Raw genomic sequence first — 72089 nt, forward strand, 5'->3', positions numbered from 1 at the left:
CAGCAGTGATTAATTAAGTATGATTGTGAAAGGAACAAAACACACACACATACACACACAAATTCATTTTTCCATCTTTGTGATGACTTTCCATTGACAAAAATAGTATTATCTTATTAATAATAGCTTGTTAATGCAGTCTGACACCTAAACCGTGACATCTTAACCTCAGTAATTAAGAGGAAGTATTTTGGCTTTTGGAGGTTTTTTTTTTTTTTTTTGCACATGAGGACCAGCCAGATATGCAGGTATCTGTCAGATATTCCTGTCATTGTGGGGACATTTGGTCCCTAGCAAGATATATAAACATACCCACACACACAAACACATACACGCACACACACACACACACATGCACACACTCACACACACACTATGGAATGTATTTCAGAAAATCTATAGCAAGTCTTACCAAAGTTGTGCTTATGTAGTTTTGTTCCACTTTCAAATCAATGCAATTAAAATTAATTCCAGTTTCTTCGTCTTTGCTGAAGGTTCTTGTGACATCCCTGCACCATCAGGCTGACACCATGACACATTGTTGTTTACTTGTCTATGTGGTAACAGACTGTTCTCTCTGAAAAGCAGCAAATTCAATAAATCAATTCTTCCCTCTGAAAAGATCCCAATTTAGAGCTTAATCTACAAACAACTTTGACTGAAGCATTGTCCAAAAATGCTTTTGGCATATTCATGTCGATAGCTTTTTATGCATAAGCCATCTTGCAAACTTTGTTTTCATAATAAATAACACTATATTACAGGAAATTCAGTTATAAAGTATAATTGAAGACGGTAATTCAGTAGTGTCTGTGGGCAGGTCTGTATGGCTTGCTGTGTGAGTTGGGAAAAGGCGTAGAGAGACATTGTGCAGTTCTGCATAGTAACACTATAATGAGTTTATAACACTCAGCAGTGTAGCAGTTATTATCAGTGTACGTCACTCAGCATCACTGCTTTTAGCCTCATCAGTGATGTCATTAACCTTTAAACAGCCTGAGTGCCACTCTCTCTCTCTCTCTCTCTCTCTCTCTATCCATCTTTTACTTGTCCACTTCTCTTTCTGCTACACTGGCATCGGAGATTTTAGGCAAACTATTTTCTTGATGTGTGTGTGTGTGTATGTGTGCGTGTGTGGGTGTTTGAGTGTGTGTGTGCGCGTGTGTGTGTGTGTGTGTGTGTGTGCATACTAGGAGATCTTGTTACAAACGTCTGCACCTTTCACTTTTCAGTCATCAACACAAAAGCTTTTCCTTGCTTTTTAACTATTTAGCATTCCCAGGAATCGCATGTGTTAGGATTACACTTCAGTGGCTTTGACGTGCTGGAGTTTCTTACCACCACTCATTTTTTTTTCATCCGCTCCACAACACGCTGCATGGAGGTGACAAAGCGGCCTGGACAGGTTCACCATAAATGCTCTCACTCTCTGATTCAGCTGTCTGAGAAAATAGCTGCACTATTGATTTCCAATTGATATTTTATACTGGACAGCTGAAGAATGGAAAAAGACCAGATGATTTTTTTTTTCCAACTTAATCTTCAGCTGTCCAGTTTGGGTGAGTCTGTGCCCATGATAGGCCCAGAGTCCTGTTCTTAGCTAAAAGGAGTGGAACCTGATGTGGTCTTCTGCTGTTGTAGGCCATCTACCTGAAGATTTGATGTTGTTGTGTGTTCTGAGATGCTTTTCTACTCACCACGGTTGTAAAGAGTGATTATTTGAGTTACTATAGACTTCCTGGCAGCTCTAACCAATCTGGCCCTTTTCCTCTGACCTCTCTCATCAACAAGGTGTTTCCACCCACAGAACTGTTTGAACACTCAATGTTTTTTTGTTTTTCGCACCTTTCTGTGTAAACTCTAGATACGGTTGTGTGTGAAAATCCCAGGAGAGCAGCAGTTTCTAAAATACTCAGACCTTCCCATCTGGCACCAACAACCATACCATGGTTAAAGTCACAGAGATCACACTTTTTCTTCATTCTGATGTTTGATGTGAACATTAACTGAAGCTCTCGACCTGTATCTGCATGATTTTATGCATTGTGTGTCTGCCACATGATTGGCTGACTGAATAACTGCATAAATGAGCAGGTATACAAGTGTTCCTATTAAAATGGACGGTGAGAATAGGTGTGCAAATTTACATGATCAGAAATGTTGTGAGATCAAATATAGCAAACTGTCCAAACATCCAGAAGGAACAAAGAAAAAACTGAACCTTGGCTTTTAAAGCTTTTTAATAAAACTATAGCAAGTGTCCAGTCTGGGTTTAATAAGTCCGGGACGTGTTTCAACTTTTTTATGTATCTGTATTTTTATTTATTGAAATGTAATTGCAATATACTGAGCAACAAGTGTACTTAGTTATTTAGTAATGTTGAGTAAACGTTTACTGAGATCAGTGAAAGGTGAGTCTTTGCAATATCATCTACGCTTTAGCTTTAGCTTTAGCTTTAGCATTTACAATTTCTGACACTTTGCTACACCAATATGGGAGCCACCTGAAAACTACACTTTTCTGCGTTTTCAGCTAAAGCATTCACCAGAACAAAGGCAAATAAAATCCACCCAAAGGAAAAGCCAATTCACTGAAAGGGAAACATGGAGACGCAGGACGTGAACGAGGCACTTGAACTTCTGATGACGGTTAATTTCACTTCTTTAACTTTATCTGGGTGAACTTTAACCTGTGACTTCATGAGCCTCAGTCTTGTTAGCCACTAAAAACCAAGATGGCTGATCTGTGGTGTCATTGGTCTGTAAAAAAAAATGGCGGAGCTTCTTATTTTTACGTATTGGTCAGACTCTGTTGTGTAGTAAAACTCTGTTGTGTTCTCTCTGCCTGCTAGGGCTTTCTTGATAGCAGTGGTGCAGTGCAGGATGGGAAGGTGTGAAGAAGAAGTGTGAGGCCTCTCCGTGCAGCTGTGGATATTTTCCCAGCTCCCCTCGGCACTCATATCCAAAGATACCGTAGATGTGTTTATTTATTTACCGCTACACACTCTCTCCTTTATTTGTGCTCTGTTTACCTATCGTTCTTTTTCTCCTCGTCTAATGGTTGGCAGATGCAGTGTGATCGTAGCAAGGCCTCAGATGTATTTGTTTGTGCTGGCTGCTTTTTGCAGACTAAACTGGTATTGGGCCCCAGCAGCTGCTTTCGATCAAAACACCAGCGAGTGTGGAGACTCCACCTGGCAAAACAAGAGGGGGATGAGGCTGACAAGAGCGTAACATCTCTGCTAACATACGAGCAGTTTTCTGAAGGAAACCACCTGATTCCTGATTCAGACACCTTTAAATGCTAGAAAATAGTGAATGTTGAAGTGTCTGCTTTTATCAGTGGAAAGATAATCAGACTGAGTTATTGGATTGGAAGTCTAAACGCAGAACACTATATTTACATAAAAGGGTTGCGCAGGAGAGGAAAAAGGCGTCATTGTCTGATTTTGGAAGTGAAAACAAATCCACCAACCCAAAACTTTTTTTTTTCTCTGAAAAGAAGCAGCTGATGCGTTATAAAGACACATCAGTATGGAGTTTACGATCACCCACAGTGCGAGACACATCAGTCTCAGCCAGTGCTCAGTGTCTCATTAAGGTCAGACGTGTTGTCTTTAGTGCGTATGAAGAGTTTACTTTTGTCCACTGTCTGCGTTGATATGGTGCAGCATAACAGTCGTGAACTCGGAGAACCCTGTGTGGTGCTGGAAAGTGCATGTGGCCTTGTGTGTAAAAGCTGTCACATAATCCTACAATATCAACACAACACAGCTTGTGTCTCACCACTGGACATCCACAGGTGTGTCACGTACTTCTCCAGATGGAGCCTACGCTGGGGCAGAAGGGCAGCCTGCTTCCGTCTCTCTGCTCCCCTCCGCAGGTGGGCGGATGTCTAATGAGTCTTAAGTGATTGGCAGTGGGAGGGTCAGGGCCACTGGGGAAAACAACAACATTTCTTCATATCCTGTTTTTGTGAGACTTGGCTGTGATTGTCGCAGCTGTGCTGGAGTGGATATGATGTCTCAAAAACAGCACAGAGCTTAAATATCACTTGTAAAGCTACAAAATCAACACAACTTATTAAAGTTTTTATAAGTTTTGTTTTAGACCGCAGCGCGGTTGAATTCTGGAATCTGATTGGTCAGCAGCTCTGACTGTAGTGCCGCCTACACGGCAAATCACAGATTTACTATAATGCACTCATTCTACTCTCTACTCACTCTATGGAGTTTTCCAGAAGTCTCCATACATAGGGGACTGTGTTTGCCAGCACCACGTCGGTTGTGTCTTCGTCAGTGGATGTTCTTGGACGTCCACTTCTCGGTTGGTCTGCAACACTTCCAGTCTTTTTGAATTTGTTAATAAGTTTGGCAACAGTGTCGTGTGTGATGTGCTTGCCATGTTTCCTGTTAAATTCCATCACAACCTTGCGACAGCTTCCCCGATCCAGCCACGAGAATGATTTCAATTCGTTCTTCTTTTGTCAAAGATTTTGGAAGACATTTTGCTAAGAAAGTGTGTGGAGACTTTTGGGGCACCCTGTAATACGTTATCGTTTCTATAGTAACTACTCATTCACAGGGACTTGTATGGCAGATGATCAATATAATCTAAGGATAGTAATAAAAAGATTTTAAAAACTGTCTTGTTACTGAACAAAGAAATTGTAATGGTGAAGCTTTCTGTAAGTGGACATTTGTGTAACATTTATGGAAGGAGTCTCCAGTGTCAGCGCTTTGTAACAGTCAGGACGTTTTCCACCATGGGAGAGTCTTCAGGACATAGACCTTTGCCTTTTCTGGTTTCATGGTAACATGATAAGCTCTGTTTATTTGTCTTATAAACTTCGAGAGAGAAAAATTCGAGGCTGATGAGGGAGCAGCTGTCTTTATAACACAGTGCAGTCGAATGCTGGAATCTGATTATTTTCATATAACAGCATGGCTCGGAACATAGTACCAGCTATAACATGAACCATCATATTATTAATTTTATTAATATTATTAATTATTAATATGAGCTTTAATATTAATGCACTTGTTCTAATATGTTATTGTTTCTATAGTAACTGCTCCTACACAGTGACTTGTACAGCAGATGCTCCATATAATCTAAGACTAATAATAAACAGATTTAAAAAACAGATTTAAACAAAGATTAAAACCTTTTAAAAAATTAAAACCTTTTTAAAAATTTAAAACCTTTAAAAATTAATGTGGTGATGTTTTTTTTTGTTAGGAGACATTTATTTAACATTTATTTAACAGTGGAAGGAGTCTCGGTTGTAAGCGCTTAGTAGAGGGAAGTCCATGTGTTCTGTTTTTCTCGGTAAAATGACAAGCTGTGTTTTTCGAGAGAGAGAGAGAGAGAGAGAGAGAGAAGCTGGTGAAGAATGACTATTTATTGCAGCTATATCATAGGTGAGAACAGGAACTAACATGTCTCGTGGACGTTCCACAACATTAAATCTATCTGTAAACCTTTAAAATGCATGTCATTTTGTACATTTATTAATTAAACATCATAATCATTGACAGATTGCTGCGGTATAAGCAGAATAACACACTCCAGACTGTGTGCACTTTGGGACGAGGTACCACACTCCACTTGTCTGTAGTGCCGCATCACACCCCCTGGATTGCATTATTTCTGTATAACAGCACGATATGGATTGTGTTATTCCTTACATCTTATAGTGTAAGTGATAACAGGAACTAATATGTCTCACAGACAATTGACAAAATTAAACATAACTATAAACATAAAATGTGTCATTCTGTAAATGAGTAAAAAATTAGTCAAATTGCTATAGTAAAGGAGGAATAAAATACATAGGGACATGCTGTTATAGGAAAATAATCAACGTGTGGGTGGTGAAAGTAACTCTGCTTCATGTTGAGCCACATCACACCACCACATAGTTAATTATTTTTTATAACAGTACACCCCCATGAGTTTTATTCCTTATATATTATATCTATAGCTATGAAACATATTAAATGTGTATATGAAATGGAATGTCTGTGTTTTAAAAGAGAGAGACTGTAGCTTTTTTAAGCCTGTAGTATCATGCAGTACAGAAATGATTGAAAGAGTTATTACAGTTTGTTTTCTCTCTTTCATTTCTTTCTCACCACACAACCGTGCACTACTGCTATTATTTTCACTGTCTTGTAAGAAGAAACACCTTTTTCTGTACTTTCCCATTCCTTTGCTCCTCTTGTCAGTAATTCTCTCTCTCTCTCTCTCTCTCTCTCTCTCTCTCTCTCTCTCTCTGTAAATTTTTGACACTCTTTATGTCTGGTCAGCAAGGCTTTCTTATATTTCAGACCTTTTTGTCGTAAGATTGTCTGAATGTCTAGCATTTTATATTTAGAGGTATGAAATGAAGGATTGTGGAGTTGCGTTATCAGCATAAACACTAACTCGTCCTGTCTTTGAGACTTTTCCGTGATGAGATGCTGTTATGCCTTCATATCTGCTATGAAGCTTTATGTATTAATACACATGGTCTGGGTCTGATTTTCATTAACACCCTTGAGGAGATGCTAACGTTACCCGACACCTCGTGACCCCGAGCCCGTTCCAGATTGAAACCCCGCTGAGTGAACTGCCACTGCTCTCCTCAGCTTCCCTCAGCCTGGACAAGACAAGAGCCCTGATGAAGTGTGTGTGTGAAGTGTGTGTGTGAAGTGTGTGTGTGTGTGTGTGTGTGTGCGTGCAGAGGCAGTGAGGTTGTGGCTGATACTCCAGTCTCAGGTGTGCTGCTGAACAAACGGGGCTTTGTTGTGTAGTGAGAGGGACGAAGCTGGTCTTAAGTCCACTGTTATCACTTCTGCTGTAGAGAGAAGGGATTAGAACTGACACTACAAATCAAACTCTCTCTTTCTCTCTGTCCCTCTCTCTCTCTCTCTCTATCCCTTCCTAGCGCTCTCTCTCTCTGTCTCTCACTTCTCATTCTGTTCTACACAGTAGGGCAAAAAAAATATGCATGTGTCATATGTAGTAGTGTTATCTACAGTATCTGCACCTGAGCTCGAGTCATTCATGGAAATGTTAATTCCATTTTTAAAAAGTTGTTTCGAAACAGGAAATATTCTCACTGGTTAAAATCGGGGTAGTAGTTTTGTATTTAGCATATTCTCCCTGAAACTATGTCTTAATATATATTATTATATCACAGCAGTGTTGAATTCTCAAGTCAGGTCACAAGGTGTTGATTTGTTCTCTATAACAGCATGGCTTTAAGCAGATTCTTAAAAAAAAAAAAGGAATAAAACAATGAAAAACGTATAACTGTTGCTCTGGTAATGATTTTTGCAGGGAGATGTTTAGTCAGTGTCAGCACTTTAAGGTAGAGCTGTTCCTGTAGGGTTTCTGCCACAGAGAAAGGCTTCAGGACAGAAGAATTTGCATTTTTATGGTGTCTTAGCTATGAGACAGGCTGCATTTTTTTTCTTATTAGAATATTAGTTAATTTATAGCTGTTATAATGAATGTGTTAACAGAAACTTGTATCTCAATTGTTCCACAAAATTAAATGTAACTATAAACGGATAAAAGTATGATTAGTTGTTCTTTAATTTAAAAAAAGTAATTGCTGACAAATTTAACCAGTAACCCACACACACACACACACACACACACACACACACACACATGCTTCCTCCGAGCCATGTGAAGCCATCCGAACCCAGTGATATCCTTCCGAGGTATAAGTATAATGAAAAATATGAGTATGAGTATAATGAAAAACTTTAAGACATGCTGTTATAGGATAGTAATCAACTTCAGGGTAGTAACAGGTACTTCACTTTACGTCAGGCTGCATCACACCACCTTGTCATTGATTATATTTCTATAACCGCACCCCCATCCTGTTGTATTTCTTATTTATTTAAATTATATATAAAATAGCATTGGGGTCCCTTGAGGACTAGTGGTTAGGCCTCAGTGCTCTCACTGCCGTGGCTCGGGTTCGATTCTTGGCCAGGGAGCTGACCCCAGCCACTGGGGCTGCACACGACAGTGCACTCCCAGTGCCAGTTCCAACCCCGGATAAAATTGAGGAGGCTTGCGTCACGAAGAGCATCCGGCGTAAAAACTGTGCCAAATCAAATATATGCGAATCAATGATCCTCTGTGGCGACCCCTAACGGGAGCAGCCAAAAGAAGAACAACATTTATATATAAAATAGCATTGTCTTAGTGATTAGCAGTTCAGTAAAGGTGTTTTCCTGATCGTGTGTGTACAGAATCTTACAGAAGTCACATTAACTTCACGTCACATATTACACAGTCACATGTTATGTTTCACACATATTTCACAATACACAATATTCATGTAATGTGACGTCATCTACCTGAGCTCACATGCAATTTCAGGGCATAACATGGTGAAGGTTTTTCCTCATATGACCACATATTACTCATATGTGAACAAAATATGACCACATGTGAAATGTATGTGAGTTTTCCATAAGGGGAGCTGCACAATGTGCACCTCCACCCTCACTCACCTTTATTAAAGCGCTGCATGCTGTGAGAACTGATGCAGATAGAGATAACACACAGTCAGAGCTATTTATTTTATATCATGTAATTGTAATCGCTCATGCAGATATAACACTATAAACACACAAGGCTATGTGAGTGAATAGAAACATGCACAGCGTTTGTAACATTCTCTCCTTGCTGTGATAGACGCTGTCAGACCCAGGCTTACCGTGTGCTACAGCGCAGAACGTTATTTACTAAACTAGTGAAGAGTGATTACCATGAGGAATGCAATAAAAACACCGGCGCTGGAGGAAGATCCATCATAATTGATGTGTTGCAAAGCAGATTACACACATTAGCACACAGCGGTTTAAATCTGACAGTGCTAACCAAACATGAAAAATTCCATCATGTGAGGAGTGGAGGGGGAAAAAGTGCTGTTTTATTCTCAGGGTGTTAGAATTCATGGCAAGTAACAAAGCAGCATTAGCATTAGTGTGTAAGCGAGCTCCACCTCTGCCTCTCCAACTGGAACAAGCTTTTATTTGACCCTGATTCGCTCTGCTGTTGCCTCGGCTTCATAATGCCATCAAAATCAGCACAGCATTTATAATCCATAACGTATGACTGTTATATACACAACAGCCTCATACAGCATGCACAGCTTACACTAAGCAGTCGGTGTGGTTTTATTAAAAAAGGACCGTTTATGGCATCAATAAGCATTTATTATTATTATTATTATTATTATTATTATTATTATTATTATTATTATTATTGTTGTTGTTGTTGTTGTTGTTGATGTTAGTATTATTAGTATTAGTAAGAGTAGCATTGATACATAGTATTATTAGTAGCAGTAGTTATTTATTATTATTGTTGTTGTATTAGTATTAATTATTAGTAGTAATATTTTTGTTAGTTGTGGTAGTACTAGTAGTAGTATTGGTAATTATTAGTAGCAATATTTATTATTCTTAGTAGTAGTAGTAGTGTTGCTACTTATTTATGTTATTATTAGTAGTATTTTATTATTATTATTATTATTACTAGACATAGTAGTATTGCTACATATTTGTGTTATTATTAGTATTTTATTATTATTATTATTATTATTATTATTATTATTATTATTATTGTTATTGTTGTTGTTGTTAGAAGTAGTAGTAGTAGTATTGCTACATATTTGTGTTATTATTAGTAGTATTTATTTATTTATTTATTTATTTATTATTTTTAGTAGTAGTGGTAGTAGAGGTAATATTTCCTTTATTATTATTGTTGTTGCTCTAGTTGTTGTTGTTAGCAGTAGTAGTAGCAGTAGTAGTACAACTGCATAGTATTATTAGTAGTAGTAGTTATGTTAGTATGTCATTTATAAAAATAATTATTATTATTGGTAGTAGTAGTAGTATTCGCATGAGTAGTATTGATAGTATTGCTAATTGCTAGTATTAGTATTAATTATCATTTAAAAAATTTTAGCTGTCGTATTAGTAGTATTGCTAATTATTATAATTATTATTATTAGTAGTAGTAGTATTGCTTATTGTTATTATTAATATTATTATTATTAGCAGTAGTAGAAGTAGTAGTAATATATTATTATATATATTTTTAATTGTTATTATACTTTGTTCTTGTATAAAATTAGCCTTATGTATTTAATTTTTTTGCTTTCTGTTGAAAATATTGCATGCTTTTATATGTATAGTATATTTTTCCCCCTCGCATATCATATGTTTGTGCAAATTCCACAGACTAAGGATTTTCTTTTTCTAATTGTATTTGTCTGCCTGAAAAGGTAATATTTTCTTACATTTGTTTCCTGTGATTTAATTAATCTGGGATCATTTTAATTTGGATTATCATCCTCGTAATTACGGGACTAATTAATTGTTCTTTAACGAGACCGAATCTTGGCTGTGTTTGTGAGCTGGAAAGCTCTTCAGAAAAGTGTCATTAGTTCCACACCCACTCTCAAGCCCTCTAACTCACACTTCAGATTAATCAGCCTCAGCAGCACAAAGGTAATGAAATATTCCACTGCTCCTAATGCCTCCCACAACATCCCTGCCTTTTGTTACCAAATATGGAAAGGTAGATGAGTCTCTCACTTCATGTTGTATGTGAATTTGTTAAATATGTGTGGAAGTCAGGCTGAATTATTCACACTGTTGAAAGAGATAGTAAAACAATAGTTTCCCTGCAGAACACAATACAACACTTCTGTACAGATCCATAAGCAGATCCGCTGTCGCTGATTTGTGTTTTACTCGACACACTAATAAAGCGCTGGTTTTTACACTATACTGAACGTCATTATAGTTTGCAGCAGACATTTTACATTAATATGTATTTTACATAAATTGTAAAAAATGTTTGCTAACTATAAAAATGAATTGTCACTACTGTAATAACTATTAACTCAGTAAATTATTATTTTTGTTATTACATTGTTTTAGAAATTCTGTTTCACAGAAAGATTTTTTTTCTTTTTTTAGTACATGGTTGTAAGAGCAATGTGTGTTGCCGCCATACGATTAATTTCAGGTAAGCTAGCTTTTTAGGTATTGGAGTTTTAGTACAATTGTGGTTTAGGTCTTGATTTTGTTGAAATATTTGAAGCTTTCTGAGAGATATGTGTTAGAGCAGAACAACGAGTGCACCAAGACATAACCCCAATTCTGCTCCAACACTGTCCTCTAGTGGCCCTCGCCTTCTGCCCGCACCGGGGAAAAGAAATGACCTTTTATCCCATTCAATGCCTTACACACACACCTAGAACTACTCCAGCTGTCATGTTCAAGCTTCCACTCCTTCACTAATGATCTTACAATTGCCCACTTGCCACACTGGCACTGAAGAATTCGTGTAATTGGAATTTCAAGAGTTTGCTCCTCTTATAATCAAGTCTCTCAGGAATACAGAACTGAGTGAAACCGAAGCATCAAGCGGCCTTTAAACGGGCTTTTAGATATATGTTTTGTTTGTTTGTTTGTTTTTTGGTTTAGTTTTTTATTTTATTTTATTTTATTTTATTTTAGTACCTAGTATGCATTGTAAAGAATATCACCTCAACATATTTTAGTAAAGAAACTCATTATCACGGCAGTAATGTAGCATTTTTATTCTGTGTTTAATCTTAAAATTATTAATGTCTTTAAAAATCCTCAACAGTCATAAATATTGTATTTCCCTTTTGAGTCATGAATTCTTTGGGATGTACCTTCACCTGTTAGCTCTCGTCTTCCTCTCTCATCATCATTCTCTCCAGCAGCATCTTCCTCCATCCCTCCATGTAACCCTGGCGCTCCTTGTGTGACTGTAGATCTTTGGAAGATTGGTAAAATGGCGCTGCTCTACTCTGCAGCCTGTAATAGGCGTAATAGGGTCGAGGCTCTGCATTTAATAAACAATTACCCATAAATATTGAATGAGTCCGTCTCCAAAGGGCCGGGAAGCGGCCTGCTGTCGGATGAATAATGCACAGAGCCATGGTCAAATGGGCCGAGCCACGCGGCGCCAATTATCTCTGTGTGCTAACGAGCCTCCTAAACCTGACACACTAGCCATACACTCTCCTAGATGCACCCAGAAGAGCAATGAACAGCTACACACCTCGCACACACACACACAGATTTACGCACACTCGGATTAACCTTTTACTGCAGCTTTTTTTTATTTGTCTGATTTCCCTGCAGTGCTTAGAGGAAGGCCGGCTGTGTTCTAGCAGTCCACGGCTCCAGACCTGTCGCTCCCATTTTGAATTACAAATCAATCGCAGGTCCCGTCCACCACTCTACCAAGGTCACTCAGATTAGCAGAGGTTACAGCAGAGTGGAGGACCGGCCGTGGATTAGCATAGTCCCATACAGGGGCTTGAATTAAACAGAGGCACACGTTCTGCTGCTCCTCTATATTTGAATCTCGAGGCACAGATAGACAGACTTGGGGAATTGAAGCTCTGGCCCTGTGGATCAAATGGGAACGGATGCAGTTAAACGGGCCTGTTAGCTGTGCTGGACCAGGCCCCCTGTGGGACATCAGTGCCCCAAAAGCCCCCTACAGACCTCCACTTACTGCTTTTAATGAGATAAGCACCTAGCCCTTTGCACATAGCACCGGTACTGAAGATATTACACACGGGAACACCAAAGGTCTCCCGGAGCAGAACAATGCCTCTTTAATGGGTTTATCTGTCTTTAAAGACTTCGTAAAAGAGTCCACTCACATCAGTAAACATTTATCACACAATTTCTTTTTTCTGATTTTACAGTTACTCATGTGCTGAAATTGTATTTATTTAATTTACCAGCAATGCAGTGGTTATGTCTTATGCTTTTTTTTAATTTTTTTTAGTTATATTAAATAAAGGATCAGTGCTATAATCTATTAAATGACTTTACATTGTTCATCTTTTACATTTTAAATTAATTTAAAGCCCAGTGACTAGAATTAAACTATAAGGTATAGTTTAAAAGAAATAAATGCTCACATATTAAAACTGATGTTTGTTGCTGTGCTCATCTGAGTAAAGTCAGAAAGTCTGTTTAGATATGAGGCACAGTTTTCATTTTTAAAAAAAGTGTATTGTTTTTTGAGAATCATTTTTTAAAGATTTTCATTTGCGCTATTTGAGCGCATCACTTCTTTTATTTATAATACACTTGTAAAAATATAATTTAAATATGACGTTCTAACTATTTCTATTTTTACATTGTAGTTAACCACTAATTAATGTATCTTATAACTGTTCTAATTTTATTACTTCTGAAATGGAAAACATGGAAACAGCAAGTGTATAAGGAGTAGAGGTGGAAGTATATCTTGTTAGATGAATAAAATGTGAATGTCACTACATGTATATATTTATCAATCCTACAAATAAACATACAAGATGCACTCATGCATGCGGACATGAGAGTGGGAGCTGTGAGTGTCCTCTGCCTCTGATTTCATTTTCAGGATGAAGGTTTTGCCGAGAATCACTTCTAAATTAGCATTAAAGAAACCTCCTGGCTAGATCATGGTGTGTGTGTGTGTTATGCTGTACTAATGATACCCTCTCGTCTCCTTTAGCCGTATTTGTCCTCTTATATCCTGTCCCTCTTTAGGTGATTTAAAACACACAGCGCTTTGCCCTGGCTTTCTCGTGGAGCGCTGCACAGCGTGGCCCAAGACACCTTTTTTGCCCCCCCCTGCCCCCATCTCCATCTGTAGCACATCTGGAAGTGTGCACTCCAATAATTGGAAGTCAATTTGTTTGAAGTTATGTTTTTGGCATCTGGTTTGATTCAATCGGACTGTCTGGAAATCGCATCGGTGGCTTTTATAGCGCTGACCGCAGCTGGAGGGTTTTCATCTCTTTGTATTCCGTAGTTAATACGCCGTTCACCAGCCAGTGACGTGGGAGTCGCTAAAGTATGGCTGGGCGCGGTCACCATAAACACAGAATAGATTCAGAGCCCCAGAGGATGGCTGTGGAGTGACCAGGCACCACAACACACACACACACACACACACACACAATGAAGTTTTAAATCCAGCACGTAATGCCACCACATCAAGTTTGTGTGCTGTCTCTTGTGTCAGTCACTTATTGATTATGAATTATTTATTGTTGTTAGATGCATATAATGTAAAAGCCATGGCAATTCAATACTGTCTTACAAATAAACGTTTAGCTATAAATTATGCACTTATTTATGCACAGGAGAGCTGCTTCATGGGAAAGAGTGATAGCTTTAGGATTGTGTGTAAGGCCATGTTTTTATGTCTATATTTAGATTTATATCTATATTTATAAATGTCCCCACAAGGATAGGATTTTTTTTTTCAGACAGTTTTGACCCTGTGGAGACATTTGGCTGGTCCCCACAAAGAAAATGATTTTTTTTTTTTAATAATACTGCAGCTTTTATTTAAAAAAAAAAAAAAAAAAAAAAAAAACCTTAAAGAACAAAAATGTTTTCTTTTGGTTTCTGAGGTTGAGGTTAGGGTTAGTTAGTTGTAGCATAGCAATAATAATTATGTTAATGGAAGGTCCTCACAAATATAGTAAGACATGTGGGTGTGTGTGTGTGTGTGTGTGTGTGTGGTGTCTCAAGTCTGAACTTTTAACACCATAGACCTTAATAAAGCTTTTAATACTGTATGTAGGCATTGCTAAAATGTGTGAGGAACTGTACATTATACCCGAGCTGCTCCATTAAATCCTGCGTTTCCTCATTTTTTAGGCATATTGCAGCTCAGTGCAAATGGCTAAACCGAGCTGAACCGATCTTTGAGTAGTGTGTATATCCTATAGCCAGTTTTAATGATGGAAACTCAGAGTGTTGTGGAGAGGAAGGAGGTTGTGTGCATGGAGAGGGAGGACGCAGTGTATTATCTCCATCTTCTGGTGAAGTAGGGCAGTGAACGGAGAAGGGAGAAATAAATGAAAATGGCCACACTGGTATAAAGCACAAAAATAATTTACTGCCGCTAAAGGTTGGTGAAGAGTCATCATTACAATCATTACACAGATGCATTAGAGCATAGGTTTTGTTGCATGAGCTAACACACGAAACATACCCTGACATGATTTTTAATCAAGCATGTCCACGTCTAATCCCCAGTTGAGGGTTTTAAATTGATTTCTTTTTGGAGTTCATCCAGAATTACATTCTGATGAGGACTTTGTGAAATATTACGTTTTCTGACCCTGTATTAACTCTGGTTCTTCTATAATATTGTATGGATCTTTAGTGATGTCCATGAAAGGAAACAACACATACTGACACGAAATTCACAGTAACTTCATATGGCTTGCTTTTCTTTCCTTTTTTTTCCCCTTCTTTCTATCCCGGGGCATGGTGGCTTAGTGGTTAGCACTGTTACCTCCAGGGTTGGGTTCCCGCTTCCGCCCACGTGTTCTCCCGGTGCTTTTGGGTTTCCTCCAGGTACTCCGGTTTCCTTCCCCAGTCCAAAGACATGCGTTGTAGGCTGACTGGCATTTCTAAGTTGTCTGTAGTGTGTGAGTGGTGTGTGATTGTGCCCTGCGATGGGTTGGCACCCCGTCCAGGGTTTCCCCTGCCTTGTGCCCTAAGTCCCCTGGCATAGGTTCCAGTCTCCCCGTGACCCTGTTTAGGGTATGATGGATGGATGGATGGATGGATGGAGATACCATCCTTTCTCCTCCGTTCTATCTTTCAGCAGACCTTGGTGAAAGCTGATTCAATTCAGTTTTATTTGTATGGCAGTGAACATTTAACAATGGACACTGTCACAAAGAAGCTTTACAGAAATATATAAATTCCAGACATAAATAACAAATTTATAAATTTATCCTTAATGAGCGATCTAGAGGCGACAGTGGCAAGGAAAAACTCCCTGAGAGGACATGAGGAAGAACCCTTGAGAAATCTGGTCATACATGGCATGTGTTTCACAGAGTAAAGCTTAAAGCAGAGACATGAGCTTTGGCAGAATGATCTCTCAGAGTCCACTGTAGATGAAACTGTTTCTGTGTTTCTGCTTTAATGTAAAAACTGTTGCGGTTAATATTTGATGTGTGGGAAATCTTCCTCAATCTACTATAATAAACGCAGTAAGGTAAATGCACAATGTTGCCTGACGTCTTGACATCCTAAACATCTCAGCTGATATTTATATTAGAGCAATTGCAGAGCAATCAAATTGTAATCTGCAAATAACTTCTCGAAGTGGCTGAGAAATAGCAATAGCAGAAAATTATTTATACAAGAAATCTTGGTTACTTTGTGTTATCATGTTTGTAAACTGAAGTGAAAGTATCCGTATTTGATAATGATATGGAGGCGAGATGTTGATGCTTTCAACTTCATTATGGAGAAACATATATCTAATATCTAATAGCTTTGTAAAACATTAATTTAACCAGGCTTTGATGAACACACAGCCTCTCCACTGCAACGCATTCACATGTTTCTCTCTCAGCTGTTTGTTGTATTATTCATGTATTACTTCATTTCTGAATTTGCTTAAAAATCTCAGCTAATGAGATATTCCTTCAAAAGACTCCTGATCTTACAGAACTGAAATAAAACTTTAAATAAAATTGGCTAAAAGCAGCTTGAATAAACAGCATAGGGGCTTCACTGATAGGTATTTATGGGTTTTTTAATGGTTTATATTAAATATGTTTTCTAAAAAAAAATAGCATTCAATGAATGCAGTGAAATTAAGCAATTAATATTCATAAAAAAAATTAAAGACATTAAAAAAACTCAGTGTAAAATGCATCACCTTTTGTAACAAATAACATTTGAATGCAGTGAAAAGCCAGAATAAACTCAAACAAGGTAAAACATGTAACGCTGGAAACCATGTAGCCAGAAAACATATAACATTAACAATCATATCCTAAATAAGTAATGAACAGTCATATCATTGGCCTTTATGTGGCACATGAGTCACATTAAACATGTGAATTAATAATGACTTAATTGATTTGAAAGAAAAATTTTGGTAGAGTTTAAAATATTTATTTAATGAAGTTATACAGCTTCTTTGTTTCTGGTTATTTCTTTTCTTTTCTTTTTTTTTTTTTTTTGCTTATTGTTTTTGAGGCGAAATGTGCCAATTTGTCCTGACAACCTGCTCATCAGTCCTCCAACCCAGTGATCCTCAAACCAGTCCCCGTCGACGCTCCACATTTTTCCTCTATCGCTGTGTTGTGTGAGTTTGGATGCGGATAAAATGTGGAGCGTCTGGAGTGCTGAGTGCTGAAGGTTTAACCCGAACTCAGTGTGGTGGAGGACTGCAGCTGTGTTTTAACGGCAGTTCAGCTTGTGTGTAATTACGGGTATATTGTGTGTCATTAGTATCCTGCGACAGGGAGACGTCCTCATCAGAATGTCACTTAAACGCCAAACCTCTCAGCTGCTAGATCTTCAGACAGGCCAAGACCTCATCAGTCGCACAGCAGTGTAGAGGAGCTATAAAACATAATCAGGCCTGTGTGTGCGTGCGTGTGTGTGTGTGCGTGTGTGCGTGCGTGTGTGTGTGTGTGCGTGTGTGCGTGCGTGTGTGTGTGTGTGTGTGTGTGTGTGTGAGTGAGCATATGTTTCAAAAATATTTAAAATGTCCTTTTACATATTTAACCCCTGTTGAACTGAGATGGAATGTCACGGTGTTTAGAAGGAATGAAAGAAAAGCAGACTTGGTTTATCAAAAAGGGGTTTAATGTATTTTTCCCACCCCAAAGATATAAAAAAGGAAACTTGTTAGATTGTCTAAGAATTTTTTTTTCCAACAATACAGGGATTAGGATGTATAAATACACAAAGTGATATTTTCCTTTAAAAATACTTTAGAAACAAAAAGGCATGTTAGTTTTATTGCTGTTAAATTACATTTACAACACTTCCACTTATATATGTTTATAAAGCTAACCCTGTTTTAGTTAAGGCATGACAGAGGAGGGAAAAAAGCTCCTCTTCTCCATGTTCTCTTCACTTTTTCCTTTAGTGGTCCTTATGAACAATGCCATTATATTACACTTCAGAAATATACAGTTTTAATAGTCCAGTGATGTGTGTGACCAGTGTTACAAGCGTCTACGGTAAAGGCTGTGCGTCAGACGCAGCAGGCTGTACAGTAGTTTCACAATATCAGTTCATCTCTCCTTTTTGATGTTTCTGATTTTCCAGGAGACATAGAAGATGTGTCCCTGTGTCTAGCAGAAAAGCTGCAGGTCAGTCACATACGCCAGGTCCAGAAGTGTGGGAAAACAGCGGTCAAAGGTCGTCGTTGTCATCCGTGCTAAAGCTGCTCCTGCGGCTGCTTCCCTTAGAGGCATTGGGCGAAGTGGCTGAAAGCAGCGGGTCAGTCCCGAACGGAGACAGCGCCTCCTCCATGAGGAGCTCGTCCAGCCGCTGTTCCTCCTTCAGAGTGGCACTAAAGAAGTCCGTGAAGTGCGACAGCGGGTCCGAGAAGGTGGTCGAAGAGGTGTCTGCATGCTCACCAGAGGAGCTGCTGTTGCCCTCATTTCTGGCATGGAGCACAGACAGGGAGTTCCTCTGGAGGTACTCGGGGCCGTTCAGCTCATCCTGTGGGTAGAGAGAAGTCTGTGCTCCAGGAGTAACCGCAGGAGCAGGAAGTGCCTGCTGCTGCTGTTTGATGAGGTGAGATGAGAGCTCCGCTGCTCCCAGATTACTAGGCAGACCATGAGCACGAGCTTGGATCTCTAACTCCTGTTAAACACACACATATGCTCAAGCATTAGATATCAGATCGTTTTCTCTTCCCTTATAACCATTGGATCATAATTCAAGTGTCTCTGGGGTACGCACTACTTGGATCTGCCCTGATCATTGATGATGAATGGAGTTCACAGTACACAGAACCCTAATGGGATCAGAGGTCATTACTTTTCACTCTTTCTGAATCTATACGAAAGATGACAGGATGCAGCACTCTTTTCCATACCTTCCCCCAAGAAGAGGATAGTGGGATCACTAGGATAATGCTACCTGTCATTGCAATTTATGTAGGTAAAGGTGGTGTCAGTTATTTTTAGGTGAGAACACTTTTTTGTAATATATAGTAAAGTTCTCCTCACATGCTGACAGCATCTTTGAACTGTGCAGCTGCCTCAGAAAATATGATGTGGACCTTCGACATCCAGCCAACCAGGATAAAGAATGTATAAATAGCTTTCCTATAGTAATAAATAAATATATATTGCAGTAAGTTAAGGGCATGAAAAACATAGTTCTGCCATTTTCAGTTGTGAAATACATTATCTTGACTTTAGATACAAGCCCTGTGTAGAATCCAAGGGGAAGATCAGTAGCTGCTTGATAGGGGAACTCTGGGTAATTACATCCATCCATTTTCCATACCACTTATCCTACACGGGGGAGCCTGGAGCCTATCCGGGGGGAACAAGGCGGGGACGCCCTGGACAGGGTGCCAACCCATTACAGGGCAAAACTGCACACACCCTTTGACACACTGCAGACAATTTGGAAATGCCAATCAGCCTACAGTGTATGTCTTTGGACTGGAGGAGGAAACTCCCAAAGCACAGGGAGAACATGCAAACACTACGCACACAGGGCAGAGTCGAACCCCTAACCCCGGAGGTGCAAGGCAAACTTGCTAGCCACTAAGCCACTGTGCCCCCTGGGTAGTTAGATTGGAGGCTAATTGGGATGTCTGTGTGTGTGTGTGAGGATGTCTGTAATGTCTCTGCTGCCTGCTCTGTGAGTAGTGAGGTTTGTAATGCATAATTTTAGACAAGCAGGGACGGGAGGATTGGCTGTCCTGCATTATTAAGGCCTCATAATCTAATTCAGGTGCAATCCTGTCCTAGCGCTCTAGCTATTAATCAGGCAACTTCCTTCAACTCCCTGTGTTTCCAATCAGAGCTCAGTCTAAGACACCGGGCAATTTCTAGGAGTGTGTGATGATGGCTGTTTTGATCCATCGTACTCATATTATTCACTCTTCCTTTTTGTTGCTATTTTACATGAACTCTATTATCCGCTTTATCTACCTGAATCCTGAGCAGCAGTCTCCTGTTAGCCTGCTCCAGCTTCTTCTGGCGGCTCTCCAGCTCTCGCGCATGTTGCTGCTCTTTCTGCAGCCACTTAATGTACTCCACTGAGGCCTTGAGGATGGTCCCTTTGTTCCAGCGCATATCACTGCCAGAGAACAGAAAAGATAACCTTTTTCACACATGCGTCGCGTCAGCAGAACCTTCACACACAGGAAAAATACCTTCACAAAAACCCTATTTTATAGGACTAAGAAATGGTGATTTACATGGCCAATTATTCATTCTCAGACATTACATTGGCTTTGAATGGGAATTTTAATAGAATAGTTAAGTGTGTCTGCAGAAAGTCTATTCCATGGTCCTTCTGTGGTAAAAATTAATCCTCGAGTAAAAATAGGTGTCACCTGAGCTAAAAAAAAAAAGGAATTTTGAGAGCTGAAGCTAAGTGGAGCCACCGCCAATTCCATTTCTTGTTAAAAGGAAGGAAGTGTGGTAAAATTGTGTCTTTCTTTGGTCTGATCAGAGCTAATCTCCTTTATCTTATGTTAATGGCACGGTGATAAAGGGAACCTTCCATTTAAATTTTATCAAAAGTTCAGTTGAGCTGGGCCACTGGATTCCCTTTCTGGAGGTTTAGTTGTGCTTAAACCTTTATTCAAATGGTCCGTGCTTTGCTTTGACCCCATTTATCATTATTCATATGGGTTCTGCACTGAACTACTGATGCCACTTCATACAGGGCGAGTAAAGAAAGTCTAATCAGCCTTGGAGACTTGGAGAAGAGGATGTTTTGCATTTTGTACACTGATTCGATATTTAGTTTATTTTTGAAGTTATTTATAGGCTAATATTTTAGATGAATAGTTTAGAAGCAGTGGGGGAAAAGGTGCCACTTACGGGTCATTGGACTTCGGTATCAGAGTTCCAAGCTCTTTGATTCTGTAGTTAATGTTGTATCGTCGCCTTCTTTCAACTGTCGAATGAGAAAATAACAATGATCACTATACATGCCACACACACATACACATACACACACACAAATGTACAAACAAAGCATCTTACTCAGATTGTGATTGTCTTTCTTCTGCCTCTCTTTTGCTAAGACTCTGGTGTCGTGTTCTGTTGAGAAAGAGAGAAGAGAAAAGAAGAAGGCAGGCTTTTAGAAAAAAACACCAATTCAGCAGTTTTCATAAGCCAAAAAACATGTAAGTGAAATTGCATTGATGGTAGATGGCAGCTGACTTAATGCTAAACTCAGTAAGTTCGCTATGAACCAATTAAGCTCACAACCACAACTGAGTCCTATCCTCATGCCCATGCATCCTTAACACCACTTCTGTGCCCTCTTCTAAAACACCCTCACTGACAATTAACTCAGCGTCGCAAAGGAAACGTACTCCATCGCTCCGAATCCCACTCGCATTCTTCCAAATTATGTAATTGGAATCCATGATTAGATTTCTCGATTCATTTCTGCTGATTCGATAGGAACATTTAATCTGTGTGTAACTGCTCTGTGTCCTGCAGCACACTTATGTGAAAAAGATAGTAAGTGACTTATTTTCCTCATCGGAGTGAAGAGTTCTTGAGGCATCCTTAACATTTCCTAAATCAATTAGCTGTAGTTGATGCATGACATTCACGGTGGTGGTGGTAGTGGGGGGGGTGGGTCTCTTTCAAGGAGCTCTTTGTGCAATATGTACGACACAAGAGATGCGTCCCATCATATTCAGTTAGCTGAAGCATTGAAAATGAGAAATGCGTGTAGTAGAAGAGGAAATCGAACAATGTGCACTTTGAGTCGCTGTAATAAAGCAAGCAGACACTGACATGAAACATGCTCGTGTGTTTTTCTTGCAAATTCAACCTTGTTATGTTTAAGGCACTGGTCGTGGACTCACAAGTGTTAGACTAGATGTACCCATGTACATGTACTCATTTTACTCATGTACCCATTTTACATTGTGCATCTGTATTTATCTTGAAATGACGAGAGATATTTGGGGGCCTTAAAGCGATAATAGATCTACGGCAGTCTTTCTGAAGCTGTGCTCCATACCTGTGACTTCCATTTTAACAGAGAGCTTTGTGGGGCATGAGGGGGGTGTCAGTCCACCATGAGAGGCAGTCATACCTTGGTCACCGCCATAGACTTCCAGCATGCCGCTGTTCAGGGCCACCTTTGAAATAAACAGGAAGAGGAAGACAGGAGAGGATGAGAGGAACTCTAGGAACATGTTTCATTGTCATTTATATTTCTGTTATATATAGTGGTATTTGTGTCTGTTTTTTCTCTCTTCTAGCATGTTTCCAGCTCAGCTCCCAGGATTCAGCATGTGAATGAATGTTATGTATGTGAGGATAAACATGTGGATATGTATGCTATCTAATCTGTCACTTGCTGACATTATATAAGACCTGAACCTGCCTGATCACACTTGTTTACCAGTTCTGACATTTTTCAAGATTCAAGATTCAAAGAACTTTATTAATCCCAGGGGCAAATTGCTTAATAATTGCTTAATTCACATGCGATATTTGATGTGAGAGAAAGCGCTATCTGTCAGGGTTAGCCTCCTGCTGCATCTGCTCAACACAATGCATATACAGCTGAGTACAGTCAACACACTTCTCATACACACACTATGTGGATTACACACTGAAGGACTAAAAAAGATGGCGCGTAATCCGTATTAGATGAAGAGCACGGTGGATATGGTGTTTGACTGTTAGCTTTGCTGTGCATTTGCGCCATTATCTCAGTAGAGGAAAATCGTGCTTATCGAAAATGAAAGATTGCTACAGTCCCTTGACTCCTGGCATCGTAATCACTTCAATCCATTCCCATCCGTGTTCGCGGATATGTTGACACGTGAAGCGATGTGATGCATCGCGCTGTATGACTAATTAAAATCAATTGATCCATTTAAGCATGGTATCATTTCTGAACAAGCCCACTGGGAGTCGAGGCATTAGCCCAATCCGATGCCTCACTGCATTGCTGAGACATAATCTGTCTTGTACTTTCTCTCTCTCTCTCTCTTTCTCTTTTTCTGCCTGTATACTCAACATGCACACTCCCTCTCTTTTCCTATCATGCCCTCTGTAACACTGGACTCCTCTCCATCGCTGTCTTTTTGTGTGTGTTGGAATGCAATGTGACAGTTTCTCGTTCAGTGACGCATTCCTCTCTGGTGAGTTCAGGTGTCATTATAATCACCGCTCAAGCAGTTCTTTGTCCAGGCTAAGCATCAGCAAAATGCCAAATTTCTGCACAGTCAAAGGAACACAGGGAGTACGTATATCCCTAGACGTCTGTGTATGCATTTTTATTCCTTAATTGCAGTTCTTTAGATGAACATGAACTTTTTCCACATTTGCATATATATGCATTTCTCTCTTTGTTTTCCAGTCACATTACTCACTTTCTCCGTCTTGTACTTTAATTTTACCTTAAAGTGCCTGTGAGAGTCCTCCCAGAGAGTAGTGGAATCTATGTATATAAGGTTTGCATTCATTACAGCTCATTTTCTGCATACCACTCAGTTCCCTGATTGTATTAGGTGGCTAATCTATATTGTTTCACAGCAAAGGACGCAGTGCCGTTTAAGCCTTTCCCCACACATGTGATGAACTTTGACTCTTGGACTCTTAAGTTGGACTTAATCTGACCTCACAGAAGACAAACTCTTTTTTCCCAAGCACATCAAGAATCAACATTTCGGTTTGCGCTTCTGATCTTTCTAAAGAGATTTATCAAAGCAGACTAGTCTAAAACCTCCCCAGATTTGTGTTGACGTAATTTAAGTAATTAGAGTCTTATCATTTCTTAATTCTGTAACAAAATTTCTTTTCAGGAAAATGTTAACATTAATAGAAATGACAGTGGTTAGATTATATTTCCAGAAGCAAGGTTGCTGATCCACACACTTAAAGAATGAACATAATTCATACTCACATTATTTTGCATTATGATGCTAGGCTCCATACACTCCAAGCTCCCATCATTGAACCCAGATTCAAAGCCAATAAGATCATCAATAACTTCGTCCACTGGAAACTAAAGGAAAACAATGATTACACTGTAGCACATTTGCCACGCTCAGATGTCCCTTTTTAGCTTTATCTACAAAGGTTAATAGTCATTAAATCAATGTAGAGTAGAACAGTGCAGAGGGAGGGACAGGCTGCTTCCTAATCCAATAACAAGCGTTTCATCATCTCCACACAAGAAGACTGCAGCATGATGGAAATGTCTCTTATCAGATTAGTGAGCCCTTTTACTCTGGTATTGATCAGTGCTACATGTTTGATGTTATTGATGAGCGGTGTGGGGGAGAATGGGGGTTGGAGCATGGTACTCACCTCAGTGTCGTGGCTATTGGCGAGGGTGAACAGGGTGACGGGGCTGCCAGGCGTGCTGTTGTTGCTGACAGGTGTCATATGGCCGTTGCGCATGACAGGCATTGTGCCCAGGGCCTGGCCCGGGTGTGGGTGGGCCTGGCCGGGAAGCTTGGTGCCTAGAGTCAGGTACTGTTTGACCTGCTGGGCCTGGGCTTGGTGGAGGTGGTACTTGGAGTTCTCCAGGTGGTTCTGAACCTGGGGATTGAGAGGCATGGTCAGTATCACACATTGTACTTACAGACTTATAAAGATTACATTTTGCACAAATAACACGTAATAGTCATTTTATGAGAAAACACCATATGTCCTAATTTAGACTAAACAAAGGTGATAAAAGAACCAAGCGACCTTAAAAATCTCTTGACTTTTTTTTCTAAAAACAGATTTAACTTATTACAAAACATTTAACAATTTGTAATGAAATGCTAGACTGTAGATGGTAGTCAAGTCCAGTCTGATAGCTGAGGCCATTTCTCAAGCTGAACCTCATAGCCATACCTGAACTTCAGCCAACAGATAGCTTCAAAAATCAAAATCACAAGGCAAAACAAGTCCTTACACTGGCAACTTGGGCTCCGTCTCGCATCATGTAGTAGCTACAATCAGATAAATGTGGCATTCTCAGAACCCGCGTGTCCTCTGCAGCTCTGACAAGGAACTCTAGTAGGATCCCAGGCTAAAGTTATCTGTTGAGTGGATATGATGTGACTCTCCCCTCCTATCCAGCACTCTTTATAAACCGACTGGGTGTAGTAAAAGACCTAATTAACAGGGAGGCTGGCTTGCCCTTTTATGGCCTAGTGTGATAATCACCTCAAACAGAGAGCCATCAGAATACTGATCTGGTTGGTTTGATCACCATGGGATGCCTGTGTTTTGCCTATATCACCAGTTCCAGAGGACCGCCCTATTCTGTTTGTGCGACGTAGCCTGTCCCCAAGCTGCCCCCCCCTCCAACAACCCTCTTCCACTTCTGCTTCAGGGGCTCGAAAACAAATGCTGCTTGTTGTGTGTGGTTTCTCAATAACCCCAGAGCTCATCTTAGACACAGCGCTCTGAGGACCATTGTCCTCTGTCAGCTCTCAAAAACTAACTGTCAAGAACTGGACCCTTATCTTATTTTAGTCCATAACACATCGTAAAACTATATATAGGATGGACCTATTCACTTCATGGGAGAGCAGAATGACCCTGTTTTGTCTTTGTGTTGTCTGAGTTCACAAAGGGCCAGCTGTGAAGTTACCCAATGGCGGCTGAGGGTATTTCTAGAACATCCAAAAATAACTTTTATTGCCATGTGGCTAAAAATATACTCAGTGAATGTCAAGCTTATTTTGCCTAATTTCACATGACCTTCTGAAAAATGTTACCAATTTGATTCCAAATTACTTAACAATCATAATTATTTGTATGTTGATCATTTTTTCACTTGTTTTAGACTAATTTAATCTTACCAGCAGACTATACGGCCCTTCAGAATTTCATCCAAAACTATTTAAATTAAATCAAAATTTTGTGACAGATATTTTTTTTCTACTTTCTAGACATTCGTCTAGCCAAAATGATTCTGATGATGCAGCCATCGAGAATCAGATCGAAATGCATTTTTAAAAGTTCATCGCATCTCTTCTTTTTCAATTTCATGATGTCAGTGAGTGTATAGCATGTTTTAAGATTTGTTCTAAGAATCAGATTTTTCTCTGTAAGAAAAGGCTGAGCAATTTCCAGCATTTCAGGATGATCTGTCCCGTAAACTTGGTGTTAGGGATGTTCAGGCTGCCAGTGGGTTTGGAGGAGTGAATCCTTTCCTTTCTTTTCTTTTTTATTATAAATGTAGAAGATATGCATATTCATTGACTCAAATTTGATTCCAAGGCCTGGACAATGGAGTGTTATGTGTGAAGTTGCAGAATCATGATAAAGAGATTTTTTAAGGGTGATTGCGTTGATGAGTAATGTAAATATTTTATTATTATGTCTTCACTACTGCAAAGAAAACGTTTTATATGCTTCTTCACAGGAAAAAAAAAATCTGAAAAACTGACGCAATGATGATATTTGCAACAAAGAATCACAGATTTGCCCAATTTAAGAGTAATTTAACTGGTAGACCTCCAAATATAGAAACACTACAAAAGTTTTTTGTCTGGTTTGGTTTTATAATTCCATATTAACTGTGTGACAGTACAGAAGAATTTTTACAGGGGAAGCACAGCTGTAGCTTCATAACTTCATTTTTTTTATTTAACTCACTCAGATAAGGAATGCTGCACTGGCTGTGCACAGAGCTAATTTGATAAGACAGAACAAACACAGACACATACACACACACACACACACACACACACACACACTTTCACCAGGGTAGTAGGACAGCCTCTGTTCTTAAAATGATGTCTCATGTTGTGCCCTTAGGTTTAGGACACTACAAGGCATGTTTACACCCTGTAGTTAAATTTTATGGTACGAAAAATAATGACATGCTGTAAACATGAAATCTAAGATCTCCTGCTTAAGCTGCATCCACAGTGTACAGGGTGTTCCAAAAGTCTCCACACATAGGGGAAATTAACACTTTTTAGCAAAATGTCTTCCAAAATTTTTCGTATATAGTTTATATTATATATTTTTTTCAGAAAGCCTGTAAGAATGCCTTTGACAAAAGAAGAACTTATTGAAATCTTTCTCACGGCTGGATCGGGAAGCTGTCTCAAGGTTGCGATGGAATTTAACAGGAAACATGGCAAGCACATCACACATGACACTGTTGCCAAACTTATTAACAAATTCAAAAAGACTGGAAGTGTTGCGGACCAACCGAGAAGTGGACGTCCAAGAACATCCACTGATGAAGACACAACCGACGTGGTGCTGGCAAACACAGTCCCCTATGTACGGAGACTTTTGGGACACACTGTAGTTATATTTCATATCTTGCTCAAATCAATCCAGCAGTTTGTTCTTTAACATGGTACCACTCATTTCCATGAGAAAGAAAAATCACTAAAGAGTGACAGACGTAAATAAATGAGTATTTGCATTACCTTATTGATTTGTGGCTTCTAGAAATGTTAGTCCATACATCAGGCTTCCAGACAGGCACTGACTGTGAACTGGAAGTGGGAATGTAATCTATATTATGGCGCAGACGTTGCTCAACTCTGTTTCAGTATTAGCCAAGTTCTTGTTTCACTTCAGGTCAAGTTATGAAACACTGGGGTGGGTGATTATCACTAACTGTAGAAATCATGGACAAAAACCTTAACGCCCACAGGTCACCACATAAACTTCTCTCATCCTGAATACGGTTTTCACGGCACATTATACAGCTAAATGAACATTATCTATATAGACTTAATACAATTAATGCTGTATGGTTTGTCTTCAAGAAGTGTATGGGCTACATTGTGTTCAGTCAGAGATACATGCAGAATCGTTGCACCACAAAATTTTCTAAAGGGAAGAGAAAGTAATGCAGGAATAAAAAAAAAAAATGTGAAATTCATTAACCCAAGTTTTCCAAGTTTTCCCAGTTAAATGTTTCTACATAAAAAAAGAGCAGTAAACAGTAATAAATGAAACGAAGTCAATATTTGGTGTAATGATCCTTCGCTTTAAAAAAAATATAATAGTCTCAGGTACAATTTGTGCAGTTTTATAAGGAAATGAGCTGTAAGTGTTACTGAGCATCTTGCAGAAGCAGCCACAGTTCTTCTGGAGACTTTGACTGTCGACTCGCTTCTTATTTTTGCTTCAAAACTCATATATACATACACACACACACACACACACACACACACACATATACATATATATATATATATATATATATATATATATATATATATATATGTGTGTGTGTGTGTGTGTGTATACATATATGTGTGTGTGTGTGTGTGTGTATAAAATAGTGTTATATAGAGCAAACATATAACACTATTATTATTATTATTATTACACTTTTTATTATTGTAAGGCTACCAGTCTTATCAAGTAAAATCACCTTATAAGCTAAATCTGAAATCCAATAATCCTACTTTTCTTCCTTTTTTCTTCCTACAGATGAAAGTTTATTTATTTGTAACATATATTAATATATTTGTTATATTTTATTTGATAAAGACCCGGGATCGGTGTTGGGCTGATACCAGCAAAAAATGGTGGATTGCATATTAGAGAAAGAAAAAAGAATGAAATTGATTCTGTAATAAAATGCAAAAGATTGGAATTGCATTTGGAAAAGTTTTTTTTTTTTTTTTTGGAACTGTAAATGGTTAGATGTACAGAGACTTGTTAGGATGGATTTTTCTCACTTTTATACTTTAATATGTTTGCAGTATAAGTGATTTTTGTGTGAAACCCATGGGTTTGTGTAAGCTGTGTTTTAGCTGCCTATTTTTTCTTGTATTTCCAAGTTCTTCAGTTAAAAATCATTTTAAAGCATAGTGGGGTGGATATCAGTATCAACTCATGGTTTCAGTATCGGTATCGATATCAGGAAAAAATGGTATCATGCTATCTCTCGTATTTATTATACATGCAAATATATACCATTATTATTAGTAGTAGTAGTAGTAGTAGTAGTAGTTGTAGTATTGTAATATTGTAACTGTAACAGTATCAGATTAAATCACATTATAAGATAAAGGTTGAATGTTATTTATAAATATCAAGTCAATTCAATAATTGCAATACTTTATTAATGCACATAAACTGCCACATTTGAGGAAATGTCACGTTCAGTGTGTTTTTGTTCTGCAAAAAAAATATAATCAGGTGAACTCATATAGCTAAAAATTTCTCCAAAATTTTTGCAGCTTGTTAGTTCCTCATTGCAAGCACACACACACACACACGCACACACACACACACACACACACACGTAAACCTTTCTCATTGAGGTGCAGACTTTCAAATCATAACCGAGCCTTGCAAATAACGCAAATGTCTCGCTCTGTCTGTCTCTCTGTCTGTCTCTCTGTCTGTATCTGCAGCTACCTACCGGCAGCAGCTGGACCTCAGTAAGGGAGATGACTTTGACTACACAGCGGTGGCTCATGGCTCCAGCAGCAGAAGTGTTCAGCAACACAACCTCTATCTTTGACACACAATTCCAACGTCCATACACTGAAACCTCAATGAAGAAGGAGTTGCTGTGAGTCAGTCTGCTGGGTGTGCAGTCAGGCACGGAAAGAAGAAGGATGAGTATGTGTGTGTGTGTGTGTGTGTGTGTGTGTGTTATTTTCCTGAACAGTGTATGTTAAAAGCCAAGCCAGGGAAGGAAGACATGACACATCAGCGTTCTCAGCACCCAGGCTTCCTCTGCACGACTTTACTCCACCGCTAGCTATTAGCCAAAGGCCTGACAGAGGCAAAATTTTTCGATGGCTGAAAGCAAAGGAACAAGGGACGAACGGGTGGGGAAGTGGAGGGGGGGTGTTGTGTTCTAGGATCTTTCCTTTCTGCCTGTGCACATTTTCTTACTCAGCACATTCCAGTCACAGGTTATCTCCCTGACACACACCTCTGTACAGAAAGCAAACGCATGCACTATATACAACATCACATAAACACGCTAGCACAAAATCATTTTATAGGGGATTTCCTGGCACAAATATTTGTTCACTTTCGGTCACACAGTCCATGATTCTGTAAATCAGAGGCTCTGGATACAGAATATGAAAGAGGGAGGGTTTGAGTTTGTATCTGAGCACACAGTAATAAGAAATCCAGTTGGTTTGACAGTATTTCAGAGACATTGGTGACACATTTCCATAACATTGAAAACACTGAACACAGATATGCTGTGCTATATTTTAATCAATGAGTCATACTGAATTTTATCAATGCACAGCTGATGAGGCTTGCGTGATGATAACAGCCATGTAAAGGCAGTAATTGCATTACACTAGCAACAGTGTTTAACGGAAGACATTGCAGTGATTACAGTTCAAATGGCAGATAAAGTATAGTGATCTCTCTTGTAAAAATGTACAGGAAAAAATTTATTATTGACAGTTTTCTGCTGCTAAAATGAAATGGCTCTGCTTTTTTTTTTCCTGGAAATGGTAGAAATACTGAGGAAGGTTTCTAAACATATGCAAGAAAGGCTTTCAATATGCATAGTACTGTACTCTGTGTGTGTGTGTGTGTGTGTGTTTGTAGATGTTTAGCCCTGCTAAAAGTACTAGTTAGCCATTTTCTCCCTCGCTCTCTCATGTCCCAGCATGACGGCTCACCTTTGTTAGTCCCGCACACAGTGTGCATAAAACATGAGCTACTTCCTGTAAAAGTTGGTCTGCTTCTAAGACAAGACTTCAAAGTCCAGCTCACACATCTGAGGTCTGTTTTATCCAAGTAGAAAAGGAATGCATAATAGCAAGTGCACTTTAATGATTTATATATAAATTAAATATTATACCAATTTTTACTTTATTATGGGAATACTGGTCTGTTCTCTCCATTACGTTTATCAACAAAGAGTAACATATACATACATACATACATACATACATACATATATCGATACATATATAAAATGTGTATATATGAATGTATATGTTGGTATATAGAATATGATAAGATGTCATTTTTATTTGTCCCCTTACACAGGCATTACATGTCCAGGCCCTTTTCAAATAATTAGCACAGGACAAAAGAACGTTACATGCAATATGTGTTACATAAACGGCTTCATCCACTGCTAAGAGGTTTGTACGCTTGGACAGAAAAAGGGAACTCAGTCCAGCTAGACTTTTCAGAAATGATGCAATTAGCACTAATGTGATTTTTGCCCTAAATCAATTAAACTGTGCCCGTGTCATAGCCAACAAGGCAAGCTGTTCACAGGCACACCTTAGAGGAATGCCTCTCTTCTTTCCCAGCTACACAGCCAGATCTAATTTTGGCCTTAGGACATGCATGTCAGTGATCAGATAAGGACCTAATCAAGACTTCTGCTGCCAACTGAAATATATTCTCGTAGACATACAAGGATCCAAAAAAATAAAGAAAAGTATGGTCATAGCAAGACACACTTTCTGTATAGAATAAATTAGCTACAATCTTATAAATTATCTCTGATAATCTACAGAAAACACTGAAGCACCTCAACACTGCCGCAAAAACTGCAACTATCTGACTGTCACTCAGACATGCACACTCAGCATGGGTATTACGCACGTGTACATACATCTCCCACATCCCCATTTTTGTCACTCAAGTTTTAATTTTACTAATATATAAAAAAAAATCCTGCACGATTTGTCCATAGTTTATTGTTTAATGACGTACAGCCAGGTGTTCATCAGTTTGTCCGAAATGACCATGGATGGCCATTCATGTTGTGTATAGTTTTGTTTACAAAATTATATCTTGTACTCTTAGAAAAAAAGGGTTTTGTCCGTCAGCACAAAGAGTTCTTCAGTTTGTTTCTCTGGGGAACTTTTAAAGTAGTTCATATTTACTATTTATTGAGTCTGCTACATCCTAAAGCAGTGCATTTGTGAATTCCCATAGCACACAAAAGTCCCAATCAAATCAATAGAAACAGAAACTGCAGAAACAGAAGGTTTCCCTTTCAGGTTCAGAGCAGAAACCCTTTATTAACCTAGAAAACATGAGAAGCCCTTTTCTAAGTGTGTGTCTTTTATTTGAAGGCTTAAAAATGTGATATTATTTTGAGCACATTACTCATATGGTTGATTTTTATATCCAGGTCAGCTTACAATTGAGTAGTTGAAGGTTAAGGGCTGTGCTCAAGGACTGGTATTTGAACTCACATCCATTAGGTCCATTAGTAGTCCAAAGATCCACCACCGCACATATTAATTGATATTGACCTAACATGAGCTCATGTTACTGTCTGTGTGGGTTTTCTCCGGGTTCTCCAGTTTCCTCCCACCTCCCAAAAACATGCAAGGTGGCTTGGTTATGCTAAATTATCCCTAGATGTGAAAGTGTGTTCATGTTGGCCCACAATGGATTGGCATCCAATCCAGGGTGTATTTCCACCTCATGCCCAGTGTTCCTCCAGACCCAATGCCACCCAAGTGAATGAATGAATGATACACACACCTTTCTTTTAGTTCCACTCAGTTTAAACTCCTGTTTAGAACCTTAAAAGTTATTTCAAGAATCTATCAGGCAATGTTTAATTTTCAGGCAACCTTAATTGTACTGTTGAACTAGGAGGAGTACCTTCCCCACACACACACAAACACGCACACATACACCCTCACCCTGATGCCACGAACCGAAAATGACTGTAAATGGCCCTGCACTTTCTTCCCAGCTCACTCCGCCTGTGTGCCCCAAAGAGACAGCAGTCCAAGTCTTTGTGATGATCCCATAACCATAAGGAAGAATGTCACATTGAAGTTTGGTTTTCCTGTCATGTGTAATCTACATCATAAGATCTCGTACTGGTCCCACTTCAAATTTTACAAAGTGACCAGACTGTGTCACATGACTTCCCCTCACACACCGGGTCCACAAACAGCACTGAGCGCCTGGAGTGCAAAGGCTTATGGGTAAGCTGTTCGTTTAAAAGGAGCATTTTTTCTGGGCTTAGCCAAATCACTGGCTTGTAACAACAAAATGGATTGCCGCAGTCTGTGCTTTTTACACTAATGTGGAGAGATTTAGTATGGTCAATAAGAATATGAATGTCAAGGCTCAGCACAGGAAGAAGTTGAGATGGATTTCAGCTTTTAGGGCATTTTGGACTAGATTGTTTGAGTAAAGTTTCTAATTTTTATTAGAGTTGACTGCAACATCAGGAAAGCATGACTAGATGCATTCATTTCTTCATGAAAAATACTGCAAACAATATATTTCCACTCATTAGGGTGAAAATCAATATAGCTTATACTATGTAAGTCTGTAATCATGTTTTAAAAGCTTCAATGCAATTATATTAATCGATTTTATTCTAAATATCAAAAAAGATTATATAAGAGGAACAAATTGGACCATAGAATCCATACTGCCCTGTTGTGTGAAGTGCATTGTGGACGTTGATTTGTGGAGAGTGCTAGATGGGAGATCAGTTTGAGCAGAGCTTGGACGTCTGTTTCTAATATCATCTGAATGGATCTCAGTAAAGTCACAAGCCAGCTGAAATTCTGTTGACTATGATTTAAAAAAATACATACAAGACAACATTAGCACAGCTATTTCCCTTATTTAAGTGTCACTTTCAATCCTGATAGTTCCTCTGACCTTTGTTCCCACGTAAAGTAAAATATATGTAACTCTTTGCAAGTGCACACAAAGTGCATTTATGGGCTAAATTTGTGAAGTGCTTTTTTTTTTCCCCTGGACATATAATTGTTACAGCTGTAGTTAAATTGGAGGAAATTAACAAATTAAATAATGCAGTAGCCGTTTAATGAGAACTAAGCAGAAAATTAAATCAACTTTGACCTTACCCGAACTAATAATACACAGTTTAGGTTAGGACAATGGACTGCTTGTGCTGTAGCTTTTCAAGATTGTGATGCATGTGTGTGTGTGTGTGTGCGTGTGTGTGTGTGTGTGTGTGCGTGTGTGTGTGTGTGTCTATGTGTGTGTCCCACTCTGAGGTCATGCTGTTAAGAGTTTTGTAGCCAAGTGTTCAACAAAAGCTTTGGTTATGCTTGTGACACTGCATTTACGGTGAACTTAAATCACAACACACAGACACACACAAGTGATGTGTTTATGCACAGTTCTGTCCTAATGTCCTCCTCTTTCATTTTCAGTCACTTCTTGGGTCTTTCTTTTTCTTTAAACTCTAAACTCTGACCCATTCTCAATGTGCTAATGTGCTTATGTTTTAAAAAACATAAAAACATATAATCAGTTAAATCACTTTTCAAACTGGGTATAATATTTATAGAGTTTTTAAAGACCTATTAATAGTCCAATGTGCTTAAGAAACTGAATGCTGAGTCTTGAAAATTGAAATTGAAATACTAAAAAGATTTATGTTTCAAAAGGGAGCCCCCATTTTCTAAATCAATTAATCAACCGGGACTGAGTTACATTCGAAGGTGTGCTGTGCCTGACCTCCTGTTTTCCTGCTCACATCTGTCACACTGGAAACTTTCTCTGATTTTGGAGTGTATCAGATACAAAACTTTCCTCTCTGTGGGGGAATTTATTATGCAGTGACAGTAGAGAGGAAGATGTCCAAAGACTCAGGCATGGCAGGTATAAAACCTACTGCATGCACTTCCTTTTGCTTTAAATATGCTCAAATGAAATTTATGCAAGTGTCCCATGAATTCTCAAATTTATGTTGAGATGATGTTTGTCGGTTTGTCTCTTTTGTTGTTTTCCCCTTTTTTTCAACTCCATATGCCAGCATCACAAGCACTGAAAGTTCTGAAATGATGTCTCTCTCACTCTTTCACCAGCATGCGTTGATAAGTCAATCAGTTGGAGGAAATCCCACATTCCTGACAGACTATCTCTCTAAAGTTTACTCGGAGCTTTGCTCCTGTGTGAGGCTAACACGGTGTGACACCTCTCTTTTCATCCCTACAGGATGCCCCTCAGACCAAAAGCCAAACTTCAGACACGTTACTCTAGGAGTTACCTGACATGACTCCCAGGTTTGGAAAATTTCTGAAGTTAAGCTAGATCAAGGTTGGATTGTGAGGACGGCCTGTCTGCTAAATCTCGGCCTCATCGCGTGCAATAAGCTTTATCGCTCAGGTTCCAGCAATTGAATTAAGCACTGAGAGTTGGAATTGCATGAATGAGCATGGCTAATTGCACGTGATGCAGTGGGCCATGTCCTGAATTGCGCTCTTTGACATCAGAGCCATTCGCAGGCTTTCCCTGAGCATAGAGGAGGTGAATGACTGATAGTGTCCCCAAGGAGGAAATGCACCATGTACACACACCCATACACAATGTTGTGTATGCATAAATGTACTTTTTATAAGAGCAAGTCCTGAATCCTGATTCATCCATAACGGTCTTGAACAGTACGCACCTCTCGTATTGCAATAGAACTGACGTAATATGACCATCTAAAAACTTTCAGCAGTTGGAACAGGGTAAATGTTACAGTTAGATGCTCTCTGCTTTGTGAGCCTGTCGTTTTCTTTTGTACTGTTTACAGTAAAATGTTTAAATAGAGAATTCTTGCAGATTTGATCAAATATAAAAAGAACACACTTTTTTACTCTATAGCGTTACTCTTGGGGTTCCGTTCCATTAAGAATGATCTTACACACAATAATATTGTCAGCTTGTTTGATGTAATTCTTTTCCAAGTATGTGTCCGAATGACAAACATTATTTTAGCTTCATATTATCATATTGTTTCATTTATGTGGCCTATTGCATTGTTTGTAATTCATGAGTGATTCTGCGACTGAATTACAGATCAGCCAAATGGTTTTACATTAAGTTACTGTTATTAGTACTTCTTAAAACTTTCCTGTAACTTAATAATAATATTTAACATATAACATTTCTATCTTATATAAAGAAATATTTTTAATTTCAAGTTTGTCAGTGGTGACTTTCAAAAAGTAGAAGCAATATAAACGTATATAGTTTCAATTCTTGCATTTTATTTATCATAACCTATGAATGCTTGTCACAATATATCAGGATACAGTCTGTCCGAATGGAAATTAATATATATATATATATATATATATATATATATATATATATATATATATATATATATATATGATCTAAGACAAAATGACTTTTAAAGACCAGGCAGACTTACCTGGCCATGCCAGCTATATTCCAGCATGATGATGAGACAGGTTAACAAATTGTGCCAAACAAGTGACAACCTCGACCTCTTCTCTGGGACCGCAATATTGCTCACAACTTTTCCCTTCCAGCCTGTTGGCAAGTCTGTGTGCATCAGTCAACCATCAGCACTACACACACACTACACACATCCTCGCACACATGCACAGCCTGGTTGAGGTTCTGCACCGCTCAGCTTACGATCTGTTGATAATGAACCTGAACCCATTATTTTGAGTCAATGAATTGAAAGAAATAGGGCGAGGAATGAAAACCGCAGGGCCAATTACTGGCATTCTTTGATGTGTAACTCGCTTTCGCTCACCTCAACTACTCTGCGCCTTTTGTCTTTATCCTCTCTGTTATTCATTAATTATTCTGCTTGGGGTCAGGGGTGAGTTGCCTAATTGTGCAAATGGTCTAACTTTGAGGATAGCTCGGATTCTCCCAGTACTAGCGTTCTCTCTTGCTGTGCTCAGCCACCTTGCGTTATGCCAATTAATCCAACTCTTTGATTTCCCTCCATTTCTCGCTCATGTTCATTCTGCTTATTTTGCTCTTCCTTTATACTTCATAATCTCCCCAGTGGAGAGTAATGCTGGGGGTCCTGAACTGATTGAGGGGGTTGATGTGTATCAGAGAGGAGCTGACATGACGAGCAGTAAAAAGATGTTGGCTGTGTCATTTCTTAGTGTCCCAGAGGACCACGTCAATTGATCAGGTACCAAACTTTAAGAAACAGGAGAATTCTCAAAGAGTTCTCAACTGAGATGTAGAGGTGTGGATGGCCTCGTTTTAATGATGGACAGATGGACGTTATTGATCTTTAAGGGAAATTGAGATACTAGTGACGACAACATACTGATAATATTCTTAGCAGAGGAACAGTAGTACATGACAGCCATAAGGTTATTGGTTAAATTCCTTTCTAGAAGAAGCTCTAGTATTCCTTCTCTTGTAGCTATGATTGAGATATGTCAATCAAGTGGTTCATTCATTCATCTTCAGTAACCACTTTATCCTGGTCTGGTTCAGGGTGGATCTGGAGACTATCCTGGGAAGACAGGGAATGAAGCAGGACTACAATGTAGTTGGGATGCCAGTCTATCACAGGGCATGGAAAGTCATATAATACAGAGATTTTAACATTTGTAGAGAAGATGGAAAAGGTTATGGAGGTTTTTGAGAGCTTAAAATTGAGGGATTTCAAATCCAGTGATTTGAACTCATAACCTTCTGGTCATTAGCAAGTTTAGATAATTGCTTTTTTGTGGGTTTCAAACCTCCCTTTAACCCTTTAACCTCCCAAGACCTAGATTTACATTGCTTCCTCTCATAATTACATACCATTTAGTGTTTGTTTCAATCAATAATGTGTAGTAGTTACTGAATAATATTATTTAAGGTGAATAAATTAATAATAATCAGGGAGTTTAAGGGGTTAAAGGGATTTTGCCAATTACCATAAAAGGTTTTCAGCAGTTTCAAGCCAATCCAGGGATGGTTCTACCTTTATTACTTTGTCATTGCACAAAGAAATCAATGAATAGCATGTATTTAACCTCACTGAAGTGTTACTTAGCAATTGTCCTTTTTCAGTATCTGGCCTTGTTTCTGTCCCTGACACCTTTTTCCCAGGACACACGACTCAGCACCACAGGGCATTTTCACAGTGTGAGCCAGTAATATGTGTGCAATCAGTAACACATCACACTAATCATAGCTGTAAAACCCAATTCCTTCACACTGGGATACTTCCCTTGATATGTGTTGGTGCTTATGTGTGTGTGTGTGTGTGTGTGCTCCAATTACAGACCAGCATATATTCGAATGCAAAGGTTTGTATAGCCTTCAGACAAAATGAACAAGACAAAGAAATTTAATTTATACCAACAACATGTTTAGTGTTGTAGGGTTCACAGATGTTCCTGTGTTATTACAAACGGTCAAAAATGTATGTTAATAATATCAGCAGTGAAAAATCTAAATTGTCTTCTTTTCTGAATGTGATATACAGTAAATATTCACTGTATATCACTTTGTTTTTTGTATTTTGTATTTATGTATTGATTTAAAATTGCTATACAACGGACCCCCCCCATACCCCAGAAACATAAAGGGATGCAAACTTTTGCACTCAACTATAGATAATGGAGATGACCCTATGCTCTATACAGTGAACAGTGGCACCGAAGAGATCAGAATATATGGTAAAGACCATAAGTATATCTAGCAAACGTAGCTGCTGGTTCAGATACAGAGGATCTCTACTGGATACAAACAAAATATTGTCCCAAAAATTATTTTAATGTCATACTATACAACACTACAATGCCACTACCTGTATCTGTATATGTGTAGTGCTCCAAATATCTGTAGAAGTTTTCTTTTCTGGAAACACCCGGGAAAAATCCCAGAGGTACACCCGAGTTATTATTGTTTGTACCTGGCCATGATATTTTCTAACAAATTTCCTTGGTTCCACTTCTCAAATATAAACAAGCTAGTAGCCTAATTTAACCACTGCAACCAGGCAGTTATTTAGGATGAATGAGTGAATGCTCTATGTTCATGTTAAGGAACATGATCTTTCTTTGTCAATCATGCCTGTGTATATTAAAAACCTCACGCTCGTGTGACTGTTTTGTTGCGTCATGTGGGATCTCAGTCCTGATGCACACCTTTAGCCTCAAGCAGATTCCCTGTGAACCTATCTGACAAGCTTTCTATGAAAAAAAAAATAGTTTGCCTTCTGTTTTTTTCTGTATTTGAATGTGTGGAAAATACATTATCTGTTCATTCTAAGTAATGTATATGTATTCAGTTATATGAATGTTAAGGATCCCATAGAACCGATTTCTATTACAATTGTCATTAGATTCCAGCTGAGAGTCTTTATAGGCATAATAACTTTGATAATGGTTGTGGTTTCCACAATCATGGACCCCCTGGCTATGCTTCAAAGACCCTACTTTGAGAACCTGGTGTTAAAGGATGCATGATTTTGCAAAACAGAAGCAAAATCAATAAATAAATGATCTTGTACCCATATGAATGCTTATTTTCTCCAAAGCGGCAATCAAGGAGGCTCCCAGGCTAGGGAATCATCCCTCTCCCTCTCTCATCACAAGCAGGACATGTTATTTGTTAGGCAAAACAGACATATCAGAATGAATCTTTCTGGATAATTATATTCACAAGAACATCCTTCACCCTAAAAGGGCTCTTTTCTGCAAAGAACAGCTGTTTCAGGAACCGTGTCAGAGCACTGCCTGGGCCTAATCGCTGTGGAGAGATGCTAGCTGATGGGGATGGAAAGTCTTTAGTGATGCGTTGAAGCAGGCTTTATTCCTGACTAGACACACACCCTATCACACTGATCAGGGGCCAAAGGTTAAACAGGAGGATGTCACACGGAAAGATACGAAGATGCAAAAGATACAAGAGACACAGTGGGTTTATTTTAAAAGGTTTGTATAAGTATCACCTACATTTTGCAAAATTATTTCTTTGGTTTCTCGATTCTGTATTAGAAACATGTTATGTATATGATCATTAACTGTCAGAACTGTGTCAGAAACACTAAACAAGTATTGGACACATGAGACTGTGTCCAATCCTGTTATACTGCTGTGCTGTAGTTTATCATAGTATGTGTTTATGTGAGAAAGAGAGAGTGGAATCTTCGGCTAGTTTACCCCCTCAGGAACCCTCGGACATAGAGATGCCCTTGTCTCCCTACTAAAAAACTCCACATATTCCATGCATTGAGCCTTTTTCTTTTTTGAATCCTATTAGTGGCTGAACTTGGTTAAACTGAAAAAGACTGCCGACTTCACTCAATTAGAGCTAATAGGATTACGGGGCTGGTATGGGCCGGGAGGTTTAAATAGGCCTGGAATTTTGGCAGACACCTGCTACATGTACTGCATTAATCTCATAAAGGAGAGTATGTAGGCTCATTAGCGGGACCCACCAATGCCAGGGTGGAGAGAGTAGAGCGGGAGCTTGCTGCGGTTACACCAGGGTAAAGCTGCTGATGCTGTGAGGTCCTCTGGGTGCAGGATGTGGTGAAACATCTTACTCCCCATATGGCACAGTGCCAATCACAGTCCATTTTCTTTCTATTAAATAGGTGTTAATCCCCAGCTAGCCACACTTCTGCCTCCCTGCACTCAACCTCAACCTAAAAGCAAGTATTTATGTTTCAGTTGATGTCAGAGCACTGTGCAACAGTCTTACCCTACATTACCACGAGCAAGTGACAAAGTGATAAGCAATTTTTGTTACCTTTTCTATATGCCCAACATGGAGCCATGATTTCAGCAAATGCAAATTTGGTGTGATTTAGTGAAGCACCACATTCAAATGACTGGCTCAAAGGATTTCTCAGGCCAATCCTATGACGTATGTGGTCCAACAATTCTTCAGTTCCCCACACACAACTTTAGAATCTGCAATTAGTTCCCATTTACACACAAAAAATGGAAGAAAAACTTACAACCATTGTTTCTTCATGTCCTGTTATATACGGCCTTTCGTTAAATATGTATCAAAACCTGAGAAAAATAAAGCTTGGAAGGAAATAGCAGAGATTATTGGTGCTTCTGGTGAGTGTACGTAGATAGTACAGTTAGCTTGCTTTGCTAATCTGGCAATAAAGCTTTTACAAAGCCTAACATGTAAAGTAACATGTAAATCAAACAGCCAATTGGTGCGTTATTCAGTTTGTGTTTAACTCGTTATTTTTGAAGATATACATAGCTACTACTGTTTGACAGGGACAACAGTCACAAAACCCCAACAAGAGATAAACTACAACTAAAATGAGCAACTTGTCGCTTGCAAGTGTGAACGAAGGGTGAGGCACTGTTTTTTTTTTAATGTATTCATTTCATCTAGATGTTTAGTTTAGCAAAAAGTTTTCTGTTTACTGCTTTTACACTGCGTTTTATTTGATATTTAGAAACTTTTCATTTAATTGTTTTTAAAAGCATTTTTTGCTCTACAGAATTTCTTTACATATACAGTACATATACTTATAAACTCTTATGATATTCTGTAGTCTATAGATTTGTACTCTTGGGATCTTTACATGCCAAACTATCTCTATATGAAGCACGGTGAAATAATAAAGGTCAGTGTTGTGTTAGTTTCATTCAGCTGACAGTCACTTGTTGGTGGTCCTTCTCTTTATCATCTGACTCTTTCCTGACACACATCTGTGTCCAGCACTTCAGAATGAGCTTCTCTGTCTTCTCTGGACATGGTGCTAACCTCCTATGGCCATATGATAGGATTATTTGAAGTTTTGTCTTAAATTCCTCCTTGTTTTGGCTCAGCTGTGGAAAGACAGGGTGATGCAGGGCAGGTCAGGCCCTGATCCACAGTGCACACAGTACTTAAGTACAGAGCGCATAAAGGGACTCAGCCTTAATCCTATTAGAGGGAAGTAACCCTCATAGATCAAAGTTTGAGACAACAAGCACTAAACAGTAGGGTATTGCCACACTAATAAAGCAACAGGAACATCCCAATCTGTCATGTCCTTCAGTCATCTTGTCGAAATACTTGGTGAAACACTCAAATCTAGGTGGTGTCTGATAAAAGATGTAGAAGCTTATTTGAACCAACACTACAATATATGTCACACTGTTGAGAAACTCTGATTTCCGCATGAATATGTGGCCTTTTCTCATAATCAGTTTCACTAATATCGCATTTCCTCTTTCTGTTTGCTCTTGTTAATTTATGTATATTTTGAAGGTGGATTTTAATTTGCAGGTTATTTTTCTACATTTGTGTATTGTTCATTCCTTTCATATTTGTCACATTCAGTTTGATCTCTCTCCAACCGACCCTGTCATAGAAACACAACAGGACTCATTTACATTTGTACTTTTCTCTTCCTGGTACTGGAAGATTTTTTAAAATTACCACCAATCCCTGTGGGTGTATGACTTCATATCCCATCACCATAATGCTAATATAACTGTGTTTCCCCACTGTGTTGGGATCTTTAGTGCATGATGATTGGTTTCGATGTGCATTTACACTACTGTACAAGAGTAGGAGTCTTGTGTGTCAGTGCTTTGTAATGGTTTCTGGGTTCGCTGTAACTGTTTGTCTTATTAACTTCAACAGAGATAAAAACGAGAGGTTGATGAGGTGGATATAACGTAAGTGATAACAGGAACTAAAGTGTCTCGCAGATGTTAAATGTAATTGTAAGCAGTTTAAAAGCGTGTCTCATTCATTCATAAATTAAAAATTGCCATTGTTGGCAAACTGCTGTGGTATAAGAGGAATAACACACTTCAGGACATGCTGTTAGAGGAAAATATTCAACTCTGGGGTGGTAAATGGGATCACACCACCCTGTCATGGATTATTTTCCCACAAAAGCACATCCCCAAATGGTTTATTCCTTATTTGTTCTGCTCTCCTAACCAGCAGCTCAGTATGCCACAGCATGACATGGCTAGTCACAGTTGGCCCTTTGCCAGGAGGGATGGGTGGTCTCCAATCACAGCTCAACCCGAGTGTCTCAGGCAGCCAGGAGACAGTCCTCCTCCTCCTCCTGCTCCCCCTGATGAAGTTCTGTGCCCCTTTTCCTTCCCCCCTCCACTACACATCCTTCCACCTGCCCCGACCCAACATCAGCCTCACAGCAGGTCCCACTTGTACATACATGGCTATGGATCTGTCTTTGTCTGTTTCCATGTGTCTGTGTGCACACACTTGTGCGCACAACTGCCTCAGGGGATACGCTCTTCTTGAAAGCCAAGTTTCTCTTCCTAGATTCCTAGGTTGTGCTGCGCTCTCATCCGCATGTACACACAAACACACACACACACACACACACACTCGTTCTCTCTCTCATACGGACTTTAAACATGAAAGGCTTCCTGTGGAACAGACCAAACTCAGGCCTACTTTGATGTGTCCAAGTCAACCCACCTCAACACCTCTCTCTCTCTCCCCTTCGACCAACAAAACTGACTGCTGCTTTTTTCCTCTTTCTCAGAAGAATATAGCTCTTTTTTCTCTGTTTGAAAATTTAGAAGGAAAAACTGCAAGGGGAAGTTGGATATTTTTTCTTGTCTTCACTTCTATCTCAGGTGGCAGTAAAAAAAAAAAAAAAAACACCATGTTCATTTGCTCTAGATCTACATGTGCACTATAGTTGGAAATGCCCACACACATACACATAATAACCAAACAGCATGATTACACTGACCCAATCTGTCAGTGCTTAGCAGGGACTTATAGCTGAAACAATGCTGCCACAAAATCCTCTGAGTAAGAATTCCTGAAAAATGTCTCCTGCAACACAAAGAGCCATTTGGGTGGTTTCTGCATCAGTTTGCAGATATCTGCAATAATCTGTAATCACATTACGGGCTTAAATACCAGAGTAGCAGGCAAGAGAAAAGGTTCAGCTTTCACATTCTCTCACTTGTGCCTATGTGAAAGGTCACAAATATACCCACACGCATCCATTTTCACATTTCTGAAACTGCTGCCCACCCTTAAGTATGTATAACTTTTAATGCCAGTAAATATGCCATTTATGAGAATGTGAAGTTACTTAACAATAAACTTGTTTCTTGACAATCTAGATATAAATATGAAGAGATAATTCCAGTACATGTGTAGCATCATTCATTTGTCTTTGTATATTTTTCATGAATCTACTATTATTCATTCATTTATTTAGGGGAAGACATACATTGCAAATGTAAAAAAAAAAAAAAATTATTTTTATCTATCTGGAAAAATTATTTGGAAACATTAAATGAGCACTGTAATAGTATAAAATGGATTTTCCAGAGAGGAAGTAGCTAGAGGAAGTGTAAGACTTAAAAGTTTTTAAACTGAAATCTGTCGGTCATGCTTACACAGACCCTTGGCTCCCCCGAAGTAAAGATGGTTTCTTTCCCTCGCTTACATGCACAATCTTTATTTCACACTTTTACTCACTCACAAACTCACTTTCACACACACTTGCAACCATACTTTCACACTTTCGCACACACTCGCAACCGTATTTGACAAGTGCATATCCCTCACTTGAAATTATGCACTCATTTTCTCATTTACTCATCATTTCTCTTCTCTGCTCATTTTCTTTACCTTTATTACCATAACCATGTATAGAATTAATATCTGTATTTAATGCTGCGCTTACATAAGCACCTTCTTATTCCAGTATTCATAACCTGACGGAAAAAATCTTCCATCAATTTTACATTAATTATATTAGAACATAGTGCTTTCTCAGAAGCTGATTGTAGTTCTGGTATGTCAGAGTTACATGACAGTCATAATGTGACATCACTTGCCAAGCAAGGCCACTCCTGTAACTGGAAAAAACTGCACAATGGTGAACTCTGCAGTATCTTCCGAACTTGACACTTGGAAACATCTACATAAAAACCTGCTGTTTAACGCTGTCATACAGTGATTTTTTTTAACTGTGACAATCATGAAAGTGTTATAACAGAGTTATAGTAAAGTCCTTTTACTGCTTTTTCATAGATAAGATGTTAATATCATAATAAAAAGATCAGTTACACAAAAAAACTTGTAATTTTACTATTTATAAGATTTTTTTAAGGAATGTCTGTCATGGCGCTGTAATGAAAGTTATAACAACAGTGTTATTAGTCTCATAATTTTACTATTTATAAGATTTTTATGAATACTAATGTCAAGACACTGCAATGAACTATTTATAATATCACTTATAAAAATCGCAAAATTTAATAAGTACTAATGTCAAAACACCAAAATAAAAGGTATAACAGTTACAAAATTCTCCTATAATTACTGTTTATAAGATTTGTATGAATACTGATGCCAGGACACTGCAGTGATAATAACAGTGATAAAAATTCCATTGCATGTTAGTGTTTATTTTAATGTAAATTATCCAGAAAATTCAACAAAAATCTGTCACTTGACTCAGATGTTAATGCTGATATCCGCATTGATGGAAGCAGTCTTTATACCTGTTAGAATAAGCTCTTATATATAGTTATGTAAGTTTATGCCAGCTGTTATGAAGGGTTTGTACAGGAGTTATGTTATATGATCTCTGAATACTAGCTTTAAGGAAACTGATGCCAAATTAAGTTTGGATTTTGTGTGTTTGGCTGAATATATCTAACAGCAGGAACATGAAGGCCATACCTTCCAGTTGGAGTAGGACGGGCTCCAGGATGGAGGTTGGGCACGGTGGTAGGTGCCTTGCTGGGAGGTGGAGGGGTAGCTATAGGACGAGTACCATGGGCCAGAATCCCACTGCTCATTTACACCACTCCTCATAAGAGAAACAGGCACACTGGAGTGGCCCTGGAACATTCTGGAAGTCTGGTTTTCTGAAAAATGAAAAAACGAAGACCAAAATGTTGTGAGCTTCTAAGTAAACTCATGCAGGAATTAGTCCTACTTGGAAAAGAGTGACTTGCACATGACTGAACTTGGATACATGTCTGTAAATCCAAAACTGATTAAATTAAATTGCACAGTTGCTGTGAATTGTCTGTTGAGGAGAAGTATCCATTCATCATTTAAATCTCAGATTTGATTAGAAATGTGTATTTATTTTGCTTTTATTTGAGTTTGTTGCAAAGTAAATAAGAGACAGCATGCTACGAATAAACTCTCTTTTTAGACTGTCACACAAAATCACTTGATATGTAAACCCAATCAGAGGATAATTTTAGCACCAGGCTAACACTCAGACTTACTCCCTGTCCTGTGTTACCTCCTATTTAATAATTTCAGCCTTTCAGCTCAGAGTGACTGGGAAGTTTACTTAGTGGGAAAAAAAGTATGCATGACATTCAGTAATTCTGTAATATGTAATATTTAGTCTGAGAACTGTGCTAGCGTTGTGCCCCAGGACTAGGATCCCACGGGATTCCAGTAGACCCTGATGGGAGCAGACAATTTTTACTTCCTTGTGGACTTGCAGATATAAAGCTTGCAGGAAAACATAAGGACATGTTCATTAACATAAGAGCATGTTCACAAGGCACTGTGTGATGCATTTACTGCTTTCATTCATTTATCATCAGTAACTACTTTATTATGTTCAGGGTCACTATGGTTTAAATTATTTATTTGTTTAGAATTTGACCATCTAAGTTTATCAGAAAATATGGCTGGCAATAATAATAATAATAATAATAGTAATAATAATAATAATAATAACCACCACATCTGTGGGAGTGTGAAGGATTTCACGAGCTTTCAGCAGGAGCAGATAGGATTGGTCATGAGTGTCTTGAAGCAGGCAGAATTGGTCAAAGATATCTGTGGGCGCTTATGGGATTGGTCAAACTTTCTACAGGAGTTAGTGGGATTGGTAAAGAGTGTCAGGGAGAGTGGATGGGATTGGTCGAGTGTCTGCAGGAGCATATAGTATTAGTCAAGAGAGTCAGAGAGAGCAGGTGAGATTGGACAAGAGTGTCTGCAGAACAGGCAGGATTGGTCAAGAGTGTCTGCAGGAGCATGCAGGATTGGTCAAGAGTGTCTGTGAGAGTAGGTGGGATTGGTCAAGAGTGTATGTGAGAAAAGGCAGGATTGGTCAAGAGTGTCTGCAGGAGCACACAGGATTGGTCAAGAGCTTTTGGGGAACAGGCGGGATTGGTCAAGAGTGTCTACAGGAGCACACAGCATTGGTCAAGTGCTTCTGGGGAACAGGAGGGATTGGTCAACAGTGTGTGCAGAAGCATACAGGATTGGTCAAGAGTGTCTGCTAGAGCAGGAGGATTGGTTAAGAGTCTCTGCGAGAGCAGATGGGATTTTTTAAGAGTGTCTGCAGGAGCAAACAGGATTGGTCAAACTTTCTGCGAGAGTCAGAGGGCAGGAGTGGGCTGGAATGGGATTTAAAAACAGTGCCATGCACACCTCTAGTTGGTTTCGTACCCTTTTCTGTGCCAGTCAGTTCAACACTGATAACTGCAGTATCTTGTCAGGATGTACAGTATTTCACTGCCAGAAAATGGTAGAGTATGATGGCATTCCAGGCCTCTTTATGTGAGAGTTGTGTGACTGGCACTACGTGGCCTTGCCTCATAATTGGCTTAACCGTAATGTGTCTTTATAGCATTTGTATGATCCAGGTCACTTGTCCAAAATGGGGAAGGGCTAACGAATATAAGAGGGACAATGGAGAGACATAGAAAACCTAGGCGATTAGACAGCATGCCAGAGCTCTCTTCTAATGGAAAAGCCAGACCACAGTGAACCAGAACATCACACCCTATCCAAATCCCACTGGTCTTGATAACTGAATGTGTGAGGTAATGCAATGGTCTTGCCATAACTCACAGACTGTTTTATGATCTGCTAATTATACAGTACTTGTTTGAACAACAGATGCTATATTCGGGTTCATGTAGCGTCCGTCCTTTCGTATATGGACGTATAACCATTTACAGACAAGCAATTCTGTTGATATGGAGCTCTGTAACTCTGAGCTGCAGCTGCCCTTTCTTCATCATTATAATGTCTCTCTATTATAAGAGCAATATGATAGCGAGACAGTTTCATCCAATCTGAGGAGCTAAACCTTGGGCTCCAGTGCTCGCAGAAAGATCAGAGAGGAGTAAAGAGAGAGGAAAGAGCTCCTTAATAGGCTGACAAGAAGCTGTCCAAAGATGAGGGACGTTCACATCTGCCTCTACCTCATGCATGAGATAATTGGCAGTTTCGCACATTCCTCACCTTGCTTCATCAGTGCAATCACTGTTAAGTTTTGTCTTGTCCATCCTCTCTTTTTTTTTCTCTGTCGCCAGCATTGCTGATTGCCGGTGTATAATTGCTGATTCTAGACTCTGGTCAAATTTGATGATGGCTTGGAGGAGTCCTTCTACATTCCTGCGAACAGTGTCTGCTTTAGCCAGTGCTGTTTGAGACAATTGTCCCTGTCTGCACTTGACTTGAGCCAGTGTTGGCCACTATTTCTGTGGAAGCTTTTTTATAAACCAGAGGCGCTGTATTCCTCATAAACAATGGAGGCATTTTGTATGAGTAATCAACTGACAAGGCCTCTCTCTTGACAAGATAACAACACTAAACATAGATTTTGTCACTACCACCTATTCTCTCTTATTCAGCACTTGTTGGCTGATGCAGAGGTCAAAAATTTAAGCTATTTACAATGAGATGAAACTGTGAAAGCTTATATTTGGACTTCATTTTAACAAAAGGCTTGTGCAAGTGCAAAAAAAAACCCTTTCCCTTCATTGTGTGAGAACAGTGTGCTTGACAATGTATTCCACTATATTTTTTTATGCTTAGTAACAGTTTTTGTGTACTCATAATTGTTATGGACATTCCATCACTTAGTGATCTTAGAGTCAAGCAGGGGCCAAAATGAGGAAATTTGTGCCTAGTAATGATTTACTGTGAGCAGTAAACCTCTCCAGATGCCTGAAAAACCTGCCTAGAGGTAATTGATTGTATAAAGGAAACAATGACGTGAGCAATAGCCTCAGGATGCTTTGAGTACCAGCAGTGTAACACACATCACAAGGCTGTAGCACGCAGGCTGGCTGTGTGTGTGTGTGTGTGCGGGTGTGTGTGCGTGTGTGCATGTGTGGTTAACACTGGAGTTAGAACAGAGACGCAGAGTGTTTTTGTGTGTGTGTGTGTGTGTGAGAGAGAGAGAGAGAGAGAGAGGGAGAGAGTGTGGTCTCTCAGGATGAGTTATAGTCTGATGAGCTCTTCTTTCCCCAAGGGCCTCATTAAAAGGCTTTCGTCAGGAACAGCTCTGTGTGATGCCGCAGTCCTTCCCCACCGGCCTTTCAGCTTAGCTCTTTCCTCTCATCAGGCCTGGCCAAAACACACCACACTCATGTCCTCACACTCATTCTCTCTGCTTCGCTCTGGCTCTCACCTGTCTGTCAGGCACTCACAGTGCTTTGTTGTAGACCTTTTAAATAGAAGCACTCATTTATTTGCTCTTTTCACCAGTACTTCTTTGCTTTTTACCCCTCAGAGCTCTGAACAGAGCTGCACTGGCTGCTTTTGTCTGACCCTTCAGTCATCGAGCCAAAGGAATACACATCGAGGTCTTGTTTTTATAAGTAACCAGGTGTAACCATAGATGCTGGTTTATTATTTGATTCCCATGTAAGTAACATGTTACTTGTTAATGTCATCTGATTAATCTTGCTGGCAGTCTGACCGCCTCCTTACAAAGCAACAGCTAGTTCAAAATGCAGCAATCCACCTGTTGACCAGGAAAGAAAAATCAGAGCACATTAACACAGATTTATTCAAGCTGCACTGGCTTCCTGTTAATCGAAGTTTTGAACGGTTTAACTCTGAAATATATTGTTGATCTCCTGAACCAGTATAGCCGACTCTGAGCATTTTACTCAGCTGAGGCAAGTCTACTGTTAATCCAGAGAGTCACTTACGGCTCAGCAGGTGGAAGATGTTTTTCTTAAAACGTGCCTGAACTCCAGTATAACGTTCCAGAGAACAGTATGAAAGCCAGCTTGTTAACTAGATTAAATCCAGTTTAAAAACTTTTATATTGTTAATTATACTTTTATTTATTCACAGTAATTTTCATATATTTAATGTCATTTTTATGAGTGACTGCTCATCATCATTATCATAATATTAATATTAATATTCTTAGTAGTGTTGTTCTTGTTCAAATTAATTAATTATTAATTAAAATATTTAGTTGTAGAAAGTAATCAGATATTACCTTTAATGTTATACTTCCCAGAGAGTGAATATTGATTTCCTCAAAGAAAATCCCAAAGGTAATGTCAGGTTTATCATAAACTTGCCCAGAAACTTGCCCACAGTTGTTTCTTACATTTCTCACGCTATTCAACAGCAATATTTATGTTCCTATGATGTAATTATAAAATCATGACAAATGAATGAATTCATCATCTTCTACTCATCGTGTGTCTGTTGGATTAAGCAATATTTTTAAGAAACCTAAAAGACACAATTAGGCTGAATCCCAGATGCCTTCCTGTTCACTCACTGCAGTACACACCCAGTCGAAGATTTAAGATTCAGTTGAAGTGACTCCAATATATGCCTGTTGGAAATTGTTAACTATTTGCATTTTGGTTTGATTTAGTTACAAAATTATTTTTAAAAAGTTATAAAATTAATAAACACTTTTAATTCTGTAGAAAGTATGCCAGAAGTGACATACAGTATCATTCAGACCCTGAGTCCTACATCAGTTGTCATTTAGCCAGATTGTTTCGCAAGTACACGTTGGTTACACAAACAAAAGTAAAATACGGCCTGTTTTTTGTTTTTATATATATATATATATATATATATATATATATATATATATATATATGCAAATATTATTTCCGACAGTAAAATTTCCGACACAGTCCCGAAAGCCCAGGTGAATGTACACACTTAGTGATTTGTACTGTTATATAATCTGATTCTTTTCTGATTTGCATTTTGTATCTGCAATCATCCTCCTGCTGTGTGGTTTATTCAGCTAATCGGGAATACTGATAGATTGCACATCAGAAAGATACTATATTGCTACAACATGATAGCAGATAGAAAAAGCTTTAAAACTATCAAAACCAACTATCAAAAAAGGTGAAAGTACTGTTCATTATTATTATTATTATTATTATTATTATTATTATTATTATATTTACAGAAGAACCACTCAGGGAATTATTGGTTTTATTCTTTTTGGTGATGCTGCCCATGTTGCAACCAGTGTTGAAAAAGCTCAGGATTGTTGACAGGCTCATTTAGATGGGCATGGATATAGCGGTGTGTGTGTGTGTGTGTGTGTGTGTGTGTGTGTGAGTCAGGCCAGTGCCCCTCTTGAGCCCATCTCATCGGCAGAAAATAGGACAGAGCATGGCCACTTTCCTGCTGCTGAGAGCGGCGAATAGCAAACAGACAATCCTTTCAGTGTCATTTCTGATTGGTCAAGGGTGAGCGGCGCCTCACCTTGTGCTGAACCCTGTCGCTGCCACTGATTGGACGAAGTGAACCGAACCTCACTTGTGGCTGAACTCTGTGTGTGGCAAGGCGGCCCAGAGAGCGGGACACGTCCACTGAGCCACTCTTAAGCCATCACTCGGGGATGGAGCGCATGAAGAGCTCCTTCATCAGCACGTCACTGGGATAGCACTCCACACAAGTACACCAATACGCCAGAGCCGGCCACTGTCAATGAGGCAATTCACACATCCCTCCCTGTTATTAAGCAATAGGAAGTCTGAGTGCAATTGCCAAGATTTCCAGCCCATGCCCTTTGTGAACTTAGCTGGGCTGGATGAAGTGCATGTTCTCTGACTTAATGCTGGCCTTGTAGAAGTTTAAGTGCTGTACCTCATCCTACCACAAGAGGTCACCGAATTCTAAACACTTATTTTAATCGGTGTTCTGCTTCTCAGACGTTACTGTGAGGTCTGTTGTCTGGATTATAATGATCTTAAATGACTACTATCCCCTGAGTGACAAAGCCAGAGCACAGAAACTCTGGCAGTAAAGTCTGCTTTAACTCATCAGCTTATTACCAAACACTTTAAGATCTGATTCAGTTGTGTTGAGCAAGATGCCAGCAATGTAGGGTGCCATCATAGCAGTGAGAAGAAGTGTTCTGTATTTTAGTGTGACATTTCGGTAGGAAAGGGAGGATTTGAGGAAATTCTGCAATGACACAGCCAACAAAGTCTGAATCAATGCCGATTTTCAGTAATGCCACACAGCCCCACATGCAACACGTGGTTCACGTCCTCCTACACAAACTACAGCAAGCACACTTCTCCACCAGTGCACGCAACTCGTGCTTCAGCTCTCCACTCAACCCTTCTGTACTGCACACTACACCGCAGACACCAGTAACACCAAGCTGCTGTGTGTGTCCAGTATTCGCGATCTAAAAATCTCCCTGTCAGTATATACCTCATTCTCCTCCAATATGACTACTACAAATGATTAATAATAATAATAATAATAATAATAATAATAATAGGAAAGGGATAAAAAAGAGGAAAGGCAGTAAAACCTACTTGCCTGCTTGACTGATTTTCTTTTCCTGGTAAAAATGCAGGCTGCTGCATTCTGAATGCACTGAAGCTTTAGTTTAAAGAGGCAGCACGTCAACCAGCCAGCAACACTTTACAATAGTGCCATGTACGGTTAGCATATTCCTTATTTGGCTGTTTCTCAGATGATCATTTTTACTTACATTTACTAACAAAGCTATACCAGTGTCAAAGTTTCCACCAGGCATTGAGCATGGTCAAGGGGAAGGAAGTCTAGAATGTTTTTGTATGCTGTAGCATTACAGTTTCCCTTCACTGGAACTAAGAGGCCCAAATCTGTTCCAGCATGACAATGCCCCTGTGCACAAAGCGAGCTCCATGAAGACATGGTGTGTGAAGGTTGGAGTGGAAGAACTCGAGTGTCCTGCACAGAGCCCTGACCTCAACCCCACTGAACACCTTTGGGATGAACTGGAACACCGACTGCACCCCAGACCTCCTCACCAAACATCAGCGCCTGATCTCACTAATGCTCTTGTAGCTGAATGATCACAAATCCCCACAGCCACGCTCCAACATCTAATGGAAAGCTTCCCAGAAGAGTGGAGCTTATTATAACAGCAAAGGGGGAATAAATCTGGAATGAGATGTTCAACAAGCATGGGTCTGATCATCAGGTGTCCACATACTTTTGACCATATAGTGTATATAATATATATTTGTCCTACTATTATTATAAGTGTAACCCTCTTTGTAATCATAGTAGGACAACTATACACTGTATACACTATATGGCCAAAAGTTGGGAGCTTTAGAAGGTGGGAGAGCCAACAATGCTAACAATATGAAAACTGTAATTTTTTGTGTAACTGTGATTAAGATAAATTTCAGATACATTTTTCTGTCCTAAGGGTTTAATTTACCTAACTATAATAACTACAATTTAAAACTAGCTTCTGCTGCTTTTCCGGTAATGGTACATGATACAGGAAAGCCGTTAGACTAGCAATGTGTACACATTTTTTACCAATCAAATACAGCATTTTGCAATTGCCTTGACTAAAGGGAAAATATTTTTGAAATGAAAACATTTCTCTATAAAGCAGTGAAAACATGCATTATATCACCATTGGTATTATGATTATTTTTCTACTATTTATAATTTCATCAAATGATTTCCCATAACTCAGCTCCGTTTGGTGTTCACATAAAGCAGGGCTCAGCTCATATTCTGGTTGCTGACTGCTGCCTCTGATAAAATGTTCAGCATCATCTATAAACTGAAGAGTGATCATCTTTTGCATCCACAGAGCATCTTTAAATGGTTCACTCCCTCCTTATATCATTCCTACTTATTTCCATAGCATCGTTCCCCCTGATTTTCTAATTTGTTTATATTGCAAATGAATATGGTGTATTTGTTAGTCAGTCTCTGCTCCTCACGTGGCTGTGGTTTCCAACAGAACTCAGCAGCTTTCCAACTCGATTCGCATGGCAAGAAAACATTTGTTCACTTTGCTATAACTTCTGCTTTTATTAAATGTTTATTTTAACTCTGTGACTTGGTTTCCTTTGAGTTGCGTATCTTAACCCAAGTGCCCAGTGCTGTCCATTATATCACTATCACTCTGTAATTTTATATTCACGTTCTATATCCAGACTGTTTGGGGTTGGGATTTTGTTGTTGGTGAATTTTTTTTTTTTTTTTGCAAAGTCATGACCAACATGTGCATGTGATTGTAACACTTATTTATGCACTCAGCCTAAATGCCACACAGTTCCAATATTTGCACACCTCCACAAGCAGTGACCTCCTAACAGACCTCCACAGATGCAAAACCACATGATTAGCACGATGGGTTTCCTAAACATATGGTTTTCAAGCCAAATATCGGATGACACTTAAAAGGGGAAGCATCCTTTATTGGAAACTTTTCTTTGCTGTGTCATTCTGTGGTTCCACACACACACAAAAACAATCTCAGGACCAGAAATGCATTGGGCTTTCACTCAACAATATAGAGTATTAAATCCTCAGGTGTCATTATTTACAGTTATTATAAATGCAAAGACACAATAAATGTGTCTTACAGTTTAATGTTGTATATTATATTATAGCTTTTAAAATGGATAAAGTGTTTATACACTTAACAATACATGTAAAACATTAGGTTCCATTAACTAACTTTATTTACTGTATTAGAGAAAATGAACTTCAGCATTAATACACAGTAAGTAATATTGACAAAGAAAGTAAATACATATTAATTGAAGTTTGTTTAACTCTTAAATACACCTGTATTGACTGTATAATCAATCCATGACTAAAAATACATCCACAGAAATAACTATAGTTAACTTAATAACTTACTGTGAACCTTCTTCCCCAATATAAATGGAAATATCGGAGCTTGCATTTCAGCCTCATTTCTGAATTTTTCCAATTAACAACCACAAACGTGTTAATTAACATGTTTTGTGAGTTTGATTTTACTCATGGGGTGAACATTAATGCATAATGCAGGTTAATTTGTTCATTTTTTTATACAAGTATTAGTTACTTTGTTAATGTTACATACTAATATTAATTCTGAAGCTGAAATAATGTCAGTTGAAGGAACCTTCATATAGTGTTACCATAAAATATTATTCAAAAATTCAATTTATATCATCTCATCTATCTAATATTATCTATATTAAAACACACAAATATACAGTAGGCTGATGTGACAGTGACATTACTTAATATTTTATTGTGTTTGTGGATGTCATGAAAATAAATTTTTTTTTTCCTTGGTATTAATATTTATTCCTATTTTCTCTTTCTTTATTTATACTAAATTTGCTACCGAAGTGTTTTATAATCCTTCTGAGAGATAAAATGTAATTAGTTATTTAAATGCTCATGCTGAATAATTTTTTATGTGTTATGAATAGGACATAGGAATAGTAATTGGATATGGTTATTACATCAGTCATTTTTAGTTATGTCGCTGTCACGTTATCAGGACTGCATGCCTAATATTACATTACATTCAAGAATCAAATTATTCAAAATATACAAATGACTTGTATTATTCAGACCCATTTTACAAGCAAAGTTAGCTCATGTATAGGTTTATAATGTCCTGAAATGGATGATTCAGTTATTCTACTTAAATGGGAAACTTGATGTTCACAATAATAAATAAATCGTTTGATTGAATAGCAGTCACATAGCACTGTCCAGTTCCTTGACCTGTGTTGCATAACCAGCTGATAATAATGGTGATGGATTTGGCTGTGATATCCTGGTGTTGCTAAAGTCGAGAGGAAATTCGTGATGCAGTTCCTCTGTAGTTTGCCTGATTTGAGTGATGAAAATGTTCTTACCTGTTCGTGACTGTAGGTCTGAACAACAGAGTCTTCTCCTTTCAGTGAGACACTGGCCTTTCCAGATGTTTTAGTATTAGCCACTAAGACATAGTCGGATATAAAGCTTTATCTGTTTCCTCTTTTCTGGCTTATGGAGCCGAGTGCAAAGGGAAGTTTCTCATCTCCTACATGGGCCGATCCAAATTTAAACCAAAAAGAGTGACTTATCATTGTTTTTGTATTACAAAACAAAAATAAATGACCTGATTACAAATATAGTAGCATTTCCAGAATTCAAAGAAATTGAGAACTGATAAATAAGCATGTTCTTTAGGTTTTTTTACATCCTTTTCTACATCTGACTTGTTAACAGCAGCCATTGCAAATTTCTCTATTGTAAATAGGTATCTAATGGAAATACAGCATAAACAAATAAATTATTTAGGCAACGAACTAAGAAGTGTGTGTTTAATATAGACTCCTTCAGTTGAAAACAACAACAAGAGACTATGTCAGTGAGGACTTCTAGAGCACGTCTCAGTGGAGAATTCTTCAGGACACAAGGTTTAGACTGAAACGCTGAGGTCTGCAGGCTACCGAGCTCTTATCGTCATCTGCATAATGACGATAATGATCCATTCCTCTGGTGTGAGCAGGAAAACATCAGCATTTGATTTTTTATTCAGTGCCAAATGGATGTGTTTATTCACAATGATGTGTTATCATAGACGTATAGAGAAGGCTGGATAGCCACTTGGCGCTAACAGATAATCAGGAATCGACAGAGAAACAAACAGACACCCTAAAAATCAAGCTCATCTCCACTGCGGCCCTCACATATGGCGATTCAAAAGCACTTCATTAATCTCTTCACTCTGCAATCTGCTCGTGGAGAGGCTGTGCTGAGAAAGTAATCATAACTCAAGCCTTCTAATGAGAGAGGAGAGGAAGAAGAGAGGAGAGGAGAAGAGACAAAAAGAGGAGAGGAATGCTGAGGGGAGGGGATAATATGAGAGGGAAAAAAGAGGAAAGAAAGAGAGAGACGGGAGAGACAAAGAGTGGGAAAGTAAAATACAGAGAAAAGGTTAGATATTGGGAGGAGAAATAAAAAAGATGTGAAGAAATGAGAGGGTTAAGAAGAGAGAGTTAAGGAGAGTGCAGAAGAGGAAAGGTGAGGAAAAGATGAGATAAGCAGAGAGATAATGAGAGGAGAGGAGAAAAATGAAGAGATGAAGAGAGGAGGGGAAGGAGAGATAAAGAAAGAAAGAATAGATGCGAGATCAGGAGAGTGCAGAAGTGAAATGATAAAGAGAGGAGGGAAAAGTCAGGAGATAAGAGGAGAGATAAACAGAGGGAAGCTGAAATGAAGAGGTGAGGAGAGAAGAAGGTGTAAAGAAAGGAGAGATGAGGAGAGTTAAAGAGAGCATAGAAAAAGAGGGATAAAGAAAGGAAGAAAGCATGAGAAGATAAGAGGAGATGAAAGGGGAGATAAATAGAGGAGAGAAAAAAAAGATGAGATAAAGATAAAGGGAGTGGAGTAGCCATGGAGAGATAAACAGATGAGAGAACGGAGAGGTAGAGAGAAGTTTGGAGAACAAGAGCAATAGTTCCAGCTGCAAGAAAAGTCACATGTTTATGTTAAAGTGTTTGTTCTAATACATTATCGTTTCCATAGTAACAACTTACAACTCAGGGACTACAACAGATTATAAAATGAGTGTAACTCTTGGAACAGTGAAGTTTTCTTTATGGATATGTTTCTTTAGTGTTTTTGGAGGAGTCTCAGTGCCAGCGCTTTGTAACAGTCACAGGTAAAACCGCAACTTCAAGTTTTCCAAAATAGGAAAGTCTTCAGGATGGAGGTTTTGTGATTTCCCTGTAACATGACAAGCTGAATTTTTCTTGTCATATGTGCTTCATGATAAACTAAAAAAAAAGAGGCTGGTGAGGAAACTCCTTTTGATAGCTGTTATAACATAAGTGACAAAAGGAACTACCTTGTTTCGTGACCATTCCTCAACACAAGGAATGAATAAAACTCTTCATGATGTGCTGTTAGTGGAGAATAACCAACTTATGGCACCTACGCTACTAAAAGTAATTCCAGTTCTCATCGGCGTGTATATATAATAAATTAAAATAATTTATTAATTTTACTATAACAACCTATTAACATGCCTCGACTTGTGTTATTCCTTACGTATCATGGCAGTGTTGCGTGTAGTTGTGATAGAGGCCACAGCAGAACTTCCTTTTACTTGAGCATGTGTTTGTATGAGTCATCAAAGTTTAAAGGGCTATACCTATTTTAAATAATGACTGTAAAACCAATGTATTCAGTGCATGAAGGACGTCAGACATATTTAAAAGGTCGTCATAAATCAGACTTTGTGCCAGCTTCCTGTGAGCTGTTCTGATATGTTTAGATCAATGAGTAAACCACTGAAATTTTGTTTTTGATCGGTTCTTCTTGTTTTATTTTCCATGAGGCGTTTGAACTCCTGCTGTGCAATTATCGGTGTTTTCCCATCGCTCATCCATGCACTGTTAATATTTTTCATGTCTTTCGAAATTTTACGGAACGTGAAAGCCGAAGGAAGGAGAAGAACGAAAGAAGATAGAGCTTAAATGATTGCACCATTGCTTTTGGTTCAGCCCATAGAAGGAAGTGTATCATGGCCACCACAGATTACAGGTCTGAGGAGTTCCAGTCATCCAGGCTATGATAAATGTATCGTACTAGTAGGTGGCCTAGACTTTTAAGGAGTTCATGAAGATGTTTCTCAATTCATCAATTTTGAAATCTTCGTGAACATATTACATTTCCAGTAAGCAAGACTATGCGAGTGAGTCAAAACAGGTCTCGGACACCAAAAAATACATGGCGGTTAATGTCTCACAATGATACACTAATAACCAGAAGAAATGAAAAGTATCACCAGTGTTTAAACATCACCTTCACCTCTGTCTCAGCTCTCTCTTTGTCCAAAAGTTTCTGAGAGGACAAACTTCCCGTCACATCTTCAAAACCTGATCGCTTTGCTTTATTCTGATCGATGTGCTCCGTTTCCTGGCACCGTGGCGGAGCAGTTGTGAGAGAAGGGGGGGAAATGGCTCATTCTTTGAGATGGCAATTGTATGTGGCTCTGTGTCTTCTTACCTGTGTGTCTTTGATCATAAGAGAGCATGGGGTGGCGTTTGATTCCATGGATACTTTGACAGCTCGCAGGCTGGCAAAAGCCTCTCGGATGACTGTGAGAAGATCAGAGGAGACAGGGTGGAAGGCAGGAGTCCAGCTGCGAGAAGATCAGAGGAGGCACAACTTCAACCATAGCCATTGTGTGAGAGAGCGCAAATCACTCCGATAACTTTTTTCCCTCTTGTTTGAAAAAAAATATCTTCACTCTCAGAATATTGAATGGCACAGTTTATGGGCTGAGAGGTTTTGTCTAACTTTGATAAAAAGATATGCTTCTTTTTTTGTATGGAGGGCTCAGAAGGCTTTGCTTCACAGTGTAGAATTTCTTGCCATATTGGAAATGTCCACTGTTGATCCTTATATACTTATCTTCTAGCACTCTGAAATCACTGTAATTCACTTGAGTACCGTGAAGTGTATATTGCTCCACAGACAGGGTAACTAAAATACCAAAACTGAGGATTTAGATTAAAGTTTGGTGATGTTGGTCACTCATGTTTGTCTAAAAGTTCAAGTCGAGTAGATTTTTCTGATTTGCAAAGAAAGGGTTAAGGGAGACATAATATTCGGTAGTGCATTTCCCTGCCGGTCCACATGACTTGTCATTACATTTACCAGTCAAGAAATTGTGAAATGTGAAGTCTCCATCATTGTGACGTATTTCCCTTTTCAGGAAAAACATGTGATATTATAATCTGTTTCAATTTGCTGTTAGTTATGGCATAGACAAGAAAATACCATCCCCACATTAAAAACACTCCCACTCTCATGGCCTTTATACTAAGCTGCTGGGATCTTTAATTCACTTGCATAATTTTCGGTCTGAATGGATAGAAATGTGCCATGGGACATGTTTGGTGTGATGTAACACCAGACTTGTTTAACTCTGGCAAAATGTCAGGTTATGTCTGCGCTGTCTTCAGCCCATTCATATAGTTTCAATTATCTATACTTTTCACATAGGTATTTTAAAAAAGTACACGAAGTTGATTAATATTCTTAATATTGTGGCCTTTAGTGATAAACTTGTCATGAAGTAATTATTTCCTATATTTCTTTTTACTCCTACTGTCCCCTATGCAGCTATTAAATTTCATTTCATTCATTTTCACTGTGGTTTATGTGAGAGGCCTGATTAACAGCATATTAATTAGCTACTTACATTAGTGCGATCAGGTGTGTTAGAGCACTCCAGGATCAGCGATGGGAACCACTGACATATATAACAGTATACATCCAGGGTTCTCGGGATGGGCTCCAGATCCATGACAACCCTGAGCAGGATAAAGTGGTTACTTGAGATGAAGGAATGGATGGTTCTTCTGCTAAAGCCTTGTGTGAGTTAATGTCTCCCTCTAGTGGCATCTGCAATGAATTAAAGCACAAACTATCTTCAAAGCTGGTAATTGTACTTATATCAGAATGGAACACAGATATGAGAATAACTAAACTTTGGCATTGATGTTATATTTTACTGCAGAGGACCCCTCACTGATTGGGCCAAGAGTTTAGTAGACAAACAAGAAATGAATGGCCAAAAGTATGTGGACACCTGACCATCACACCCATACGTGGTTCTTCCCCAAACTGTTGCCACAAAGTTGGAAGCACACCACTGTCTTGAATGTCTTTGTATGCTGTAGCATTAAGATTTCCCTTCACTGCAACTAAGAGGCCCAAGCATTTTCCAGTATGACAATGCCCCTGTGCACAAAGCAAGCTCCATGAAGACATGGTGTGTGAAGGTTGGAGTGGAAGAACTCGAGTGTCCTGCACAGAGCCCTGACCTCAACCCCACTGAACACCTTTGGGATGAACTGGAACACCGACTGCACCCCAGACCTCCTCACCAACATCAGTGCCTGATCTCACTAATGCTCCTGTAGCTGAATGATCACAAATCCCCACAGCCACGCTCCAACATCTAGTGGAAAGCCTTCCCAGAAGAGTGGAAGATATGGGAACTAAATCTGGAACGGGATGTTCAACAAGCACATATGGGTGTCAGGTGTCCACATACTTTTGGCCATATAGTGTATTTGTCACATGTACATGTTCTAGCCTGCATTTAAAGAATCATAAATTCTAAGATTATTGTGGTTATTTAAAAACAGTAGAACTATGAATAAATGATGTAAAAATACAATAAAACATTGGCATGGAGTTGCACTTGATACTCTAGGAGCGTCCAAATATCAGTGTGATGTATTGTCTCCCCCTGTTGGCCGCTTTTTAAAAATTTTTTTTTTTTAATTTTAGTCTTGCTAGTATTAGAAATTGTACAAAACAATTTTCACATCTCACTATATGTTCTATTTCTCTTCACACATCAGGAATTTGTACTTCGGTAATAACAATCCTTAAAATCTATAGAGTCTAAAGAAATAACTTCCTTAGAATAATCTCCACAAGTGGATCTCATGCAAATTCAAGAGCCAATAATTCAATTCAATTTTATTTGTATAGCGCTTTTAACAATGGACATTGTCACAAAGCAGCTTTACAGAAATAAATGGATTCACAAAAAATATATTGTAAATAATAATAATGATAATGAGCAAGCCAGTGGCGACGGTGGCAAGGAAAAACTCCCTGAGATGATATGAGGAAGAAACCTTGAGAGGAACCAGGCTCAAAAGGGAACCCATCCTCATCTGGGCGCAACGGATAGTGCGATTATAAATAAATCTATTATTGTGTACTATATGGACAAATAGTGCAATTGTGCAACCAATAAATTAATCACAGTTTTTGCAAGAAGTCTGGTTGGTTAAAATCTATCCACTGTCCACTGATGGAGTCCTGAGTACGAAGCTGCTCGTGGCAACTGCAGCCCCAAAGCCACTACAGCAATCGCAGTCCCAAGCCATTACAGTACAGCTCCCAATATGTGATCCATGCCATCTCCACAGCCCCTAGGTGTGTATCTTGAATAAGATTCTTGCTATTTTTATGGCTTACTCCAGTGTTTAATTGAGCACACATGGAAGATATGGCTCTCATCAGGACAGAAATGTTTTAGCATGTCCCTACATGACTCTTTTACTAAGCACTTGTTGTGCTTTTTTCTCCAGAACTTCCAAATTAAAAAGCACTCAGCTTCACCTACTACATCAGTTTCAGCATATCAACACCAAGAGGCAAGATTTTAACCACTGAACTACAGATCCTACACTTACTGGAGTGTTTGGCTTGTACAGGTGGAGGCTTGATTCACTGAGTTGAAACCAAGGGTGTTTAGACAATGCCATCTTTTTAAGTGATACTTAAATGTAAAAAGGTATCTTGTTACTTATTTATTCTTAAATAATTCTTAAATAATTCTTATTAAATTATTCTTATTTTGTTCCACCCAATCTTTAATAACAGTTTATACCACATCACTGTTAAATTCTATTATTTACTAAATTCTATTATTATTATTAATATTGTCGATTTGATGAATCTTGGAGCCATTTCTGTAACATTTTTGAAGTTGTCAGAGGTAAAGCTATAACTTTATATTTTCTGACATGGGCTTCAGGAGGGAGGACGGTTTGCGTTTTTCATGACAAGCTGCAATTTTGCATTTTAACTTGTGAGTCAGCGACTGTTTATTGCTGCTGAAACGTCCTGATAACAGGAGCTAACTCGTTTTCCGGATGTTCCACAACATTAATTGATAATAATAATAATAATAATAATAATAATAATAATAACATTTATCAAGCACAATCAGTTCATCAGTTCAATCAGTTCTTTGTCAGTGCTTCATGCTACAGTGTCCTGAAAGTGTAAAATTAGTAGAACAAACACACTTCAGAAGTTGGTTGAAGAGTTTATTGCTCAGCGTGATGCTCTATGAGAAAACCTTTCCTTTAAGACAAGCTGATTAAAGCAGGCAAATGTGATGGTGAAATTTGGAGGAGCTTTATTTTCCCCTCTTGCCCTGAGATAAAGATCTCTATTAAGACATAAAATATTGAACTGGTCAAGCCACACAAATCTGTCTGCTGCACAGAAGAACTACAACTCTCAGGCCTAGGTCACGCAGCACAGGCTTAATCGGGGCAGCAGGGTTAGAAGCCTGTGCTACTCGTCTGGGCAATTTTCAGGTCCTTAGCCACCAGGGTGGCAGTGACGGGGTGCATTGCAGCACTATGCTCCTTGAAGGTCTTTACAGCTTCATCACTGAACTTGGGAAAATTGTACACCTCCCTGAGAGAAAAAGAATAAGAGAGAGTCATCGACACACACATTAATGCCAGCACTTCATCTTTCTGCAATCATTAACACTCATTATATTCATTACTAATTAGAGAAAATGAATGTAGTCTGATACCACAGGCCTGGGATATGTGTACAGTGTCGAGTGCCTGTATAGGTTTTACTGAAATAACCCATCCAAAGTTGGTACACTGGACACACCTACTAATATTGCTCTAATCTGGAAGGAAATGTAGCAAATATCACGTAAAGTAATCTGTTTCCCCACACAGCAAAAACCACACACTGTCTTCCAGTTCTGTTGTACCTAGAGGTTTATTCTAATACTACTGGGTCAAGAAACTGACAAAAATGACAAATCAATACAAATTAATTTCTTGGCTTTACATTAAAATATTGAAATTTATTCAGAAATTTGAACTTGTATGGCAGATGCTAAATTCTCAAATCTGATCATAAGGTGTTAGTTCTTTTTTTTTTTTTTCTTAAAAAAGCAGCTCTGACCGTAGTTCCAGCTGCAAGGCAAGTCACAGGTTTGTATTAATGAGCTCATTCTAATATGTTGTTGTTTTTAAAGAAACAGCTCATTCACAGGAACTTGTATGATGGACATAACATAATCCAAGCTTAATAATAATGTGGAAGGAGTCTCCAGTGTCAACACTTTGTAACATTCAGAAGTAAAGCTGTTCAATTTTTTCACCACTGAGAAACTGGTTATTGGTAATTAATCAGTTTTGCTCTCATTGTGCTGCATCACACCATAGTGTTGTTGATTATTTTGCTGTAATTGCACGCCCTGCCATGTTTTATTCATTACATTCCTGATGCTATTGCTGATGCTGTTACTGCTAATACTGCTGCTACTAATGATGAGCAAAATGGTGTCAGAGTCACAGAAGCTTCAAATTCAAATTTCATATGCTAAGATCACTAATAAAATCTCAAGTGCAACTGTTGCTTATTTAAAATACAATACAATGGAATGAAAACATGCACCAAATATGGAGGAGGACAACAAAAAGCTAAGAAAGAAAAATCTTCCTTTTGGAAGTTAAGCTGGTTTTCAAACAATCTAATTCATTACAAGAAATGTCACAATCAGGTTGTTCTTACACATCCATATTCCACTGAGTACAGTGTAATTTCCACTGAGTACATAAATTCACAAAGCCTTTGTAAAACTCAAACAAACCGACAAAAAGGATGCCTTCTGTTCAACATAAAATACCTCCATCGGACAAAATGCAGAACTCTGTAAAGACTCGATGCAAAAAAAAAAAAATAGGAAAGTGTAGAAATGTATCCTGCTCAAAATGCTGGCTCACTTCACCCTGACCCCAATACTACTGCAGATTTCCGGAGAAGGTAAAATGAGATAACAAAATTGCTGATTAAGCCAAAAAAAAAAAAAAAAAGCCGCGGGGGGGGGACGGACGGACTTTTTTTTTTTTTAAACAATGATCCTCATCAATTCAGATCTTTCTTCAAGGCCTTAGAGCAAATTATCTGTTCACAACAAGACAACTCAACTCTTGTGCACATTGCAATGAGGTAAGTAGATGTACATGAATGGCACTGTAGACACAAATTTAAGATAACGTGCATTAAATTAGCAGAACATTGTCCAGCTTTGAGATCATGTTCACTTTTCCTGCAAAGCTGTTGCAACACCATACAAGAAACAAACAGCAATTGCAATGCATCCTGTCTTTGGTGAAATCTAAACTGACAAAGGTATTTCAAAAGCAAACAGGCCGCAAAGCCACCAAAAGAGACGGCAGTTTCACTACTGATCAAACCAAAAGTAAACTTACAGAGAACAACCAACATTCAAACAATTATACTTCTGACTCCTCACAAAAGATGTTCATTTTGTGGAAAGGATCATGCAATGAGGATTTATGAACCATTTAAGCACAAACTCAATAAAGAGAAATTGGAATTCATAACAACTGTCTGCTTAGAAAAAGGAACCAGAATTATCAAAAATGAAGGTCATGTCGAATCTGTTACAGAAACCACCGACTTTTCTATACATACAACCACAAAAAGCAAATTAAATCACAGCCTGTTAATCTGGAATCTAACGTGTCATCCTTGTCCAATTCCTTCATGTCTATGAATGCAGGCCGGAATGAAAGAACCAAGTCTGTGTACTTTTCTTAATGCAGGTAGCTCTGCAACATTTTTGCAAGGAAGCATGAAATGATACAATACTTTTGAAAACTTTCTCTTTCTATGACCCATCTGGAAAAAAGGATAACTATGTAAGGCTGCTGTTCATAGACTTCAGTTCAGCATTTAACACAATCATCCCACAGAAACTGATAACAAAGCAGAGGAGAGGAGGTGAACCAGCTCGCAGACTGGTGTAGAGACAACGATCTATCTTTTATTGTTGATAAGACTAAAGAGATGATTAGTGACTTTAGGAGGACCTGAGTAGACCATTCACCCCCGCACATCAATGGAACAACTGTGGAGAGAGTCAAAAGCTCCAAGTTTGTTGGTATGAACATGCCTCGCAACTGTCATGACTCTTGAGGTCCCTCAACACCACCTGCCTAGCCAAGAAGGCCTGGCAGAGCCTCCATTTCCTACAGAGGCTGAAGAAAGCCAAACTCCCCCCTCCCATCCTCACCATCTTCTACAGAGGGACAATAGAAAGCATCCTGACCAGCTGTTTCACCATGTGGTACAGGAACTGCACAGAAAAAAGCTCATCGGAGTCTCTCTACCCACCATCGACACCTTATACAGCAACCGCTGCATCCGCGAAGCCACCAGTATTGCGGACAACCCCTCTCACACCCCTCATGGACTCTTCACCCTCATGCCATTTGGCAGAAAGTGCAGGAGCATACGTGCCACCACCAGCATACTCTTCCCAGAGGCAGTCAGATTACTCAACATCCTGTTTCCTCCCAACATTCACCTGGGCTAGTCAAACACCTAACCCTGTATGACTCAAAAACAGCTGCATCAGACACTTTTATTATGGAACATGTTTTTGCTGCCAATATTGCTGCTACACTACAGAATAGTTTATAGTTCTGTGTATTCATTGTCCTGTGTATCTATTGTTCTGTGTATTTATTGGCCTGCTCTAGTCTCACACTGTTGTGTATTGCAATTTATGTAGTCTTGCGTACTGTTTTGTGTTGCACCATGGTCCTGGAAAAACGACATTTCGTTCCAGTGCATACAAGCTATACAGAGGAATGACAAAAACCCACTTGACTTGGCTTGAAAACCATGAATTGGGAAAAGGAAAGACTGTGAGCTGTAATCTCTAGAATGGAAGTTTACGGATGTGCACACACAAAGAAATATCCCAGTCACTGGTAATCGCATTCCTAAATATCCCAGTCACTGGAAATCACATTCCTAAATATCCCAGTCACTGGAAATCACATTCCTAAAAGAGGAAGACATAAGAGGAGGGTCTTACTTAAGGTATCTGGATTTGAGGCCAATCATTGGTGGCACTGGGTTTAATGGTGTAAATGCTCCAAAAACACTGGAGCCTTGGAAAGTAATCAACAGCAAAGGTGGTGAGCCATATACCATGAAACTACTCCTTGGTTGGTTCAGCAATGGTGATCTCAAATCCTAGTGTGGATAGTGATGTGTATAATCCTCGTTCAGGCCAAGTCAACTGAATACACTATATGGCCAAAAGTATCTAGCTATCTGTGTGAGTAAATGGTAGCACTAGCTAGAGATTCAATAAAAATGGCAATGGGAATTTTCCATTATTCAAACATTGTCACAAGTGTCACAGTGGAGGCAACAAGCCAAATCCTGAAGATGCAGCATAATGTGGCATGTCCACAAAACTTTTCCTCAAGTTCCAAAGTCTCTCCAAACATCAGTGCCACTGGCCAGGAATAGGTGAACTATTTGTGATCCCTGATGCTGACCAGAAGTAAAGACTGAGGTCAGTCTTAAACCAAGGGGACTGTCTTACAAATAAGCTTATGAACTACTTTTCTAAGTGGACAGATCTTAAAAGAGCAGTGGCCTTGGAGTCTAGAGGTTAAAGAAGCACTTCAGAAACAAACACAAGAAATAATGAAAGCAGGAATCACTCTCCTGGCTCAACAGACTTGCACCAAAAAAAAAGAGAGAGACAGATCACCCAAAGACTTTCAGTTAAAGATTTAGCTAAAGCAGAAAAGGCCATTGTTTAGTTTGTACAAAGATCACCACGGCTAAGAGAATTCGCTACATTGCAGAATGGCACTGTAAAGAGATCTAGCTCTGTACAAACTTGAAGTAGTAGCTGTAGATGAAGTTTTAAGAACAGGAGGTAGATTGAGAAGGTCAACTGTAAAGTAAAACATATGAAATACCTTGATTCACTATTGATGACCTTGTACTTGTAATGGACGAGTCTGTGCCCAAGGGACACAACAATGGCTACATATACATGCACATTAATATTCTGATATTTATCGGAATTTGTCATGTAAACGCCGCAATCTGATTGCCTGATTCAGATTAAGACAATATTCTAATTCCAAAATTCTGATTCCCGTCCCTGGAATATGCCTGTTTTGATCGGAAATTTGTTGCATGTAAACAACTTATTCAGAAAATCCACTGAAACGAGATATATGCGCGTGCTCAGTCCGCAAGGAATTGTGGGTGCTTACAGATGCTTAGCTGTAGGCTAGGTATTTAGAAATAGCAACTCATGCTTACTTACAACAACCATGTATACAGGAATATTCCCATGCCTGTACGCATATAAACATCGTATTGGGATATAGACCTTAAACGGAATTTGACGTGCATGTAAACGTAGCCAGTGAAACAGGTGACAGATTCAATGGGCACAGAATTATCAAGGAAAGTTTTAGAACACACTTACAGACTTAGAACAGACTTAGTGATGGACTTTGAACAAATTCAAATGTTTCCTGAACACTGGACATTTTTTGGTAGTTTTTTATTGCCCTGCAACAAACAGGTAACTGTTTAAGCAAAGTGTATGTTGTATAAATATTCAAATTGCACAATTTTAAATTTTGTGGTAGGGGTTGATTTAATCTTTCAAAACATCTCCCACAGTTTGACCACTTAACCACTTCATTACACTTCAGAGATTTGATGTACTTGATTTTTAAAGCTTTTGGCACTAAGTACTGTTGTTCTGGAACAACAAACCTCTCAAACTACCAGGTAAAACTTCTTGGAGTTGTGGGTGGTATACAGGTATAAATGAGAAACTGGAGGAAATTTCTCAACCAGGGGAGATTTTAAAACAATTTCTACTTTATTCGTTTATCATATCTCATTGTTTTAATCTTTTAGGTCAATCCAAGTGTTGTTTTATTTTAATATTAAATACTGCTGTTATACTTTATAACAGTACAGACTCTTTTCATCTTTGACCCTGCTTCACATAATGATGCTTTCCATTGCAATAGGTTACCTGAAGAGCGGGCGTGTGAACTTCATCCTGCCTTGCTCTGTGGCCATCTTCAGAGCCAGAGGAACGGCCTCTTCCCACTGAGCTCTGACACACAAACGCAGCCACCTACAAGTACACACGCACACACACACACACACACACCATATATATATATATATATATATATATATATATATATATATATATATATATATATATATATATATATATATTGCAACCAACAAAAATGTGCATTATGGTAGCATCAGTCTGACAGGTATATAACTGTACTGAGTATAGGTCATCTATAATTATTTACTACATCAGTGACTTACTATTGGAGGTTTTTTGGGGTAATTTTAAATGTGTATATTGGTCCTTGCATAAAACATTATATGTAATATTGTACATGTTTTTGTAAGGAAAAAAAACTCTTATGATCCTGAGTACGGAATAACCGAGCCTCAGAGTAAGGACCAAAGATGAAAACACATTTAATAGATTAAAAAACATGTAACATCAACGTAAATTCTTTTCTTAATAAATTGGATCTGAAAAAAATATTATATGAATACAGTGTTTGGGAATAAGAGCTTGAGGCCTAGGTATAAACAAATCACTCTTCTGCGTAAAACGGTTGTATTTTCCATCTGAATAATTGATCTCAACACTCAAGGTACAGCCTCTTCAGAAAGCAGCCCAGACCCCACTCAAGTACACCAGTAGTCACAATCTGCTCTGTTTACCTGAAACGGATCTCAGCATTCCGGACACTGTTGAAGTTATACACCTCCTGCATTCTCTTAACATGAGAGACAGGGAGAGGGTCCTGAAGAAAACAGAGAGAGAGTATGCAGAGACCACAGACATACAGGGCAGGATACTGTAAATAAATTCAGCGCTGGTGTTCAACGTGTAGTTCGTGTGAATGTGGTTTAAGGATTTTGTTAGACTGTTAAAATGTAGTAATAGTGTTAGTGTAGGTCTCAGTACCTCTTGTAGCAGCACAGCCACGAACTCAATCAGCTGATGAGAGGAGAACTGCTTTATATCAGCCTCACTGAAGCCTGACAGATCAGCGTCTTTAGCCTGCCGATTCGCGCACACACACGAAAATCTTATTTCCATATAATATTATGTAACGTATATTTCCCAACAAAAAAATTTAAATGGTACACAAAAATGTTTGTATGTCAGTAAAGAAAGCAACATATTATGTAACAGATCTTTTTTCCAGACAGAAACATGGGATTTGCTGTAAAAAAAAAAAAAAAAAAAATCCTCATAAAACTGCATAAATTGTACCTGAGACTAATAATTCTTTAAAAAAAAAAAAAAAAAGTTCAATGTCGTCACACCAAATATTGATTTTAATTGTGTATTTTATATTGTGTATGTATATATATATATATATATATTATATATATATATATATATATATATATATATATATATATATATATATATATATATATATATATATATATACACACACATACATATACACACACACACACACACACACACACACACACACACATACACACATACACACTTAACCTTTCACATATACACATTTTAAACAATATATAATTTAATTTCATTAAGGCATCTTTGCTTTACAGCATTTATTTGCATGTGCATAAGACTTTGCACAGTACTGTAATGTTCTCTGGCAAAAAAAATAAATAAAAATAAAAATAAATATAAAAGTAGTTTACCTTCACCCATCGCTGGGCCAGTGCAGTGCACGCATCTGCCAGAGTGGTGTCATACCTGAGCAAGGACACTATTTAGATGTCAAGTATATAGACACACTAAGTACATGCATGCACACACACACACACACACACACACACACACACACACACACACACACACAGAGTTGCTTACTCTGGCTTGACAGGGGCCATTCCTGGAGTGTGCATCCATGCATTCCAGTCCACTTTATTTAAGATGTCCACCTGACATGGAGCAACACAGAACACACAGAAACAAGACAAAGTGTTAGACTTCTCATTTACAAAAAAAGCATCTGAGACAAGTTTTCAGAATCATCTGAGGAACTAAAGACTTCCAGAAAGTTCCTAACCGAGCAGCACACAGTTCCTGCACAGTAAGTTACACAAACTATATGGTGATTACAACACTGTGGCCTACAGCAAAATTACAGCAACACATGGGGAAGGCCTTGACTGATGTTTTGTTGTTCTTTATTATTTTTGCCCAAAAATAATAACACTCCGTGAACAGGAAGCGCAGTTACGCATTTTGAGTAACGTATTCTGTCATTTGACGTATGTGCAAAACATACTCCTGCAAAGTTTTTTCAGCACATGTCTTGATCGCTAAATATGGTCACCCATTTCGTGAAGCTTGAGTTTGACCAATCAGTGATGATCAGTGCACCGGATTCATCCCCATAGTTCCCGGTCTGCAGAGAAGTACCTACTCTGCAACTCTACTCCTGAAACTATGCCACAAAAACTGAAACTGATCCAGGCTCCTGTAGGAAACACACCCTCAGTCTTGGACAGACAAGTACTTCTTACCTTGTCTTTGAAGTAGGTGTAAAGGTAGTTTTTCCAGTCATCTGTTGTCACGCTGCTGTAGGCAAACATCTGGATGTAGGACTTCACAAAGCCCATAAACACCTCTGTACATGGCATACGAGACACAAAGATGTTCTTTGCATAGGTTAGTAAATTCACTGAGGACTTTACATCTTGTATTGAAACAATCATCAAATAAATACTGCAACTACACTATATGTCCAAATGTATGTGGGCATCTGACCACTGCACCCATATGTGGACCTTCCCCAAACCATTACCACAAAGCTGTAAGCATGCAATTGTTTAGAATGTCTTTGTATGATGTAGCATAAAAATTTCACTGGAACTAAAGGGCCTACAGCTGTTTTAGCATAACAATGCCCCTGTGCACAAAGTGAGGTCCATGAAGGCATGGTTTGGCAAGGCTGATGTGGAAGAAAACGAGTGTCCTGCACAGAGCCCTGACCTCAAACCCCCTGGACATCTTTGGATTGAACTGGAACGCCAACTGTGCGCCAGGTCTCCTCACCCGACACCCCTCATCTGCGCCTGACCTCACTAATGCACTTGTGGCTGAATGAATACAAATCCCTACAGCCGCTCCAAAATCTAGTGGAAAGCCTTCCTAGAAAAGTGGATGCTGTTATAACAGCAATTAGGGGACCAACTCCATGGTTTTGGAATGGGATGTTCATCAAGCATATATGGATGTGATGGTCAGGTGTCCAAGTACTTTTGGTCAATATAATGTGTATAATACTATTACATGTGTGTGTGTGTGTGTGTGTGTGTGTGTGTCTGGGTGTCTACCTGGGCCTCCCATCAACTCTTCCAGGTGGTAGAGGAGAGCGAAACCTTTCTCATAAGGCACAGAGGAGAAACATTCATCAGGGTCAACACCTTCCAGGCTTGGCACCAGGTTAGTATTGACATTATTTGCTCCGAAATGGTTCACCTGCAAAAACAACACCAGAGTCAGTTAGCTGGATAGTGTGTGTGTGTGTGTGTGTGTGTGTCAGATTAGAGTTCACAGATCACAAGGCTTTTGTTAGATGGCTTACACTGGGTTACACTATCTAATCATAGATGCCCAACTAATCCATTATTCACAAGCTAATGTTCA

General features: G+C 38.8%; 2 protein-coding genes across 7 annotated transcripts in view; both read right to left on the minus strand.

The window, feature by feature from the left end:
• Nucleotides 1-17560: 17560 nt before the first annotated feature.
• On the minus strand, nucleotides 17561-55684 carry tfec (transcription factor EC). 5 transcript variants are annotated; one of them, XM_053241927.1, is made up of 9 exons: nucleotides 55603-55684; nucleotides 45395-45582; nucleotides 24395-24628; nucleotides 23988-24089; nucleotides 22089-22209; nucleotides 21092-21148; nucleotides 20927-21002; nucleotides 20027-20174; nucleotides 17561-18719 (listed from the first exon to the last, which is right to left on the minus strand). In XM_053241927.1, the coding sequence occupies exons 2-9, from the start codon at nucleotides 45563-45565 to the stop codon at nucleotides 18264-18266; spliced, it is 1365 nt and encodes a 454-aa protein (XP_053097902.1). In that variant the 5' UTR covers nucleotides 45566-45582; nucleotides 55603-55684; the 3' UTR covers nucleotides 17561-18263. The 5 variants fall into 5 exon arrangements, with proteins under 5 accessions (XP_053097902.1, XP_053097903.1, XP_034168911.2 ...); XM_053241928.1 differs by having other exon boundaries at nucleotides 17562-18719; nucleotides 22164-22209; XM_034313020.2 differs by lacking the exons at nucleotides 45395-45582; nucleotides 55603-55684 and adding an exon at nucleotides 24993-25650 and having other exon boundaries at nucleotides 17566-18719.
• A 6904-nt stretch (nucleotides 55685-62588) lies between these two features.
• lta4h (leukotriene A4 hydrolase) overlaps nucleotides 62589-72089 on the minus strand; it is a 20859-nt gene continuing 11358 nt past the window's right edge. For both annotated transcript variants that reach the window (XM_026923199.3, XM_053241853.1), the window contains 8 exons: nucleotides 71777-71921; nucleotides 70964-71067; nucleotides 70305-70375; nucleotides 70133-70187; nucleotides 69405-69500; nucleotides 69158-69240; nucleotides 68433-68537; nucleotides 62589-62980 (listed from right to left, as the gene is read on the minus strand). In XM_026923199.3, coding sequence (XP_026779000.1) covers nucleotides 62842-62980; nucleotides 68433-68537; nucleotides 69158-69240; nucleotides 69405-69500; nucleotides 70133-70187; nucleotides 70305-70375; nucleotides 70964-71067; nucleotides 71777-71921 — 798 coding nt within the window. In that variant the 3' untranslated portion in view covers nucleotides 62589-62841. The remainder of the gene's footprint in view (nucleotides 62981-68432; nucleotides 68538-69157; nucleotides 69241-69404; nucleotides 69501-70132; nucleotides 70188-70304; nucleotides 70376-70963; nucleotides 71068-71776; nucleotides 71922-72089) is intronic.

The sequence above is a fragment of the Pangasianodon hypophthalmus genome, chromosome 18 (assembly GCF_027358585.1).
Source record: "Pangasianodon hypophthalmus isolate fPanHyp1 chromosome 18, fPanHyp1.pri, whole genome shotgun sequence".
In the NCBI taxonomy this organism is placed as follows: Eukaryota; Metazoa; Chordata; class Actinopteri; order Siluriformes; family Pangasiidae; genus Pangasianodon; species Pangasianodon hypophthalmus.

Bases quoted from the DNA above. Each gene is read 5' to 3' on its own strand.
- tfec (XM_053241927.1), bottom strand. From the start codon at position 45,565: ATGTTCCAGGGCCACTCCAGTGTGCCTGTTTCTCTTATGAGGAGTGGT. The intron at 24,090-24,394 runs GTGAGTACCATG...GTTTTCCTTTAG, and splicing joins CCAATAGCCACGACACTGAG to TTTCCAGTGGACGAAGTTAT. The intron at 21,003-21,091 runs GTAAGATGCTTT...CTCATTCGACAG, and splicing joins GAAAGACAATCACAATCTGA to TTGAAAGAAGGCGACGATAC.